This window comes from Planococcus citri, chromosome 2 (genome assembly GCF_950023065.1).
Source record: "Planococcus citri chromosome 2, ihPlaCitr1.1, whole genome shotgun sequence".
NCBI classification, from domain to species: domain Eukaryota; kingdom Metazoa; phylum Arthropoda; class Insecta; order Hemiptera; family Pseudococcidae; genus Planococcus; species Planococcus citri.
In genome coordinates, this window is record NC_088678.1 from 18,669,711 (window position 1) to 18,741,799 (window position 72,089).

Consider the following 72,089-nt stretch of genomic DNA (forward strand, 5'->3'; position numbering starts at 1 on the left):
TTTGGCAAAAATTGCAACGACGTACCACTTTTTCGTTGGCGATTGCCAAAAATCTGACGTTGTGTTTAAATTATCGAAGTCTCGATCGAATTTGTTTGTGATTTTATGTTGACTTTGAATGTTTAACGTGCTCACATTTTCTAACTATTTTGGTTACTTTTTCAGGTACGAGTACTTTTTTAAAACAAATTTTTGCTCATGAAAAACTTCGCAAAAAAAAAATAAAATAAGAACACCACACGCAGATTTTTCAAATACGAGGAGATAAATAGGAAAGAAAAACGAACAATGACATTAGATTTTGATACAATTAAGACGAACCACGAACATCGCGAATACGATAAATAACACATAAATTCAAAACTCAACTTACCGTTCTGAAGATCATTTTGATGTGATGGAAAAAACTCCACGAAATGACTGATAACGAAAAAGAATAATCGAACACTGAGACCACGATGGAATAAGATTTCTCTTATAAGTATTCATCGTATTATCCCATTACTTACCTCTTGAAAAGAGTGTGTTAGGTACTCGTCGCCAAAACATTTGAAATTTACTTTACAATCATTAGATATGCGATAAGAATTAATTATAAGTTGAATGACTCAAACGTACACCAACGTCCGAAAAGTGATTAAACGCGAATTATTTCGTTTATTGTGGACGCGATTATGTGCACCAGAGAACGACATGTCCATGTGTTCAGCATTCCATCGAGCTGCTGATGCTTGGCTCGAGTTACGAACAATGTACAAATTAATATATTTAGAGTAAAATTATTGTATGCTGAACTTACGTAAAGGGTGATGTCTGAAGTTTGGGGATTCCCTAGATGATGGAGTACGTTTTTTGATGTTTTTGCAGACGAATAAGGTAGTGGAAAAGGAAACAGAAAGACAGCTTCAGATCCCCTCACTCCTCTTCGGATTCGAGTTTCAATGTAAGGCTTCACCGAATTTTTGGTCGATGATATTGATATGACACAATAAAAAATAAATAAAAATGAATAAATGAACAGGTAAAAAGTTGATAAAAACATGCGACATATTTTGATAATCGATCCGGGTCCATTCATGAACATGTTTAGTAGGCTAAGGTCCTTTCGCAAGGCAAATGTACAAACATTAAAATTGATCATATGCCAAACTGTTCATTTATTCAGATGGGTCAAACCTAATTTCCCATATCGTACGATGACCATTTTGACTACCTCTTCACCGTATCTATAGTTGAAGTCTGTGGTAATGAAATTATGTAAGATACTCGTAAATTGATAATAATTGTAACACGCGTCTATGGGCGAAATTTCTTGCGTCGTCGTTGGAATTACAATCAAGTAGATATTACAAGGTTGTAAGTTACGACATTCGTATCGTATAAATGCATCTTCTATCCATACTGAATTGAACAGTATTTTTGGAACGGTTACAAAGATCTACTCTTCTTTCGAATTTACTCGTAGTCCAACGCAGTATTGCAAAGTTCAAATTCGCGATTACACTACAGCTTATCTTCACTGAAGAGAAAATTCTTATTAAAACGCATTGAGAAAAAATAAAATCAGATCGGTTTTTTCATTTTTCTCGGAAAAGAACAAGTTGGGAGGAATTTTCATAAAGACCTTAATTGAAAGTATTGAAATCTATAGATTGGCCTCAAGTTTTATGAATTTTTTGTATCTACTTTCCGATGAAGTCTTATCAAATATTTTCCCTCTTGGATTTTTGTGTACGTTAAATTTAAATTACCCAAGTCAAAATTTCAAACGAAACTGTTGATGTTTCAATGATGTAAAATACTCAGAATTTTATTGCCTTTAATATGGGTTTCTATCGAGAATTCTACCTTTCCACACTTGAAAGTCATTCAAGTTCAAAGTTGTGAAAACACGATCGAGGTGCGTAGCAAAAATCGTACATTGAATTTAAATTACTCAAAATTTTCATCGAGTACCTGCGTCAGTGTTATAATCAAGCATAGCATTCGCCATTTTATCACTTTTTTTCAACTGTTTCCTCAGAAATCATGCTATCACCGTTCAAAAGTTATTGCAGTTCAATGTGGCAGAAATTGTGCAAAATGACGAATGCTTTTCTCTATTAAAACACTTACTTACCTACTCACTGAAAATTTTGAGTAATTTTAATTCAAAGTTTGATTTCCACTGCTCGCCTCATTTCCATAACTTTGAACTGGAATAATTTTGAATGCTGAAAGCTAGAATTTTCAATAAAAAAAACTATATTATAGGTATCAAAGACAATAAAATTCTGAATATTTTACATTATTAATGCATACATCAATGGTTCCCTTGAAATTGTGAGTAATTTTTATTCAAAATTTGATGTACACAAAAATCCAGGAATGAACATGTTGATAAGACCTCCATTAGTGTGCAAAATTCACATGAATATTCCTGCAACATACGAGTGCAATAGAATAAGAAGGCAACTATTGATAAAGAGAAAATTTCTACTTACCATTGGTGTTGTGGAAATCTTCTTTCTGAGAAGGAAATAATTAATGAAGCTTCCTTTGGGCTCCAATTTTTTCTGATTTTCTTTTTTAATTAACAAACTTTCCTTTTAGTGGAAAAATCTTGGACACTTCTGGAAAAACAAATAAATATGTTATTAAATAAGTACCTATGGGTTTGTAAAAAAAAATTACTTACTTAGGTACTCTATGAGTGAGGCGAAAATTTCACATAAATATTCTTGCAACATACAATAGAATAAGAAGGCAACTATTGACAAAGCGAAAATCAACTTACCAATTACCATTGGTGTTGTGGAAATCTTCTTTCTGAGAAGGAAATATCAATTTAAGTATCCTTTGCACTCCAATATTTTTCAATTTTCTTTGTTAAGAAAAAGTATTTTAAAAAACTTTCAGTTTGGTGAAAAAGTCTTGGACACTTCTGGAAAAATGTATAATTATGTTATTAAATATGGGTTGGTAAAAAAAATTACTTACTCTACTGGAAAAATGAATAATTATGTTATCATGTATTGTAAAATATAGGTTAATGAAAAAATGTACTCTCTTACTCTACTGGAAAAATTAATACATAATTATGTTATTAAATATGGGTTGGTGAAAAAATTTACTTCTTCACTCTATGAGTGTTTCTTAACAATCCTTTGATTCTCTGGGTAACAATCATAAAACAGTCTTACAATATTCCTCCATCCACTCACTGATCAGTAACTCAGTGATGTACAGTTCTTCTTTGGGAACTTTTTTTATCCACTCACTGATCAGTAACTCAGTGATGTACAGTTCTTCTTTGGGAACTTTTTTTTGTTAGGTACCAATGGGCCATAAAAAGTCATCTTTCACAAATTTCCCTTTGAAATATTGTGGTAGTATGGTAGTGACAGACCAAATATTACATGGTGTACCTACTAATGTTTTGCCAGGTATCTTGTTTTGCAATTTTGCTTTGCTCTCTGTAGAGCCTTCTAACATAATTTTTAAAAATGAAACTTACAATTAACGTTGGATTTTTTATGAATCTCAAGTTGCTCCATTTGTCTTCTGGTTGCAAGCAGCACAGCACAGCACAGCACGGCTATTAGGGTGTACACAGCAGAAGCTGGAAGCTGAAATACCGGCTAGAGCTATATAATAACGCTCGTAAAGCATTGTCGTTTACTGCATCATCTTCGCCAGCGCCATTGCCACCATTTTAATGATGCGACATATTGTCATAGATTTTTCAAATGACACTAAAAACTTGTAAAAACATTTATTAATTTGCCACACTGCAGGATGGTACAGCGCTGCCACAATCAAAATATTAGGTATTCACTATTTGCACACAACTACCCAGACCAACCCAGGCACCCATAATGCCTACAACTAGGAGTACATAGTACTAACCAACTTGCTTATGTATTTTTTTCTATGTATTTTTGGGATTCTCCTTCAATTTTTACTTGGCTTCGCACTGCCCACCAAAAATATGCTATCGATGATGATAATAATAATACAAGTAATAATGCAATAAGGGAGGTAGACACCAGATGCTTTATTAGTACACAGAAAAATTAGCCACAACTTGGAACTTGTACTTATCTATATACTCGTTGCAAGGTGTGTAAACAAGTAAACAGGTATATACTCGTATACCTACTGACTAGTGAAGTAAAAAAGTTGGTCCCATGCAGAAAAATAGTACTACTAAAGTAATACTAAAACCAGTACTACTTTCAGTAGTACTAAATTGAGCAATTCAGTTCTACTGACAGTACTACTAAAAAGTATTATTGTAGTACTACTGAAAAAGTATTACTGCAGTACTACTAGGACATATTACTGCAGTACTACTCAAAAGAACTGTACCTAGTACTACATTTAAAAATTTTTAAATTAATTTTTAAAAATATTGAGTACATTTGGCACGATTTATGTTATTACTAATCGTTTTACATTTTATCCATCGAATCATTAATTCATTTACCATCCAATTCCATTAACGAAAATTTCCTACCTAACCTGAGATTCGAACCTGCGACCCTACGTTCCTAACTGCGTAACCTTAACCACTAGACTATGGGGACTTCAATGGATATAGCACATTTTGAACAATTATAAGCACATTATCCTTGTTATTCTGAAATATTTTCATTTTTTTAAAAATTGCAGTACATTATTAGTAAGGAAATTGTTTTAATGATATCGCATATTTTTTTTGCTGCACCAAATACCGCAGATGGCAATTTTCATTACGTTTTGTCAGTTTCATGCAATTTTGAGACAAATTATTACACTTTATAGCGCATATTTTTGCATATTTTTGGAATAAACAAATGCAAATGCTTATTTTAGTTATAAAAAACTTTGATTTTGAGGTTTTTTCAGGTCGTTACATCTTTTTTGTGGGGGAAAAACAGCAAAAATCAGTTTGAAAGATGGGAAAAAACAAAAATTTTGAAATATGTCAATACAAAAAAATGAATGTTTTTTTATAGCCTATAATATGAAAATTAAAAACGATGATCGATGCATTTGTGTTTTAAAAAAAATTAATGTTTGACGTTTTTTTAGGTTTTTTGATAGCTCATTGAAAATACATACCTACATTTTGATACCTAGACCTACCCATGATGGAGCAGTTTTATAGCACTTATTTCTACTGTTTTTGGTTTCTTAGCACAATAATATTAATGAAATGCGTTTTTTTTTTTTTTTATATATTGTAACCACTTATTATAAGCGCTTTTTTTTTGCTGTTTTTCGAGCATATAGAAATAATTGCCCTATTTATTAGCTACTTAATTTTTTAAATTTCAGAAAAAATGTGTGCTGGGCAGGTTTAATTGAAATTCAAACTCACATACCTATTTTTAACAAATAAGTTTAAGCTTGAACATTGACCATAAAATGAGAAATTTGTCTAAAGTAGTATTTAGAATGGTACTATAGTACTACTTGATACCACAATAACGAAATAGTACTGAATAGTCTTAAGGTGCACCGGGGGAAGTTGGAATTCGGGGTAAGTTAGAAAACTTACTCTAGCGCCTAGAGGTTTATATCTGGCGAAGTGCCACTAAAGGTGACTTGATGGTACTACCCCTACTTCATCACGGCATAAAAATTTTCGCGATTCAGTTTCATTTTAGATGTCTTTGGTTCAATTGTATTTTGTTGTTGTTTTGAACTTATTTTGAATTTGGTCTAAAATACGGACTTTCTATTTCTTAGTTTTTCGCATATAGCGGACGAACCGTGCGTCCTAGTGAAAATCTGATGAGAGTATTCTCAAAGAGAATTAAATTCTCTACAATTTTGTTTTTATGCAATTTTTCTAGGACGCTTGGTTTGTGATCTACGCCTCTGCAAAGTTTAGCGTGTTCTGACTTCCCCCAATTGGGGTAAGTCAGAACAGTTTATATTTTATTCCACTGAGCGAAAGCTACTGTGTCAATCGTGCTCAAATTTTTACCATAGGTTAAGAACCCTTATGGGAACCTACATAATAAATTTGATCCATATTGGTTCATTAGAAGGGGAGTAACAGCTGGTCAAAGTTGAAATTGCGAAAAATCATTCTGACTTGCCCCGGTGCACCTTACCTAAAGTAGTACTGGAATAGTACTATCGCATTACTTGGTATCCCAATACTGAAGTACTACTGAATAGTTATACAGAAGTAGTACTGAAGTAATACTAAGTACTACTTAGTTCTACAGTACTGAATTAGTACTCAATAGTTTTATAGAAATAGTACTGAAGTAGTACCTACTATAGTACTACTCATCTATGATTTTCTTGCATGGGGTGGTACATAGTAACCTAGTTAGCTACTATACCTATCATCAGTTGTCAGTTGTCAGCGCATACCTCTTCTCTGTGTTTCCTTTTTTCTGTCGGTATTTTTTCCCTCTAATTTTAATTACCTACTTATTCCATTTGAAAGAGTTTTATGGAGCATAGGCTACAGGGCTGGAAGTTGGTGGAGATGGTGTGATGTGGTGTGGTGTGGCGGTAAGTAGAGCATAAACAATTTCATTTTAGGGATAGTTTACATCATTTGCAGCTAATTTTTTAATTTCTTTTCATTCGTAAGCAACAGTCTGCACAACAGGGTAAGATGATGACTGGGAGGTTGGACGCTATGCCACGCCTCATGTCCAAATTTTGAACATCAAGTAGTAGATTTGGCATCAGCAGTCAGGATTCAGTTCTATTACACCTTGACTGATGGTAACGATGGTACGGCGTCAATTCCTTTACCCTGCAGTATAACCTTCTTCTGACCTCCTTCATCATGTACACAGTCAGCCTATACAAAACAATACTTCAAAATTTATAGAGCTCATGGTAGACGCAATGATTAACAGCAGATAGGTTTTCTAATTTCTTAAATGGCACGCATGCTAGTAGTTTCCATATGATGCCTATATAATACCATTTTAATTACTAAATGTTCCTATTTTGTCACTGAATAAGGTGTCATTGCTTACCTGGTTTGACATCGCTATCCAGTACAGTTTTTCTCAAAGGTTTGACAGAATTCTTAGCTTCTTGTCTTTGTTTTTTACATTGTTACTCATTGTCGGATTCATCTTCATTATTCTTCTTTACCTAGTGGAATTGTTTAATTAGGTTCATTGAAACATTTTCTGGTAGGATTATCACTTTTTCTGCATAGTCCCATATTTTAAAATATAGTATAGATAATAAGTTTGTAACAGTATCTGTCTGTGGCAATAAATTGGAATTGAATTGAATTGAAATTTCTCAATGACACTTCTACACCTAAACATGTAGGTACGATAAATTTTCAACCAACTCTTGAAAAAAAAAGAACAGCATAAACAATACCTAGGTAAATAAATTAACTTGATCTTACTCATTCGGTCACAATAAATTACATAACTTGATCTTACTCACTACTTTGGGCCAGATGAAATAAGCAGCCATTGATTTGAACATTTCCCTGAAAGACCAGGACTACTGCCTTCATCACAGCTTCTTCAAAATTGCATGAAGAAAATTTCAGACTGCTCTTTGCCATCTCATTGACAATTGTGAAGAATTTGACATCATAGACCTCTTTTATTAGGAAATAGGGCATAGAGAATAGGATGAACTCCATGTAAATGTTCTGGAGAATTATATACACTTGACTGAATAATGTGGGAGCGAGTTTAAATATTGGTACCACTGCATTCCAAAATTCATCTTTCTATATGTTTGCATAGGTAATTTATGCAAAATGTTCAAGAAGAAAATTTGTTAGAATTATCAATTTGTCTGCGTAGTCTGATTCAAATTTCTCAATGGTACATCTGCAACTAACCATGTAAGGTGCACCGGGGCAAGTCAGAATGATTTTTCGCAATTTCAACTTTGACCAGCTGTTACTCCCCTTCTAATGAACCAATATGGATCAAATTTATTATGTAGGTTCCCATAAGGGTTCTTAACCTATGGTAAAAATTTGAGCACGATTGACACAGTAGCTTTCGCTCAGTGGAATAAAATATAAACTGTTCTGACTTACCCCAATTGGGGGAAGTCAGAACATGCTAAACTTTGCAGAGGCGTAGATCACAAACCAAGCGTCCTAGAAAAATTGCATAAAAACAAAATTGTAGAGAATTTAATTCTCTTTGAGAATACTCTCATCAGATTTTCACTAGGACGCACGGTTCGTCCGCTATATGCGAAAAACTAAGAAATAGAAAGTCCGTATTTTAGACCAAATTCAAAATAAGTTCAAAACAACAACAAAATACAATTGAACCAAAGACATCTAAAATGAAACTGAATCGCGAAAATTTTTATGCCGTGATGAAGTAGGGGTAGTACCATCAAGTCACCTTTAGTGGCACTTCGCCAGATATAAACCTCTAGGCGCTAGAGTAAGTTTTCTAACTTACCCCGAATTCCAACTTCCCCCGGTGCACCTTACAATAAATTTCCAGCCAACTCCTGAAAAAAAAGAAAACAGCATGAACAACACATAAATAAATTAACTTGATCTTACTTACTCGTTGTGTTGTTGTACGCTTTCACAGAGCATTTCAGATCGGCTTTCATGTTTTTTATGCTTCATACAACAAATTATTTATTAGAATTTAGTAAAATACAGATCTAAATGAAATGAAATGAAAATAAATCTTTCCCCCATAACCTATTAAATGGGGCAAATTTAATAAAAAAAAAACCTTTCAATTACTCTTAGATTATTTAACTGCATACAATAAAATATTAAAAATTGGATTAAAATAAAAACAAAACAAAAAATGACAATATATATATATGCACAGTACATATGAGGGTTGTTCAAGAAGTCAATCACAAAATGGCATAATTCAAAAAGTTTTTATTCAAAAGTTACAAAATGTTTACAGCCTTTCAATATAGCCCCCCCCTTTAGAAATGACCTTGGTCCACTATTTTGGTAGCTCCTTCTCAATTCCAACCAATCTCCGATCTCTGTTGAGAAGCCTTACCTCTCTGCTCACTGCATCATACAATGAGTTGAAGTCTTGTTAACGCGCTCCATGAAGATTTTCTTTATGTGTAAGAAATAGATCAAAGTCACAAGGACTTGAGTCAGAACTGTAAACGGGGGGGGGGATCCATGACCTCCCACCCCCAATGTACTGAACAAATCCACAATGGAACACCCGACATGGAGTCTAGCATTGTCATGAGTCCTTGTCTGTCATATGCGATGATCATCATAAGCTTAATTTTTGACTGCTGGCGGATCACTTTTTTGGCCTCGGTGATGATTTACTACTCCACTCATAGTAATTAACAATCTGATGAATAATAAAACCAACACGAGTCACAAACTTAGACATTAAGAAAAGAAAGTACTGAAAATATAAAATTTATGAAAAATAAACTTCTTGGTGAGTTCTTTTTTTAAAAAATGAATTGCCATACTAGATAATGCGAAACCACTGAAGCTGACAATATCACCAAACTGTTTCAAAATCCAACCTAGGAAATGAACTCTGAATACTTATAAGAAACAAGAATCGTTTTTAGCTTGTTTGCTGAACACCCTCTGGGAACACCATGTGCATCTATAAAAAAAACTAAATTTTTCAACCTTTTTTCTCAAAAATAAAAAATGATAAAAATACCAAGTGGGTGACAGTTTATATGGGAGCGTACATTCCTGAATATTTGAAAAAAAACTTACCTACCTAAGTTTGTAGACCAAAAAGATTTATGTCCAAGATCGTATTCTCCGCTTGCAAGGCTGCAAAGTCTCCTTTCTGCCTTGCTTAAGGAACTCGATGATTACCAAATCACTACGTATTGTCATCGTGTGAACCCTTTGCATTTGTATTCCATAGGTTGTAAAAATATTTACGTTATCGAAAAAAAATGCATTCACGCATCCCTCGTTACTTTCTCGACTCCACTACTCATAATAAGCAACTTGACCTCGTCAAAGATGACAAATCCGTGTAAAAAAAAAAGGAAACCCTTTACGTGTCTTTTTGATGTGCAAATTCTCGCAGACGTGACGGTTATCTGCAAGTTACGAGAGGTTCTGTCTATGTAGTACTCGACGTAATCGTCGTCTTGCATTTTACTATCGAGCCCGTTGCTATACTTTAACATTTTTCACAGTGCAGACGACGAAGACGATGACTTAATGCGAGCGTGTTAGGCGCATACGAGATTAAATTTTTAAAAAGGTTTAGGCATTTTTTTCTTCACCTTTACGATTTGGTGGCATGTTTAGAGGGGTCGATCGAGCTGGCAGAGTGTGGGGGTGGTTTCAGTCGCATCCACAGAGCATCTCTGGTACCTATTATTGTCGCATACTACACAGCGAAGAAGACGTTTAAATTCTGTCATTCGTATTCCTCGTGGGGAAACTGCGTGCTGTACCATACCACCTAATATACAAAATCTTGCCGCAGATTATTATACATTACATTTTCCATTTTAGTTATTTGAAATGTCTTTTTATTGATTTCTTTTATTCCCCATATGTATCTTTTATAAATGGGACGAGATTGCGAAATGCAATTTTCTTTCAGGTTGACATCCCAAGATAATCGTTAGCTTTTCTTCCTCTCTCTCGCTGCACGTTGTCGCTTTCCTCCTCTTTTTTTCCCATACCATTTTCTGCGCTTACTTTTCTTTCGTTTGCCTTTTTCCCCCCTGTTCATACAATGTACTTTCTCTATCTACCAATTCACCATCCCTTTAGATTAACAATGGAGCGGTGAAGTTACGATTTCGTGTTCGCTGGCGCTACCATCCTTCTTACCCTTCCTCGTTTCGAAAAAATTCCAAGCCAAGCGGACAATTCGTTACGATAATTACTTTTTCATAGATTTACGCTTTGCTTTTTTTTTACTCGCTCTTTCTTTCTTCTTCCTACGTTTGCGTTTGTTGTTTTTTTTTAATTAGAAAATCCAGCGCCGCAATAAGTTTTCCCGCCAAATGAAAAACGTTTTTCGTTGTTACGCGGTCATGTAAACAGGTTTTCCCAATTCGTTTTCTTCTTAACGACACAGCCACCAGTACATATGCTATACAGAGCTGTACAGACGTACAGACGTTTACACTCTGCTAGGACAGGAGCAAATAAATTAGACAATTTTTTTACTCCTTTGTACTTACTGTGGAAGTTTCCTTCTTTCGTTCTGCACCATTTTTTTTTTTTACCTCGTTTCTATTCACGAGCCAACGAGGTTAGGTGCTGTTAAGTGACGATATATTTTGTCGAACTTTTTTCTATCGTATTTTCTAGCAGAGTGAGACAAGAAAAGGGTGAGAGGAGGGGGTGGTTAGCTCAGGTATCTGACCTCGTGTATAGTCGAGTGGTTTACATTTTTGAATAATTGTATGTAGGTATGTATTTGTATTATGTATGTATTATGATCACTGACTGCATGGAAGTTGCTTATGGCTGAAGAAGTTGCCTATTTGACTAGAAAAAAGGGGGAAAATGAATGGAATGAGTTTTGTAGAGAAACTGCAAAGAAGCTGGGGTTAAAATATTGTGAAAATTAGGGTAAAATTTGCGTGATATTTTAGTCTATCAATTTTTACCTAATTTTGAACGGTTCTTACAACATTCGAAGCTATTTCAATTGCGAGCCTCGTACTCAGTTACTTTTCAAGTAAATAAAGTTACTTACTAATAGTAAATTTCGAGCTCTTTTTTAAGGTTAAATTAATCTGGTTTGTTTGTATTTATCTTGAAGAAGAAAAAATGTTGATAGTATCAGTAAATGAGTAAATTGCGAAAAAAATACCCTGTTTTATTCTTTCCCAACCGGCTACACTGCTTTTTCAGCTTCACAGTTACGAAGTTTTGCCCTCTGCTAAAGTTGTCAAAGTCTCGATTTCTGCCAAAAATGACGAAAAATCCCACCTTTTGTCAAAGTTGTCCAAATGTCTCGCTTATTCGCTAAAAATTTCTAAAAATTGTGGCTTTTTCGCAAGCACTTCCAAAAAGTTAAAATTTTACTCTCAGAATCACGCATGAGTCTCGACTCGCTTCAGTGAAATGTTGGAAAAAGACGTGCTTTTTGACAAAAATTGCAAAAATATGGTATTTTTGGTAATTTGCCAAAAAGTCCTTCTTTTTGGTCAAATTGTCAAAGTCTTGCAGTATGTCACAAATCGTCTTTCTTTAGTTTTGTTTTTTTGTCAGAAATTGCCAAAAAGTCCCACATTTTTCTGAAACTATCGAGGTCTTGCTTTTCGCTAAAAATCGGTAAGAATTCTCGCTTGGTTTCGATGGTCGAAAATTAGCGTTACGTTTTTCCAAAATTTGTCCAAAAGTCTCCCTTTTTCGACAAAAATTGCAAAAACGTATCATTTGTTGAAATTTTTTAAGAAATTGACAAAAACTCAATTTCTAGCAACATTGCTACCTAATTGATTTTTTCAGTTTTTCTTTCCAAAAATTCTTCACGTGTCTCGTTTTTTGTAGAAATTACGAAAAAGAACTTTTTTGTACAAATAAAGTTGTTAATATTTCGGCTTTTTGCCCAAAATTGTAAAAATTTCTCAATTTTTCAGAAATCGCATAAAATGACAGAAATGAGTCTTTTTTGCAAAAAGTGCCGGAGTCTTACATTTTCCAAAAATTGATCAAATATTCAGGTTTTTTGCCAGAAATTGCCCAATAAAGCCATTTTTTTCTTGCAGAAATCGTCAGTGTTGCATTTTTAAAAATTTTTCCAAAATCCTCAGTTTTTAATAATTGTTGAATTTTTTGCTTTTTTGGAAAATGGCTGATAAGTTTCGTTTTTATACCTGTAATTCAATGCGTCTTGCATTTTCCTAAAGTTGTCAATTGCCAAAAGTTGTCATTTTTTGCCATTAGCTTTTTGCCACAAATTGTTAAAAATTCACAGTTTTTCGAAAAAATGACAAAAATTTCCCATTTTTTTTTTACAAAAAGTTGCGAAAAATTCCACTTCTTTCCAACAATTTTTCAAGTCTCATTTTTTGCCAAAAATTGTGAATAAAAACTTTTCTTTTGGAAAATTATCTGTTTTTGGTGATTAACTCAATGTGACCAAGCCAAACATCAACTGGCTTTATTAATTTCACAACAAATTATCCTCGAGATCTGACTGCAAGTTGTGTTTTGGAGCTTCAAGAATCGCTTCTGGAATTTCAACTTTCATGTTCTTCTTTATGCTTTCTTTTTAAATAATCTTTCAGATTTGTACTAACATGATTATCCTATTCAGACATATAAAGTGATCAAATTTTAGATTCAGAGAATCAATAATATTGTTCTACTCCAAGGCTGAATCTTATTCTAAAAAAAAATTGAAACTTTGAATCACTTTAGCTACAAGTAAATTGGTTTTCGTTTTTTCACAAATCTTACAAGTTGAAATTTTGGGTTTGGAATCATTTTTCGAGGCTTTTCCAAGTATTTTGATCATCTTTTGGTTTTGATATTTCTATCCTAAAGTAGTCACTTAAAGAACAGCTTTTGTCTGGTGGCATTTTGTATAAAATGGTCATGGTATTTTACATTATATGTATACGAAAGTCGAAAACAAATGCTGAATTGAATGAAAAAAAATCATCAGCCCATAAAATAGAAATTAGAATATTATAAAAAACAACGTGCACAGGTACGTAGCAAAACACAAGAATATACTCGCACAGGTTCTCAAACACTCAAGGCCAATACCAAACCATGTGATGAAAAAATCAAGAGATGAAAAATCAGCTTCAATTTGGTATACCTAGTGAACCTGGCAACAAATGCAACCATCAACCAATATGGTGAAAGCAAATACAAAAACTATCTTGTAATCAGCAAATATCTGGTATCTTGTGGTTTAATAATTGTTATAGTCTTTTTCTGAATTGAAATGTTTTACTCGCGTTTTGGCAGATTTTTGGTTTATTTCTGACAACTTTTTCAAGCTTTTTTGGTTACTATAAAGTTGATTTTTTTTTTTGGAAAAATTGTGTACGAGCTCTTTCTAGCTGAAGAAGAGGGAGACAGGGAGTGCACTTTATAATTATGTTAATGAATTTGCAAACTCCAGTGCTGACTTCTCTCTCGTCTTTTTATTTTATATCTGCCTAATTCAATCAAGCTTTTAAACCAGTTTAACATCAAAGAAAATGAAATAAATGGATTTCATCTTCTTCACAATAATTAGTATATTAGGTACACACGTGCAACTTATACCATGCACATCTATATGAAAACTACATTATGTATGTAATGCTCGTCTTGGCTTATGTACTTACATGCTCGTATAAATACACGTTCATAAGAAGAAGTTAGGTATTTGGAATTCCGCATTTGCTTGTGCATCGAATCGTTATGGTAATTCCATTCACTGTTAAGTTATATGCGCTTCGCTGCTAGTATTTCTCAAATAATATGATGTGCAGCTATTTCAAATTGATCAAACATATATACCCTCATCAAAAGAGATAAATTACAATTGGAATTATTTACGAGAATAGTTCTTCTTCTACATACCCACTTGATACGTTTGATGAAATGTTTCCCATAGGTACTTTTAAATCGAATCCATAATACATTTATAAGGATTGGTACATTTATACTCGATTATTAGCTACTTAATGTACACTCACAATCTCACATAGATAAGTCAGTAGAGAGAGATGTACCTAGCTGTAGTTCGGCTTCTTGCAATCAATTTTCAGCCTCAGCCATTGTCTCGTAGCATATTAGTTGGAAGAGTAGGAAAAAAGTGGTCTTAAAGCGTCATTTTTGGCATATTGATGTCATGATTTTCTATTTTCATTGGAGAATGAAAATCATTATAGAATTGTTAAACCAAAAGGAAGAAAATTACCTACTAATCATTGGTGTTTCGTTGGTACATATTTTCACATCGCTGAATTTTAAACACTTACCTTTTGTTTTCTTGTTACATTATCTCTGGTTTGGATCACTTTTCTCAAGTTTTTCAACTTTTTTTAATCATCTGAATCATAATTAAAATTATTGCCTCTTTAAAGGATGTACAAAATAATTTTGAAATGAAATTTTGAAATTTGAGCTCACTTTGGTCTATGTTATTACTTGAGACTTTTCTTCTTTGATAGCGGTTCGTCAAGTTTGGGAGCCAGGAGGTCTTTTTTTCGGGTATGTGCATAAATCCCTTACTTACTTATCTACAATAGGTACTCGATTGTTCAAGTTTTGAAGCTCTGTGTTTATTTCTATTTCTAAACTTCATATGTAAATTTCCTGGCATACTTATATAACTTTATTACATTTCCAAGAACAGCAATCTGGGACATCACTCTTTGAGTTAGGGTGGATTGCCTTTTTAAAAAGTCAGCAAATTTTGTTCAAATGTATCAGAAACCTTCACATTGAGTTGAAAGTCGCTCAGAAAATATTGTTAAATTAAATACTCGAACCGTTCAATTTTTCATTTTATTCAACATATTTACAAACAATAATAACACGGCCATTTTCACATAATAATTACGATACACGTACGTCTTATCAGAACGAAGTAAGAGCGTAATCTCACAACATTGGAAGGGAAAAAGAGAGAGGGAAAAACACTCACACCACTACATACATCGGCATTTACACTAGGCACGAATACCTACAATAATTCAACACGACCCCCTAAATGCAGATGTAAAAATAACGAAATAAATAATCAACAAAATATACATTAAACAATAAATACTATACATTATAAAATCGACATTCCAATTCTATGTCTATTGAACAGCTCGACGCCTAATGCTTTGGTGAATATGTCAGCCTGTTGGCTACTCAAAGGGACATATAACAGCTTGATAACACCTTCAACTTTTTCTTTCAGGAAGTGATACTTGATGTCGATGTGTTTCATTCTTGTAGTGTTGATTTTCACTGAACGAATCTCACTTTGGTTATTGATAAATATGGGTATTGCTCCTTTCAGATTTATCTTCAGATTGCGAATCAATTTTTGCAGCTACATAGCTTCGCAGGTAGTACTGCAAACTGCAACGTATTCGGCTTCAGTACTCGATAGGGCAACTGTGGCTTGTTTCTTTGATTGCCAAGACACAACGTTTCCGAATAGTTTAAAAACATAGCCACTCACCGATCGACGATCATTATGATCACTAGCATGATCCAAATCTGAATACCCAACCAAAATTTCATCGGATTTTTGAGCTTGGTAGCTACAGCAGCCCATAATTGATGGTTTTTTTCACATATGGTAACACCCTTTTTAAGCTGTTCCAAGCTTCTTGGCTCGGATTTGACTGGAACCTCAAAAGATAACCTACTGAATAGGCGATATCTGGCCTAGTGGCCACTGCTAAATACATTAACGGCCCAACAAAATTGTGTTTTTTTACTTCTGTTGCTACCTGTGTTTTGAACATAATTTTTCTTGTAGAATATTTTGCAATAATCATGCCAGAATATCGAAAGGTTATTTTGGAACGGAGCAGTAGCAATTTTTAGATCTTTATTGCCAATTTTAAAAATTCCAAAAAAATATCCAAAAACTTATGAAATTTTTTCGTTTTTTTTTTAAATTTTCAAAAATGACTAAAAAATTGGCACCATTGCGTTCCAAAATATTTCCCCAGTTTCAAGAATGATAAATTTTGATGTTTTGGCTCAATTAATGCGAAATATTGGAGAAGAATGAAATTTTCAAAACACAAATTTGTCCAAAAATGAGCGAGTTGTAAATTTTCAACAGCTCAGTACAACCTTCAACGTCCCAAAACAGGTTGGGTAGCGACTGGAGTGAAAAGATCTCTATTTTTTCAAAAATTCTTCCTCCCTGAGGGCCCATTTCTCTCCTCCATGGGCACCTCCGAAGCTAAAATGTTTTCTGAGTAACTTTCAACTCAAAATGAAGGTTTTTGCTGAATTATGGATCAAAATCTGCTGACTTTTTTTTGGGCGATTTACCCTAATGTAGATATTTACGAGATGCTGTTGAAGCTAATCAAAAAAATATCTCCGTATGATTAGCATACCTTCCAGTAACAAGTTTTGGAACCTCTTCACCAACAAGAAAACGATGTGTTCTTCGGCATTAGGTCAGCTTTTTCTTGCTGTCAGGAGATCACAAAATAATTAAGGTTTTTTGGCTTGCAGTTTCCTTTTCATGTCAGTTCCAAATTGTATTCTTTTGACGGATGAAATTCAGAGTGTAAGAGCACAGTGAGGGTAAGATAATAGAAGTAGATAGATATTGAAAATATAAAGTTTATAGACAAGACATAGGAATAAGATAAATGGTAAATAGGATCGTTCTAGGGTTTGAAAAAGAAAACCTACCTTTATCCATCATAGTATATAATTGAGATTAGATTGTACAGCGGAAAATAGGGCGCATTCAAAGACTCATTATTCAGCTTGAAAAATTCCAAAATTTTACCAATGGCACCAGGTTAATAAATACTACATAACCAATTTTGGCTTCATAATCAATCTTTGAAATACCTACCTACAAACTTGAAACTACCTACAGGTATTATTTTTGATATTGAAAAGACAATATTTGGAATTCAATTCTGCTTTCGGCATCGTCGATATTTTTTATGATGCAAACGACCAAAATTACAGAACAGCAAAATACTACGAATATACTTCAGCTCAGGTCAGAAGAGAGTGCTCCAAGTTTTGTCCTCAACTTTCTTATGATTTTCGCTAATTGTGCTGCAGTTCAAGAATTTCTACAAAATTCTGTCTGCAAACTTTGGTCATGGTTCTTAGAACTTTTGATTGCGTGACCTTGTAACCAGTCAAAATGAGTTGAAATTTCGTAAGAAATTCCAATATTGTGACGAAAACGTTTCTCGATCAATTATGAAAAATTTCAGGCCCAAAATTATGTACCTGTCATGATTTTCGGTATGTCCTTGATTTTTTTATTCAAAACACGAAAAAAAGTTTTGATTGGTGTAGTTGACCCATTTGACGTTTATTTTCAAGTATCCGTTGAAAAAGTCGAAAAAACTCTTTCATTCAATGAAATGAACTCGTCACAAAAAAAATCAAAATTCTGAGTGAATTGAAAAAATGAACGAATTTCAATTTTTTTGCTACGAGTGTAATTTTTATCAACTTTTTAATGAAATACGTCAGAAAAAAAGTCCAAATATGAGACAACTGGATAAATTTTAACTTTTTTGGATGTTTGGAATTGAAAATTGAATTTTTTCGAATTTGATTTTTTTGTGATAAGTTTATTTCATTGAGTGAAGGGGGTTTTTCAACTTTTTCAACGGATACATGAAAATAGGGGTCGAATGGGTCAACTTCACCAATCAAAACTTTTTTCATGCTTTAAATCAAAAAATCGCATTTTTTCGCAAACTTTAAATTTTTTTAAATCGTTTTTACGAAATAACGCCGTCCCAATTTTCAAATATGTTATTCAGCATAAAAAGTTGTCCAAAATATATTTTTTTCAGAACTTTTGAGAGTTGGAACGATATGAAAACTACGTTTTGAAACTTTTCGAGCTAATTTTTCGTAGGAAAAAAAGTGGCAACACTGATTTTTATGATATCATCAAAAAGCCTTTCATAACCCCTAAGTATTGGAAAAAATTCCATTTCTGTAGGTATCGCAGTTATCGAGTAATCCACTGCTGAAATAGATGATATTTCAAGTTCACTGAAAACTTTGACACCGCCTAGCAGCCTTTTAAAAAGGGCTACAGGTCTGCGATTTGTGCCATCGGTCATCCCTTTGGAAGGTCTTTTCACAGAAAAAATTTCAAAAAATCGCAGACCCCCCCCCCTTACCACTTTTTGGTCGAATTGACGTGGAATGGCCCAAATGCTAAACAAGAGTAATTCAGACCAAAATCTATGATTTTCCTGCAAAATTTTAACCCACATTGATCCGTTACATGACATCTTTTCAAAAATTTCGCAAATCATGACTCAATATTTTGGGCTTGAAATTCTTCAAAATCCCTGTAAAAATTTCTTTTTCGTTCATCACGTGTGAATAATTGTTTAGATTCTCTATTCGGGAAGGAAAAAAAATTCCAACACGAATTTACCCAAAAACGAGCAATTTTCACATTTCCAACCTACTATTGCAAACACAAAATAATGTAGAAAAAAAAAACAAAAAAAATAATCGTCTATTTTTTATACTCTTATAGAACTAATTACACAGTCAGTTATTCACAGTAGCGTAAATTTCTTTAGCTTGAAAGTTTTCTCGGGCAGGTTTGCCTCGATTCTTATAAAATTTAAAATTAGTTTCAATACTCTCAGCCCCCGATTCACTATTACCATCGTTGCAACAAGACAACGAATCATTATCGTCATCGTTATCGTCATCTTCGTAATCTTCATTATTCCTCTGACCAGTATCAGCGACATTACTACGATGAAAAGTTTTCTCTTTAAAGTATACCTTACTTTTATCAGAATCCGAACTACTTAAATACCCCGAATCTTCTGGCCTATACGTCCACACGTTATTATTAAAGCAAACATTCAATTCGTTTCTGTTCATCGAAGTGCAATCTGCCAGAAAACTTGGTAAATTCAGAACACTATTAGATTTATAACCTATGTGAGCTTCAGGCATTTTAAATTCGGCTGTTTCATTTTTCTTGGGAGGTAAAGGAGGTTTTGTGATTTTTGCTGGAATATATGGTAATGAAACACCGCCACCATTTTGGGGTAAAGGAGGCGGAGGTGATAATTTTCTTTGACGGTAACGATGACGAGACTCGCATTTATTATTTTTACGCCACAGCATGTTCTCTATATTGGAGTTCAACGATTGGGGCGAATCGTTAGTAAATTTAATAGGAAATCGGTTACATTCGTCTTCTGTTTTACGTCGTAATTCGTAAATTTCTTGCAAGCTGCCGAATTTTTTTCTCAAATTGGTACCACTGGGGTTGAAATTTGAGGATGGATCTTGCCTAAAACTACCATAAGTACGTAATGATATCGCAGGTCTTTCCAAAGAATCTACGAAGTTCATCGGATTCGACGAATTATCATTTTCTTTACTCGGTTTCCTGTCCAGTGTATCGGGCTCGAAATCTTCTACATTTTCGACCGAATAGAACAGAGGACAGTCATTTAATTGGATCATTAATCGACTAGATTCGTCACTTTTTCGAACTAGACTGGGCGGTTTTTCAATTTCGTTGTCTATTTCTCTCAAAGAATTCAACGAAGTCAGACTTGTTTCACTACTGTCGTATCCATCGTTCACGTAAACTTCTGTCACCAAACTGTATTTTCCATCAGGGCCTCGTTTTTCTTTATCGAAGCACGAGCTGTTGCTTCTCTGTTGGGCAGATCTGCAGTCGAAAGTTTCGTACCTAGCTTTCAACTTGGATAAAGTTGTACTTCCAGTTACAACGTTGTAGATTGCATTATGCATCGTGAGTTCTTCATCTAAAGGAAGACTCGAGCTGAAGCTGTTATTGGTGGATCTTAGGGTCACATTAGGAGGCATGTGATCTTCATTATCGTAATCGTCCAGTAAATCTGGTACGATTTTAGGTTTATCTAAGCTGTCAATATTTACATTCGATTCACTGCTACAAATTGAGGATGTATTTTTGTTCAAACTCGAAGATTTCTTCCTCAGAGGCACTTTAGGTTTGTATTGATTGCTAGAGTCTCTTTGTGGTATAGCTGGCGGAGAGTCTGCAACCAATCCATCGTGGATGTCAGTAGAATTGAAATTGTTCTCATTTGCAGGAGCACACATTTGAGGATTTGCATTTCTAAAAGCCACATTTGGTTCATTTGTTGACCTTTTCAAATCATCGCCACTCGAATTTGATATTTGTAGATCGTGCGATGTGTTCTGGATAATATTTTCTGAAATCTGGGGATATTTCTTTTCGTCTACTACGAATTTATTACTGTCGTAATTATTTTTATTCTTGAAAATATGGTTGCATATTTCTTCAGACATTGGAGGTATGCTTTGCAACCATTGTTGTATAATTTGACGTTTTTCTTTATCTTCGGTCGTTCTGTATTCTGCATTGATTGCGAGTGGTGTAATATTACGTTTGGAATTATCGTCTGATTGGGATTTTTTGTTTTTATTGGATACCGAAGAGAACGTATTGTTTTCGAAACTGCATTTCGATTCGACGTAGCTTTGACGTTCTTCTGGGATTTCCGTCAGACTGGGTAAGAATTTTTTCATTGACATTTTTCTCTTAGCGATGGTCATTACTTCTCGGATCTTTGTGAGGAATTCGACTGCTGCAGGAGGTGGAGCCTGAAGAGGGAAAAAAAATCACCAAAAATTATTTATGTGAATGAGATAGTCATTACTTAGAGTGTGTCTTATTTTGTTCGGTTGAAAATTTTTTCGATTTTTTTTTGCTCCCATCCCCTAAACTTTCTATCTCTAGTGAGAAAATCATGCCATGAAAATTTCCAGCCTCCTTGGTAAAAATTGAGTGTGCGAACCCCTCAATATTTTATAATACAAAATTTGAAAAAATTAAAGTACCTATTGGGCAAAATAAGATTTTTATTTCTAAACTTTCTAGTTCCAACTTCTTGTGTGCCAATTTTAGCCTCCACTTTTGGACTGGAAAGGGAGAGCTTAAATTTATACCTACTTGGACAGTAATATTTTTCAACGCTTCAAGTTGGCAGGTTTCATGTGAAAAACTTCCACAACCGTGTTGGTAAAAATAAGTCGTTTTGAGGAGTGCCCCATCCCGTTTTCAAAATATACAAGAAATCCAAAAAAATGTGGATTTTAAAGTTTCTATTCTCATTAGGAAAATACTACTCAATACTATTTTTTTTACCCCTCTATCATGATAGAAAAGTTTAACTTGCCCCCTTCTTCTGAAAAACAAAAAAAATGAAATTCTCTCATTTTTTTTCTTTCTAATGCTTGGATTTGCTCTATAATTGTTATAATTGTCAGAAAATCGCTATTCAATCAATGTTTTCGACTTACCCCCCCCCCCCCCCTCTCGTCATCATGAAAAACTGGAAACTGTTGGAACCCTGAATTTCTAAAAAAAAATACATAATTCCCTCCCGTCATTATAAAAAACTGGAAACTGTTGGAACCCTGAATTTCTAAAAAATACATACCTACCTAATTGGATTTGTGGAAAGTTAATTTCATAGTGAGAAACCTTAATTTTTCAAGGTTTATTATATTTTGATAAGTTGAACTTGTAATTCTGCCTATAAATGAAAACTTTTCAAAAAATTTGTACTTTTCCATCATTTTTAAATTTTTTCCAATTTTTTTTGGGGGGGGGGCTCCTTAACTTTTTTTTTTAAAAAATCCGAAAAAATTGTCAAAGTCTTGCAATTGGCCAAAAATTATCGAAATTCTAGCTTTTTAGGAAACTGACAAAAATTGTTTCAAATACGAGAAATAGAAAATGGATTAAAGTTGTAATTTATTGGAAAATATTTCGATAGGTCTTGCTAAAATTTCCAAAAAAAGTCTCAATTTTCGCTATAAACTGGTAAAAATTGTCCCTTTTTCGTATAAAATTTCAAAAATTATAATTTCTATCTTAAAATTACTTCAAAATATCGCTGATGCCAGGAATTCTTGTAAAGTCTTGCTTTTACGATAAAAACTGCGAATAGAGTAGGTATAATTTTTTGTCTATAATTCCCAAGATCACCTACTTTTTGTTCAAATCGTCCAAGTTTTGCTTGTTTCCCCAAAAATTATCAACATTTTTCATCAGATAAGTATTTCAAAAATTGAAAAAAATGGTCGGTATTTAGAAGAATCGCTGAATATTGTCGATTTTCTTGCAGAATGATACAAAAAGTTTTACTTTTTTGTCTCAAAATTGTCCAAAATTTTCGTTTTTTTGACGAAAAATAAGAAAAATTTAATTTTTTTGTAATGATTGTCATGAAATCTTGCTTCTTGCTAAAATTGTCAAAGCCTTGCTTTTTGCCAAAAAGTGACTAAAACTCTCCTTTTCCAGCAAAATTCTTAAAAAAACGTTCTTTTTTCCAAAAATTCCAAAAAGTTTCCCCTTTTAAAATTTTTTCAAGTTGGCATTTTTTCCGAAAATTTTCCAAAAAACCTCCCCTTTTGCTAAAATTGTCAAGGTCTTGTGATTTGTAAAAAATTTAAACTTTTTAAAAAATTATAATTTTTACTAAAATGGCTGAAAGTTCTAAGAGTCTTTTCGTTGAATAATCCAGAAAGTCTCACCTTTCCAAAATTTGATCAAAAGTCTGGTTTTTTGTAGGAACTGTGGCGACAATGAATCATTTTTTGACCCTTAATAACCTAACCACAAGTTCTGCTTTTTGCTGAAATGGTCAAAGTCTTACTTTTCGCCAGAAAATGAGAAAATTCTCGCTTCATTCTTCGTTTCTTAGAAAAATTGTTAATAATTCTCACATTTTCCACAAGATTTCAAAATATCCCTTTCTTTATCAAAAATTATCCAAAATTCTCGCTTTGTTGACCAAAGTTTAAGTAAAATGTCTTTTTGGTCCATTATTACCATGGGGTTTTGTTTCTTATACTAAAATTGTCAAAGTCTTGCATTTTGGTTTTTTCGTTTTTTTTTTTTAAATTAAAAATTGTTTGCTATTTAGGAAAAGGTCTATTTTTTTGAAGAAAATTTCAAAAAAGTCTCACATTTTTTCAAAAATTGTGCCAAGGCTCGCTTTTTTTTGACAGAAATTACGAAAAAATGGCATCTAATAAGTACTAATTGCGGTTGTCTGACAGTTTTGCTCTTGCTTTTTCACAAAAATCCTCACATTTTAGCGAAATTGCAAAATGGTAATTGTCTTGGGCTTGAAATAAACCCAAGAAAATATGAAAGCAAAATATTAATAACTCGCGAACAGTTACCTTATTTATTCCATTTCTAACACCATCAGCTTCATCACGTAGGCTAAAATAGTACCAAAACTTACTTCTAGCGCTATCTGTGCTCTCGTATTCGAGACAAAGTACCCTATTTTTTTCGAGAATCACTCTTTCTTTTCTTTTTTTTTTTTGGCCAAGACTACCTACCAGCAGGGATGCGGAGCGGAACTGAACCGGAACGAACCGGAACGCTAAACCCCTAACTTTTGGGAGAATTTTGGCGGAGCGGAACGGAACCTGGAGCAACTTTCAAAAAATATGCAGGAGCGAAACCGGAACCGAACCGGAATAAAAATTTGGGTTTTTAAAGCTCCGACCTAACAAAATTTTTTGACCTTTAATGAATGATTTTCAAGATTATAGTGTGAACAAAAGGTGTTTTTGCTGAAATTTTACCTCAATAAACTAGAAAATTGTAAAAAGACATGGTAAATGACATGAAAAAGACCATTTATACAATGTACTTTTGGAACAAAGCTGCAATTTTCAGCGATCAAAATTCAAATTTCTCATGTGAGCAGTGAGGTGGACTTTAAATTTCATTAAAACGCGCCTAATTCAACCATTTTTTTAAAATTTCGGGTATTTCAACATTTTCAACTTCAATTTTTGCTCAGAACATGAAAATTCTGATGTACTTTGAATGCAACCTTCTCTAAAACAAAAAAGAAAAATCGGAGCGGAACGGAACGCTAAACCGGAACGGAACGATATTTTTAATCGGAGCGGAACGATACAGGAAACCGGAACAGAATTATTTTTTATGTCGGAGCTGAACCCTGAACCCGGAACGAAATTCATTCCGCTCCGCATCCCTGCCTACCAGTCTTGTTTTTTTTTTTGCAGAAATTGCACAAATTCTCGCTTTGTTGTCAAAATTTGACGAAAAGTTGCATTGAGATGTTCTGTAGCAGTATTTTCAAAGATAGCCAATTGAGTACTTATAGTATTTTTAATGCTATAAGCAATAATATTTTGGCGCCAAATTCAAAAAAGGTGCTTGGGGTTATTTTCGTCAATGATAATTTGAAATTTTGGGGCGGGATTCGTGCAAAATTTCCAAGCAATTTCTACATGGCCCAATACATTATTTGTTGAATTCAATTTTATAGAAATCACAGACATCTTTCTATTAACAAGAAGTGGAACTGAAAAATCAGAAAAATTAAATTTTTAATATGATGCTAAATGTCTAAGGTGAGATCATGTTGATTAGGTAAATGGCATCAACAGTTGTTTGGTGAAAAATTTTAAAGTAGGAACTATTAAAGAAGTCAATAAGCAAATAGGTTATGCAAAAACTCTCTTGCAATCAGCGAATAGCTGATGACTTGTTTAGCCATTCTTCGGAGATAAAAATGTCTAATGTTGCCATTTTTTGGTTATTTTTTCAAGTTTTTTCAATTATTAGGTATAGAATACTTTTAATTGAGTATGAGCTCTGCATAGGTATGCTTACAAGAAAGTCAACATCGTTTGGTTGTCTGAAGAGGGAGTTTAATTCTAAAGGGAGTTATGACATAACTCCCTTTAGAATTAAACTCCCTAAATCAAGTATTTTCTGAAAATTTTAATTTATTCAATTTTTTTTTTGATTTTTTCAACTTTGATTGGCTCCTTATTTAGGGGCCAATATGGCTTGGAGAACCATGGAACGTTTTTTTTTTTTTCTTAGAAAGAGTATTATTCAGAAAAATTCTGGTGCAGAAATAGAAAATTTAGGATAAATTTGATTTTTTTTCAACTGGAAGGGGCTATCGACACCACTTTTTCCGCAGATAGATAAAGGAAAAATCAAAAATAGAGAATTTTTTTCTCACCTGCAATAACAACTTTGGGGGAGGGGCGGGGTAGGAGGTAAAAAATTCCAACCTTGCAAAATAAGGTACAGCCTAATAGTCATACAATGTAGGTATGTACTTGAGTAAGGAACTAAGCATTGAAATTGAATCATCATTATTACCATGAGCAATTCCGGTTCAAAGTAAGCTGGATTGAAGTACAACTTATGCTTGGAATTTGTTTTTATAACGTCTTCGGGGCATTCAACGATGGAAATATTTTCATCAGGGTGCTTTTCCTCAATACCGCTGATTTCCATTTGTTGCTGACGTTCGCAATGACCATTTCGAATAAGCGAATTACAGTTGTCATCGTTTTGTAAAAAATGCTGATGAAAAGGATTGATTGGTCGATTGGCAAAAACGTGCCATTTTTGCTGCTCGTTTGTTTCGAATTTCTGCACATTGGTTGGGATATCGTTGAGTCGTCTCGGGTGTATGATTGCAGATACAATTTTATTTTGCTGTTGAAAAAAAATTAAAAATAGAAAAAATTAATCATAACAAAACAATGATGTGATAACCTATCACATTGTGGTTCAAACAAATGGATAAATGTATAGGTATGTACTTACATTTCTGCACAATCCCATTTCATCAGACTTCCCAATGAAGCTATTGGTTTTTTCATTATTACTCGTTAATGAACAAAATGTGTTTTCTCCAGATAATCTATTGCCATCGTTATTAGATCCGGGAGCATTGTCCATAACTGAACTGGGGCAATATCGTTTCATCAATAATGGATTGTTCTTTATAAGTCCTTCTTCTTCAACGATTAATTTTTTTGATTGATTTTCGCCAAATAAGTGGGATGCGTTATCTTCCATGCTGCCAAATTTTTGAAAAGCGCTTCCTCGTCGGATTGACTTCTCTTTCAGTTTATTTTTCTTTAGATGAAGGTAAAGGAAGACAGAAGCTACGTAGATCATCGCGAGTAACAAAGTGGCTAATCCTAATGCGATGTATTCGTTTGAGGAAAATCTCGAATTTTTGCTGTTGCCTGCTGCTTCGTCAAAGACTTCTTCAACGCTCACAGATTTTAAACCTAAAAAAAAGAAATTACCCGATTACCTAAGGAATAATTATTTGCAATTGTGACATTTTTGTGGAAACTCGCTTAAAAATTTTATGAAAATCTTTGAGAAGTGTGTTTGAAAATTATTCATTTTATTGTACGTAGGTACCTATTTTTAGCAGGTTAGGTAAGCGAAATTTCATCAAGTTTGCCATAGCTCGAATATATTTTTTAAAATATGCTTTAAAAATTCGTAGGTAGATATAATATATTAAAAATAACTTACTGGGCATGCCAGCGATTCTGAACGATACACATGGAGTGAATATTAACTGACTATCTTTTTCTTTGCAAATCAAATCCATCAAAATGAGACGTCCTGACAAGCTGGATCGCAAATCAGAATCACCCAGCCACTGAAAAATATGAAAATTGTTTTATAGATGATGTTTTATACTAAACTAAAGATAAAAGCACCTCCCCCTCCAATGGATGATACGAATCACGAATAACTGCTCAAAAAAAGTACATAATTGCATTATTTCACGAATCAGTGATTCGTTATCACATTTTTTTCTCACAAATTTTTAAAAAAAATGCTTTTGACCAATGTTTTTTACTCATGTTGTTGAATTATTTCTGATGAAAATTTCCAACTTGTATTCGTTTGCTTTGTTGGAAATTGAGAATTTTTGGTATTTCAAAACTTTCATTTTCCAAATTGATTTCTCATTCAAAGCTCAACTTTTTTGTGATTCGGTCAATTGGGCAGGGTACTCCCTACCTCATTTCAGTCTTCAAAGCAAATTGTTTCATCTCAACATGGAAACCTGGTGAACGTCCAAAGGGTTGAAGAAAAAAAAAATTGAAAATAAAACTAACTTGAATGAAAGTTTGCCGTTCGTCGTGAAAGAGTTTGAATGGAATCGCAGTGCTTTCGCTTCCAGGTATGCTATTATTTTTTATATCGTTCCAGCCACTTCGACTCAGGTAACGAACTCTCGAAATGATACAAATTGGAACAGATTTCAAACCTAGAAACATTGAAGAAATGTGTGAAAATAATTACTTACTACAAGCATTTTAATGCAAATTAATCTATGTATGATAATATAAGTAAATGATTGATTTGAAAGGAAAGTAGACTATTGAGATTTGAGTGCAAATATGTATGCTTAAGTATGTATCATTACCGCTAAAGTAAATTTCCGCATTGGGGTACACAATTTGTCCTCTCAATGGAAGAAAAACGTAAGGAATCTTTTGCTGAACGTTTCCAGAGACGAAAGTGACTAGCGCGCATTCTGAAATACATCACAAAGGTTAGATATCAAACAAAACCTTTATTAAATAATTAAAAATAGATAATAATAAAAATAATGAAAATGAAAAAAAAAAAAAGAAAAGAAACTACTGCCCGAAGCAATTTTTGTATTCATATGATCAGAATCTGTCCATCATATTTCAAATAAGTACACAATTTTTTTCAAATGTAAAAGGAAGAAGAATGTAGGCATGTAGATGAGGGAGGGGTGACTGATGATAAGTTCAATTCTTCAAAAGCTGCAGGGTGCATGCAAAGGACATTCAATGAACTGATTTGCATGAAAAAAACTTGTAATTGTTTTCACTTTTTCATCAAGTGATTTTCAACTTATAGCCAAACCAATATGGTGAGAGCAAATGCAAAAACTATCTTGCAATCAGCAAATAGCTAATGGCTTGTTTTATAGGTAACTTTTTCTTTTTCAGGATGAGATTTTCAGCTTATAACCAGTCAGCAAATAGTACTTATTTCAACATATGGACAGTAAGCGATTAGTATTTCAATAAAAGCCAATTATAAAGTAGAATTTTATTATAATTCTTAGGTATTAACAATAATATTTTAGCGCCAAATTCGAAGACGGTATCAGCAGATTGTTTGCGTTTGTGAAAATACAAAATTGTAGCAGTGTGCCTATTCATAAAAAATTTCTACACAATTTTTAAATGGCAATGAATTTATGAATTTTCAGTTTGTAGCCAATCAACGAGCATTATTCTGACATAAAGGCTATCACAATCAGCAATTACTGTTTATCGAAACCAAATTTGAGATAGATGTGGAATTTAATCTTTAATGTTTTTTTTATTCACGTACAAACGATTTTATTTAGTTTAATGTTCTAATTTACAAGAAATTATTCGACTTCATTTTTATTAAAAGTAGTTGGTAGCCCTACGTTCTACTTTATATACCTATTATAGAAAAGATCAAGAAATGAAAAATTAGCTTCAAGTTGATATTTTGAGACGAACTTTGCAACCATCAACCAATATGGTGAAAGCCAAAACAAAAACTATCTTGCAATCAGCGAATTAGCTGATGGCTTTGTTTTATATGAGCACCAGTGATTAAAATTTCTTATTCGGCTTTGATTTATTGTTAGGAGAGTTGTCAATAGTTTCGTTTCTGACAACTTTACCAATTCCAAACCATCCGATTTCTCGAAAAATACCCATTCATTTTTCAAGAACTTTATTTTCAGAATATATATTGGCATTTTTCCATACTTAGTGGCGCTTTTTTTTGCGATAAAAAATTTCAAAAATCTTACCAAAATTTCGAAAAATGCTGGAAAATGAAGAAAAATATTAAAAATACGACGTTTTATGCATTTATGATCAAAATAAATGATATGCGCAATAATATGTAATTTTGTAAGGTACAGGTATGCCCCAACTGCCTAAGGAGGGAATTGCCATAATTCTCCTCTGGCGGTTCTAATGTTTTCCTCTTGTAAGAGGAATTATAAGCTCCACCCCCTTCATGGCGGTCAAGGTCAATGTGTAATCTTCTATGACAATCGGACGCTCCATTGAGGATCCTTTGATCGAGCCAAATTACTTGGCTCTAGCTATTTGCGATGGCAAGATCCTCGTCAAGTAACAGTGACTTTTATGTCATTAAGGATATGCCACAACTTATCTCTTTTTCATTAGTGTACCACTAAAAGATGGTTAACTTAATTTTATACCAACTCACCCCCCCCCTTACGTCGTTGAGGGATGAGGTACCGCAGGATTGTCGTTGTGAATCCAGACATACAAGTATCTACATACCCGGGAAAAAATGTATTTCTCCAAACAGACACACCATTAAGGCCTAGTATTAGTGAGCCGTACAGAAGGGGCGTGAAAGTGAACAGTATCTCGATGAAAGTATTGAAAGGTATTTCCTCCTTTACTCTTTTGTTAGATACAAACATATCGTATGCTAATGAGAAGTGCTACCAAACTGGGGAATTTAGTGTGAACCCTGATTGGTAGCACACAGACGAAGGGCCAAGGCTCAGCAGTGTGTCCCTGTATTTTTAAGATATGCTTTCTAATGTTAGATGGACAAAAATTACCATAAACGCTTGTAAATATACTATTTCATTAACACTCCTGTATATGTATTGCATAACTCATCTTAATACATATAATAGCTTTAAATACGTAACTCACAAGAGTATAATTATTGTACAAACTGTAAATTGTTTGATTAAAATAGGTGTACATAGTCTTCTCAATGTTTTTATTTACACACCTATTTGAATATCTGGTGAATAGTGAAGTATGATATTATTTGGACTCATTCTCCCGAGCTAGCACTACAAAGGAAAATTCTCCTTTCCTTAGTAGTATTTTTTAACCTCACTCTTAGGACAAAATTAAAATACTTATCCTATTATCCGAATAATTCCTACCCCCCACTATTACAATTTGCAGGATAAAAACATGCAATTTCATAAAAATCCGTTCTCCAATCACAAAGTACAATAACCTAGTATGTCCTAAAATATTTTATTCTTTAGCTCAAATAACTTTCAAGTTTTTTCAAAAATTTTTTAAATTGAAACCTACAAGGGAACCTTACGAATGTGCATTAACCGATTTGGCTCAATTTTTTTCCAAGCAATAGGACCTCGAGAGTAGTCCACAACAAAATTTATAGCAGTTCATTCGCAAAATTACGGTTCTCACGGGGGTCCAGGGGTCTCAAAATTTCGATTTATTGGACAATTCTATTTAAAAAAATGAAAGAAGGAGCTGTTCAAATTCAAAATTAACGAAAAAATCGATGTAAATGGTTTGAATTATTTTATTCGATCTTCACTCCTACAACTGCAAGCAAAAAGGTGACGCGCTGTTTTCGTAATAAGGTGTATAGCGTCAGTATGAGTCATTTGACTCATACCTTTTTAAGAGATAAAGGGTTCTTCTATGTACTTATAAAAAAATGTAAAACTACGCGAGTGCGCAACTTGTCGCACAAGTGCGAGATAACATACGATTCGGATATTTCTACGTGTATCTTTTCGCCGATGACGCAATAAATACACATCGAAAATTACACCAGAAATTCTTTATGAATTTTCAACTTATACCCAATCAACAAACAGTAGGTTGGTACTTCGACATAAAGGTAATCAGTACATATTTACCGTTTATCGAAACCAAATTCGAGACTTATTTGGAATTCAATTTTTAATGTTTTTTTTTTTTTTTTAATCCCGTACGAATGATTTAATTTAGTCAAATGTTCCAATTTACAAGAAACTTATTCGACTTCATTTTATTAAGAGTAGCAGGTAGCCCTACAGGCCTACATTCTACTTTATAGATTACCAAGAAAAGATGAAAAAAATAAAAAATCAGTTTCAAGTTGATACTTATTTAAAAGAAAACTTAACAACCAATATGGTGAAAGCAAATGCAAAAACTATCTTGCAATCAGCGAATAGATGATGGCTTGTTTTGCCATTATAATAACAGACCTGAGAGCGATGGTTCGGTTTTGCCGAACGTCATCTACTCCATAACTACCCGCTTTCTCAAGAAATATTCATTTTTCAAGATTTTTTTTCTGAATATATATTCTAGAATTTTTTCCGTAGTGGCGCTTTTTTGAAGAAAATAACTATAAAATTTCGAAAATCTTACCAAAATTTTGAAAACTGCTGAAAACCGAAGAAAATTGCTTGAAATGCGGATATTATGCAATTTCATAAAAATTCGTTCTCTAATCACTACATAACCTATGCCCTAAAATATTTCCTTTTTTATTTTTAAACAATTTTTTTTATTATTGGAACTTACAAAGGATCCTGCACAAATGTGCAATAACCGATTCTACCCATTTTTTAAAGTACTTAAGAGGACGTCGAGAGTAGTCCATAACAAAATTTATAGTAGCCCATTCGTATAATTACGCTTCCCACAGGGGTCCAGAGGCCTCTAAATTTTGATTTATTAGACAATTCTATCTAAAAACATGGAAAAATGGGCCAAAAAAAGTGAATAGTGATCCCCATCATAATACATCAAGCATGAAAAAGTCATGGAGTCTAGGCACCTATTGCATACTTGAAGTATTTTTTGGGGCTGAACAATTTCGGAAAAACTTCCTAAAATGGTTAAAAATGAGTCTGGACAACTACAGATTTGTAAATCGTCTTTTCTACTCGTAGTTCCAAGTCGAGAGCACGAGAGCTTTGTGATGTGAAGTCAGCGCATTCGATAGGGTACTTTTTGGGCCCAAAATTTACGAGTTAAATCATCCCCAAAAATAGTCGAAAAATGCAACTAGGCGGTTTCAAAGGAATTGTCTTTTCTAGTCATGAATCGAGCTTTGTGAAGTTTCAGTGTAATTTTGAGTCTACATGCGTGTTCGAAAAGTATTTTTTTGCCCACAAAATTTTCTAAAATTATCCCAAAAATGGTCTAAAAATTCGATTGGGCCGCTACAACTTTAGAAATATTCCTTTCCAGTCATGATTCGAGCTTTGAAGAGTTTCAGCGCAATTTTGATTCTGCGCATTCGATAAATAATTTTTTGGGCCAAAAATTTTTGAAAATTATTCCAAAAATGGTCTAAAAATTTCGATTGGGCAGGTAAAACTTTGAAAATCGTCTTTTCAAGTCGTAAATTGAGCTTGGTGACATTTCAGCGCAATTTTGAGTCTGCGTATTCGTAAAAGTATTTTTTGGGCCCATTTCCGAAAATTATTCCAAAAATGGTATAAAAATTTGATTCTGTAGTTGCAACTTGGGAATCGTTTTTTCTAGTCATAAATCAACTTTCGTGAAATGTGGGCCCGATTTCGAGCCTGCGCAATAAAAAGGGAGTTTTTGAGTAAAATTTTTCAAAAATTTTAGACCTAATAAATGCTCCAACATCACAAAAATCGACTTGAAACTAGGAAAGATGATTTCCAAAGTTGTAGCTTCCTAATCGCATTTTTAGTTTTGGACCATTTTTTGGAATTTTTTCGAAATTTGGCTCTCAAAAAATATTTTTATGGACCTTATGACTTTGACACTTGAAATATTATGAGGATCGCAGTCCGGCATACGACATAAGGAGTTGGTACGACTGTCTCTTCTCAAAAGGGACATTCTAAGGAACATTTTAAAGCGAACTTTGTAAAAAAAAAGTTCAACGTATTCGTTCAATTGCGAGATTTGGAAAAATTGAAATTGAAAACTTCAACTTTGAGAACCACTAGAAAGTTGAAGATTCATGGATGCGATGTGTCAGGCGTCGATATTTCAAGAGTGGTTCGATATGAGCAATTTAAGATCACAACCATCTCCCCACCCCTTTTCAGTCAGGACTCCTTAGCCAAAACAGATCAGAACGAAAGTGCTCAATTGTTCACAATTTTGGGGACCCCTGAATCGGTTTTCAAATCGATTTCAAAAATGTGATGGAGGGGGGAGGGTTACAATCACTCCTTATATCATTTGCTGGACTATCACTATTTTACTTTTTGTTGGCTCATTCTTTCATTTCTTAGCGTGGAATTGTCCAAAAAATCGTGACTTTAAAACCTTTATACCATTATTGTTTTTTTTGAGGGGGGGGTCCGCAGTTTGGTGATTGGGCTGCTGTAAATTTTATAGTGCTTTACCCTCGGGGTGCTCTTACTTTTTTTCGATTTTTATGCGCAATTCTCCCCCCCCCCTCTCCCTTGAGTCAGAATGTCCCTTCTTTCCAATAATTTCTGTTTTTTTTTCAGAATTTTATTAGAAAATTTGTCCAGTGAAAAAATTATTAACGACGATGAAAATGAAAACAAAATATTCTTTCGTCATCGAATCATCATAAAAATGAGTTTTTAAAAATTGGATTCCTCTCACATGTGGTGGTTAAATGCGTTCGAAACGATGACCACTCATCTTTCCAACCAGTACGATTAAGAGAGGAAGTAGGTTAATTCAATTGCCGATGACTACCTATTTAAAATGCGGCACGTTGAGATTATAAATATAAGCGTTAATTGTGAGTACGCGCCGCGTTATTGTAACCTACATTGACAGCTGAAAGAGCTGATATACTAATTTAATAATAATATAGGTATTTCATAGGTTGGCAATGCATATGAATATGTTTATTGGATTGGAGAATTACCGTGAATATCGTCCACACATACATGCAGATCTTCTCTGAAGGCTGGAAAGTTTGGTAAACAACGGCAATAACACAAATTGTTATTGTAACGGTTGAATCGTGTTTTTTTCCCGTCGCTATTATTGATGTAAGAATCTAATGCAATGGTGGCTGTTCCGCTGCTTCTGCTGGTACATTTATCGGTCGAACATGAACTCCAATTTTGATCTGTTTGCGTTTTATAAGGCAGAGAATAAAATACAAAACCGTGTAAATAAACAAATATTTAACACTTGGTTGAAGGTAATAATAATATCTTTATTGTAAAAATATTTCCGCGTGTGTAAATCTCTTGGAAATATCTTTTCTGCAGAGGTTATTGGTACCTTGGGGTAACGGATTGGGTTTTTTGACCCTATAACTATTCATTTGACCCCCCCCCCTATCTTTCACCTTCTCAAACGATAGAATGTTTATAAAAAACAACAAATTTCGCTCACCACCTTTGACTTTATCATATTTTTACCATTTCATAACATTTCCAATCCCCCCCCCCCCCAAAAAAAAAAAAACTGAATGGAAATGAGTCGATGAATAAGTAATAAATTTCTACTGTCTCCTCTTTATTATAAATTAATAATATAAAATAATATTTTAATATTGAAATTTTTTGATTTTATACATATTCATTCGACCATATACTTTCTTTTTTTCAATGATGCACACACTTTTCACGTGTATTATTTTAAATAAGACGTTCTACAAATATTCAAATAGGTATAGGTACATCTATGTTATGATACATAATTTGTTATAGTCTTCTATTATTTTACACACTTACCATCGTCCATAAATGTGTCACCTAAATTATTCCTAATGATATGCATAGAATCGCTACCATCGTAAGATGCGACAGCTGCTGCCACCGTGTATAAATTCATCTGCGGGGACAAGGTTGAATGATGCTCTAATCGATCATCGGTATATGACATTATCGAGGTACGGTTGTCAGAAATTATACTTTCACTGAATAATATGGAACCTTCACACTTGCATCTTGTTATCATTTGGTAAAGTAGAAATATTAAAATATGGAAACAATATTTAAAGCGAATTTGCTTTTGGAATTCGAACACGTTTCGGAGAAAATCTTGTTTAAATTGTATTATCACAGTCGAAGCGTCTATTTGGGATCTTGACAGAGTCATCATTTGAATGGAACCGAGATATCGATAATGTCGATGGCGAAGACATTCGGTCATAATAAATTATCGGTTTCGGTTTCGTATTGGTAATGTTTTCATTCCGATCGAGTGTTAGGTAACTGATGGTGAGTGCATTTTAAGAAGATGAATCTGCAACAAAAAAAAATTGAAAAAAATTGTTAGGATTGAGCCACTAACTGCAATTAAGTATGCAACGTCGGTCATTTGAATAAAATCAACCAATATGGTGAAAGCAAATACAAAAACTATCTTGCAATCAGCCAATAGTGATGGCTTGTTTCAAAGTAAAGATTTGAACACGTTTTTTCTTCTTTAAAAATTGCAGAAAACCGTTTCCTTTTGGTTAAAATTTTCAGGACCTTTTTGGTTTTTTTTGTCCTAAAAAATCAGCCTTTTCTGTCACAAAGTTGCCAAAAAAATCAGTTGTTCACCTAAATTACCAAAAATGCAAAAACTCTACTTTTTTGTTAAAACTGTAGAAAAGAAATTTTTTCCACCAAAAATGCAAAAGTCTTGCTTTTTTTTTGAAAATTGCATAAATTTTTTTTCGGTCGAGATTTTTAGAAAGTGCTTTTTTGTTGCAAAATATTTGCCTTTTTTGTAAAAATTGCAAGCTAAAATCAAGTCTTCATCAAAGTTAGGTCAAAAAATCTTGCTTTCTGCCAAAATTGTGAATAGGTAGTTCTTTTTTTTTGTACACTCAAGGTATAAACTGTTAAAAGGTGCCATTTGTGGTCAAAATTGTTGAAAAAAGGCTGTAAACGAGGCTTTTTTTGATAGATGAAAAAAGTAGGTAAATAAACAGTTTAAGTTCAGATTTTTTTCAAATTGATAATTTTTCAACAAAATTTCAAAACCGTCAACCAATACATACTCGTATGATGAAAGCAATAATGCAAAATCTATATTGCAATCAGCAATGCTGGTGGCTTGTGTATAAATTAGATTATATGTAGAATTAAGCTGATGGATTTGTTTTTGAACCCGAAATTCTCGGGTTGTCTTCTTTTTTTAAACCAAAATTGCAGATAAAAAACTTTTTTATTCAGCCTTCCAAAGTTGACAAAAGTTCTGATTATTTTGAATAGAATCGTTGATCAAAAATTAATTATGGGAAAAATGATTTTCGAACTTCAGGGGAAAAAAATCAAAGATGATGGAAAAAGAGCAGACTAAAAAACATGATACATTTATTTATTGATTGTAGGCTTTAAAAAGTAATTATAGGTACTTAATAAACCAACCAAAAAAAAAAGTAATAGGGTGGTCAATCTGGTCATTAAGTAAATGACAAAAAAATCGCGATTTCTTCTGCTCCCAACCCTCAAAGTGATGACCTTTGATGAGAAAATGATTCATTATTTTTTATTTTTTCCATTTTTGAAAAACTCGGGCTGCTGCGATGGGACTCTCAATTTCCTAAAAACTTGAAAAAATTCAACTTCAAAGCAAAATTTTCAAAATTCAAAAATTTCAAGTTGTAACACTTGAAAAGTCCCTTTTGAGTAAAATGGGCTCTCATCAGGATATTAACCCATCACTAGAAAACCAAGTCGGTCCTTTAGAAAAGCTGAAATTCGTATTCTACATTAAATTTCAGCTATTTAAAGGGAGTCAGCTTGGTTTTCAATGGAAGGGGCTAAAATCATCATGAGAGTTCATTTTACTCAAAAAAGACTTTTTAGAGACAAAAGAACTTGGAATTTTGAAATTTTGAAATTTTACAGTAAATTTTTGTATTTTATAAAATTTTTGAAAATTGAGGGGTCTCCTAGCTTCATTTTGCGAGACAAGATAGTGGAGGCAAATTAGCATCATATTTCGAAAATAAAAACATTTTTGGCTACCAAAGCTTTTATGATGAAAAATTGTCAAGGGTGGTCCCCTGAATAATCCCTGAGAATTACCACCCCACAGACCCCTTGCTAATTTTTTTATGGGGGGTTGACCACCCTTGACAATTTTTCAACATAAAAGCTTTGGTAGCCAAAAATGTTTTTATTTTTTCTTATTTGCCTCCACTAATTGAAAGGCAGTTTCTAGAATTTTCAACTTTGCATGAATTGAAATACGCCAACGATATCTTTAATGCACTTGAAAACGCTCGAAAAATTATTATTAAAATTCTGAAAATGGCCAAAAACTAATGAATTTTTAATAAAAATTATTCAAAAGGTGAAATGCATTTAAAAAAGTGTTATAAACACATCAGGATGGCGTTAAAATACATACTAAAAAAATAAAAACACATTGAAATGACTGAAAAATCACCAAAAAGTGATGAAATGTTGGTGAAGTTTTCTGTAAAGAATGAGAAAAATGTTTAAGCTCCAAAAATGTTAGAAAAGATGTCGAAAACCTGATAAGGTGATGTAAAAAGTTACGAAAAAGCTGAAGTCGCTGAAAATTACTTACTTACAAGAAAAAAAATGAAAAATGTGTTTAAAATGTTGGGTTAATTTCCCTGTAGGTACATTCCTCTTGAATATGTACTTTTCCCCCGATACCCCGAACCCCATTATTTGAAATGCACAAATATGGGCTGAAAATCAGTTTTTCTTTGTTATCAAATGCCAAAATTGCTCATGAGATTCTTTTTTTGTTGAACTTTCCAAAAAATAAATTTTCGTCCAAAGTTGCAAAAATTGAAAAATCTTACCTACCTACTTATTTTTCAAAATTTTCAAGAACAATTTCTTCATGATGGACTCCGACTCTTCGTTATCATATCGTAATTACCAAAAAATCTTGTTTTTTGCTAGAATTGCTGAAAATCCTGTGTTTTTGACAATAGGAACAAAAATCATTTTTTTTATCAAAATTACCTAAAAATCTTACTTTTTAGTCAAAATTACAAAATAACCTACTTTTTTGTAAAAGGCGAAGAATCTGTACCCCCCCCCCCTCCCCAATGTCAGACAGTGTTGTATTTTGTCGAAATTACAAAAAAAAAATCTTTCTTGGTCCAAGTTTTCAAAAAATCTTGGTCTTTGGTTGCTAAAAAATATATGCTTTGTGTTCCCAAATAATTGCAAAAATATAGGTATACCTCAGGGTGGTCCTTAAACTATGACAAAAAAAAATCGCAATTTCTTCTTCTCCCAGTCGTCAAAGTGGTGACCTCCGATGAGAAAATAATTCCCTATTTTTTATTTTTTCCATTTTATAAAAACTCGGACTGCAGTGGGCCTCTCAATTTTCAAAAATTTGAGAAAATTCAACTTCATAGCAAAATTTTTAAAATCCAAAAATTTAAAGTTTCAACACTAAATTGAAAAGTCTCTTTTGAGTAAAATGAACTCTTATCAGGATAACCTCATTCCTAGAAAACCAAGTAGGTCCCCTAGAATAGCTGAACTTCGTATTTCACATTAAATTTCAGCTATTTTAGGGGGTCAGCTTGGTTTTCAATAGAGGGGGCTAAAATCGTCATGAGAGTTTATTTTACCCAAAAGAGATAACAATATTTTCAGCGGATTTGTATTTTTATAAAATTTTTGAAAATTGAGGGGTCCGCCGCAGCTCGAGTTTTTTGAAAATTGAAAAAAATTAGGAATTATTTTCTCACCAGAGGTCACCATTTTGGGGGGTTGGGAGGGAAGAAAATCCCAACTTCGAAAATAAGACCACCCTAATATACCTACCTATTTTTTTAAAAATCACAAACAAATGTATTCAGCCAAAATATTTTAAAAAATCCAAGGTCAACATTTTTTTTCAAGCTTTGCGAAAAATGCTCCCTTTTTTTCAAATCAAAGTTTCCAAAAAAGTTTTTTTTTGCCAAAATTGTGGAAAACCTTTTTCTTTTGGTTAAAATTTTCAGGACGTTTTGGTTTGTTTTATATGTTCATAAAAAATATAAAAATCCCATTTCTTATAACAACATTAATTGCAAAACTCTACTTTTTTGCAAAAACTGTAGGAAAAAAACAATTTTTGTCAAAATTGCAAAAAAGCCAGCTTTCCCGCCAAAACTGCGAAAAATGTCTCCTTTTTTTTCGAAAATTGCAGAAATTTTTTTTCGGTCGACAGAAAGGTGCTTTTTTGTTTCAGAACGCGTATTCGTCTTTTTGGTAAAAATTGCAAATACAAACCAAGTTTTCATCAAAGTTAGATATCAAAAAATCTTGCTTTTTTGCCAAAATTGGGAAAAGTTCTTTTTTGGTGTATAAACTGTTGAAATGTGCCATTTCTGGTCAAAAATGTTGTAAAAAGGTTGTAAACGTGACTTTTTAAAAAAATATATAGATAAAAAAAATAGGTAAATAAATACCTAAGAGTAGTTTAAATTCTGAATTTTTCAACGCTCGGATGATGCCAGCAAATGCAAAAACTATCTTGCAATCAGCGATTAAATAGCTGGCTTGTATGTTGAAATTAACGAAACTCTCTTTTTTTAATGGAATTGCCTATATTATGCCGCCATAAAGTTTTTCTAATTTGTATTTGAATCAGTTTTTTGCCAAAATCGTCGAAAAGTATCATTTTTCGGCCAATAAAAGTCCTGTTTTTGGCCTGAATTGCCATAAAAAAGTCCAACGTCCTGTTTTTGGCCTGAATTGCCATAAAAAAGTCCAACGTTCTGCCAAAATTGCCAAAAATTTATGTTTTTTCGGCCTAGGTTTTCAAAAAAATCCATTTCTTTGGAAAAAAAACGTATTTTTTCTGCTTAGATTGCCTTAAAAGATACCGTTATGTCAAAAATACTGTTTTTTTTTGGCAAAATTGCAAATAAAAATATCATTTTTTAAAATTTTTGTGCAATGCGCGAAAAAATTACATATATTGTTTTCACTTTTTCATGGCCTGATTTCCAACTTATAGGCTATCAGCGAATAGTACTACTTGTTTCAACATGTAGCCAATTAGCGATTAGTATTTCAATTGAAGCCAATTACAGGTTAGGATTTTATTAAATTCTTAGCAATAATATTTTGGCGCCAAATTCGAAGAAGTAATCAGCAGTTGTTTGCGTCCGTGATAATTTAAAATTTCAGTATACTGCATTTATCAGAAATTTCTACGCAATTTTTAAATGGCTATAAATTTATAAATTTTCAGTTTATAGCCAATCAACGAACAGTATTTCAACATAAAGGCAATCAGAAATTACTGTTTCTCATAATCAAATTCGAGACAGATTTGGAATTAAATTTTTGATGTTTTTTTTTTTTTTATTCGTGTACGAATGGTTTTAACGAAAAAATTCGACTTCATTTTAATAAAAGTAAAAGGTACATTCTATGCACTTGATAAATTATTAAAAAGATCAAGAAACGAAAAATCAACTTCAATTTGATACGTATATGTAGTTACGAGTAACTTGGCAACCAATGCAACCATCAACCAATGTAGTGAAGCAAATGCAAAAACTATCATGCAATCAACGAATAGCTGATGGCTTTTTTTCTTCATAAACTGGATTGCATCCTATCTTTTTTTTAACCAAAATTGTGGTTGAAAAATTGTTTTCACCTTTTCAAAGTTGACCAAAATTCTGATTATTTTGAATATTAGAATCGTTGATCAAAAATTAATTATGGGAAAATGATTTTTCGAACTTCAGGGGAAAGAAATCAAAGATGATGGATTGATGGGAAAAGAGAAGACTAAAAAACAGATAGATTTATTTATTGATTGTTTAGACTTTAAAAAGTAATTATTATAGGTAATTTTCAAAATTAAATATACAGGGTGTCCGGTGAGTGGATAGCAATATGTACTTCAGATTTAGATACAACTTTTGTTACGACTAAGAAAAAAAGTCATTTGAAGGTGTGGGCTACCTTCAAAATTGAAGGAGCGAAATACATTTTTAAAATCCAAGAGCCAAACTCCAATTTTGATTTTTGATTGGCGGGGGGAAGGGCCGGTAGTATTTTGAAAAATGAGCAAAATTACCTATTATGATTTTTTGCCCAACTTGCAAATTGAAGGGGCTACAAAATACGATTTTTATTTTCAAAAAATCGCGATGAAAAAAATAAATGAGGAAATGAATACCACGTCAACAAATAAACAAATTTTGTGATGATCTTTTTTTTCCTTTACTCTAAAATTTAAAAGGTTTTTGAAGCTCAAGAATTTTCGATTTGTTAAAAATGTCATCAAATTTACAATTTTTGAGCTCCAAAAACTTTTTAAATTTTAGAGTAAGAAAAAAATGATTATAACGAAATTTGTTTATTTTTTGACGTTGTATTCATTTCTGTATTCATTTTTTTCATCGCGATTTTTTGAAATTGAAAATCGTTTGTAGCCTCTTCAATTTGCAACTAGGGTCAAAATTGGATTTTGGCTGTTTGATTTTCAAAACGTAGTTTGCCCCTTCAATGTTGAGGATGAACCATACCTTCATAAAACCTTTTTTCTTGCCATCCATTTACCGGACACCCTGTATAGAAAAGGCGAAGATCAACAGAAGTGGAACAAGTTCATCCTTCATGATAATTTACTTTATTTTTCGACTACACAGTTACACACTTACACATGGAACTGAGGAGCAAGATAGGTACCTAGCTATACCAACATCTATAATGTACTCGTATAAATAAATATACGCACATGTAAGATTTTGCATCACATGATGTGATGATACTGAAGTTTCATTCTTAACCTTTATAATGACGGGTAAAAGTAGGTGAAATATCGCTATACACTTCGATAAAAGTAAAAATTCACCGGGTCAATGTAAAAGTTCATAAATCTCGAAAGAAAATGTCAAGAAAAGAGTCATCTTAGAACATCAATTCCGACATATACCTGCCTAGACGACCTGAGCAGTCAGCATCATATTTTCGTGTTATTTTTCTACTCGTACCTATCCGTACATTATAATTTTACCGACAAAAGAAGTAAAAAAAGCATACATTTCAAAAGACAATAACTATAATTTTACGCAACTACATTCACGTTTATCACGAACATCGATATCATATTGAAGAAAAAAAATATAGGTAAATAGTTTTCAATTGGATTTTCTACTTCCGTTAGCTATACCTAGGTTACATTTTGTTGAACTATATGGTGTATTATACTACCTAAATATAGGTATCCGGCAGATACTCGTAATTTCGGTCCATAAATCTTGTTTTAATCGAGCATCGTCTTCTCGATGTGGAAATACACAAAATATTCCGAAAGGTCGCCAAAATCACGACCTTGGTTTTTATACGTATATACGTACATTTTGTGAATTTTTGACCACAATTTACATACGTCTCTCTACGATTTAATTAATATTTTGTATATAGTATAATTCGAGTGATAAACGACAAGTTGTCTCAATTAATTCAATTTTAGAAACTCAGAGAAAGCCAAATAATGAGTAACAACAAAATATTATGTAGCTTTCACATCGACACTGTAGCGACCCTCAGATCTTTTTTTTTAAAGGTGACACAGTGACTTTGATAATAATTTCAAAATACTTCAAAAATATCTGACGACGTCGGGATAAAATCGAAAAACGTCATCGATGTTGTGTTCGAGATGTTGAAAGGTAGACCAAACGACTGTTGGCTGTTTGTTACAGTATGTTCAACACGAGCATGAGCGAATTTCACAAAGATGAGATATTCTTGAAAAAATGTTGGTACAGGCAGAAGAAAGATGACCATAATAAAAACTTAATATCGCTGCCAATGGCGAAGACGACCCTAGAACCGTTATTTTACGCAGAAAAAAAAACCGGTTGCAGCAGAAGTTTTTATTATACTTACTGGCCATTGAACGAAACTAATGGTGTTTAAAATAATACTCGATAATCATAACTAAGTAAAGCGAAGCGATCTGGAAATATCCAGCGGTATAGTCCCAATAGTAGAGGAGATTTTTAAAAGCTAGATACCTGTTTATGATACATATTGTGATATTTTGAATCGAGAATTCAGATCATGAGTAGAAATTGAGTTATCTATTCGAAAAGTGTGATACAATTTTTTGCTCTGGTTGAAAAATTTGTGAACCGAACAAAGCTACATCGAAAAAGGATGTAAAAATATATCACAAGTCAAAATTTCAGCTGTTGAAGTGTATTTTTCGACCTTTTTGGTGAATTTTTGAAAATCAAATTTGGGTCCAAAATTGGGGGAAAAAATCGAAATTTTACCAAATTAACCTAGAAAGCTGAAATTTGGTATGAACTCTATTTCAGACCTGTAAAATTGATTGGAAACGATTTCCAGCCGTTTTGAGCCCTTCTTGAGCCTCCATCTTTGGTGAATTTTTGATAAACAAAGGGCACAAAAAGGAAAAAAATTAAAATTTTACAAAATTAACCTAGAAATCTGAAATTTGGCGCGAACCCTATTTCAGACCTGTCAAATCGATTGGAAATGGTTTCCAGCCGTTTTGGGCACTTCTGGAGCCTCCATCTTTGGTAAATTTTTAAAAATCAAAGGGTCCAAAATTTAAAAAAATAAAAATTTTACCAAATTAACCTAGATAGCTGAAATTTGATATGAACCCTACGTTTGACCCGCCAAATCGATTAGAAATGATTTCCAGCTGTTTTGAGCTCTTCTGGAGCCTCCAGAACATTTTTGGAACTCGAAATTTCCACTAAATTTTACAAAATCAAGATGGAAAGCAAAAATTTACTCTGTACCTACCTTAATTTCAACATGCTGAGTCAACTGGAAGTGGTTTTGAACCGTTTTGGAGGCTCCAGCAGTATTTTGGAAGTTCCAGTTTTCCAAAAAAATGTCCTGGAATTTGTCCTAATTGACTTTAGCTCACAAACTTGTTCGATATTACACAACGTTTTTCCGAAACCAACGTCGACTAGTTAAGAACTATATTTTTGGCCAGCAATTTTATGGTTGGTGAATTTTTGATAATCAAATTTGGGTCCAAAATGGAGGGGGGATCAAAATTTCACCAAATTAACCTAGAAAGTTGACATTTTATATGAACCCCATTTTTTCGACCCGGCAAATCGATTGGAAACGGTTTGCAGCCCTTTTGAGCTCTTCTTGAGCCTCCACCTTTGGAAAAATTTTGAAGATCAAAGGGCCCAAAATGAAAAAAATCAAAATTTTACCAAATCAACCTGGAAAGCTGAAATTTGGTATGAATCCTATTTTGGACTCGCCAAATCGATTGAAAATGGTTTCCAGCCGTTTCGAGCTCTTCTGGAGCCTCCACCTTTGGTAAATTTTTGAAAACCAAAGGGCTCAAAATTTTAAAAAATCAAAATTTTACCAAATTACCCTACAAAGCTGAAATTTGGTATCGACCCTATTTTTGACCCTTGAAATCGATTAGAAACGGTTTCCAGCCGTTTTGAGCACTTCTGGAGCCTCCAGTGCATTTTTGGAACTCGAAAATTCCACTAAATTTTACAAAATCAAGGTGGAAAGCAGAAATTCACTCTGTACCTTGATTTCAACATGCTGAGTCAACTGGACGTGGTTTTGAACCTTTTTGGAGGCTCCAGCAGCACTTTGGAATTTCCAGTTTTCCAAAAAATGCTCTGGAATCTGTCCAAATTACCTTCAACTCATCCACTTGACCGATTACACAACATTTTTCCTAAATCGATGTCAACCAGTTCAGAACTTTATTTTTAAGGTTGGTGAATTTTTTAAAATCAAATTTGGGCCTGAAATTGGGGAGGAAGAATCAAAATTTTACCAAATTAACCTAGAAAGCTGAAATTTGTTACGATCCTATTTTTTTGACCCGCCAAATCGATTAGAAAATGTTTCTAGCCCTTTTTGGCTTTTCTTGAGCCTCTACCTTTGATGAATTTTTGAAAACCGATGGGCCCAATACCTAAGGAAAAATATCAAAATTTTACCAAATCAACCCAGAAAGCTTAAATTTGGTATTAACCCTATCTTTGACTCGCGAAATCGATTGGAAACAGTTTCCAGCCGTTTTGAGCACTTCTGGAGCCTGCAGCAGATTATTGAATCTCGAAATTTCCACTAAATTTCACAAAATCAAGATGGTAAGGTGAAATTTACGCTGTGCCCTGATTTCAACATGCTGGTTCGACTGGCAATGGTTTTGAACCGTTTTGGAGGCTCCAGCAGTCCCAAAGCATTTTGGAAATTCCAGTTTTCCAAAAAATGCTCTGGAATCTGTTCAAATTGACTTTAGATCACCCACTTGACCGATCATAGAACATTTTTCCAAAATCACCGTCAACCAGTTCAGAACTCTTTTTTTTGTCCAGCAATTTTGAGGTTGGTGAATTTTCGAAAATCAAATTTGCCCCAAAATGGGGAAAAAATCAGAATTTCGTCAAATTAACCAAGAAAGCTGAAATTTTGTATGAACTTGATTTCAGACCCACCAAATCGATTGGAAACTGTTTCCAGCCGTTTTGAGCACTTCTGGAGCCTCCAGCAGATTTTTGGAACTCAAAATTTTCACTAAATTTCTCAAAATCAAGATGGAAAGCTGAAATTCAAGCTGTACGCTGATTGCAACATGCTTGAGTCGGCTGGAAGTGGTTTTGAACCGATTTGGAGGTTCCAGCAGAATTTTGGAAATTCCAGTTTCCCCAAAAAATGCCCTGGAATCTGTCCAAATTAACCTTAGCTCACTCACTTGTCCGATTACTTAAAATTTCTCTAAAATGACGTCTGCCAATTCCAAACTACATTTGTGTCCAGCAATTTTATGGTTGAAAATTTAAAAAATTCACAATTTCCCTTTTTTTTGACGAAAAATGCTGAAATTCAATCAATGCTCTATTTTATTGATATCTTTTCAGCTCGCATAAAAAATACGAGAAGGAATGATTCATCCTACCATGGCCTTTCTCAAAAGCCAACCCAATAAGCTGAAAATACATCTGTCATTTTTATTCCAGAACTCATCTCCAAAATTTCATTGTCATTATAACACTCTAGATACTTATAATACTAATGCCTTCATCCTACGTATATTTTTAAATCTTTTGTTTATCACTTCTGACTTATTAAAATTATTAAAAGACGTCCATATACATATACGCGACGAACCAAACACTCGAACAGGTTTGGTTGTACTTTTACGCGCGCTCGTGCGACAATAAGTTAATTCGAAAAAATTACATAAAATCTCGACGACGCCGACGGTGAAAGCTTGTTGAAATGAAATGGAAATTAGTGTGTGATTCGATCGTTTATACAGGTGCTCAGCTGCTCAGCCAGATACCGGCTATATACGTAAGGTTGAAGTTTAAGGTGAAGGTAGGCATTAATCTACCTCACCATGCCTCTAGCGAAAATTACCTACTGCATACTCATGCAATAGCAGTAGCACGCGGAAATCAATGACTATACTGATTAGTGATTACCGATTAATTTATCAATTTGTTCGAGGTGTGATTTTTTTTTCTTTCCTTCGTCGAAAAATACGAGTAGGTAGATCTACCACCAATAATGTGTTAATGCGAGAATTAATTAAAACAGTGAAATCAGAATATTGGATTGTTGCTATATAATAATCGCACATTGCTTAACGGTATTGCTTGTGTTTAATTATGTCATTAAGCGCCGCGTTTATTATCACCGTTACCGGCGGTTTCCAAAAAAATTATCTCTTATTAAGATCCGAATGCCGGCATGGTTTTAATAAATTAGAGGACGATGATTTGCACAGTAGGTGGGTGGGTATCGTGGTTAAAAATCAATTTCAATGCAGAATTGCATGAACGTATTTTTTTGACATTTTAATTTAGGAAAAAAATACGTTTTTACTTTGAAATCTCAAAATACATTTATGCACTAGATTCATTACGATGCATTTTGGACCCAGAATAGGCATTAGGGTGGAGGGGGGCGTGAGGCCAAAATGAGAAAAATTCGATCTTGAGTGATTTTTTTTAAACACAAAATTGGAACATCCGTCTGAGGTGAACATCGCAGAATAATGTTTATCCCAGATCCATGAATGGGGGGGGGGGTCATATGCCCGAAATTTTTTTCAATTAGAAAAATTTGTCGGATTCCAGTATTTTTTTGAATGGAAAATGGAAGTAAACGCTCAAATTGTATGTATTTGGGATACGAAGGACCTGAGACGGTTCTAAGGAGGGCAGAGGGAGGGTCGTTGAATGTCCCGAAATTTCAAAAATGAGTATTTTTGTAATTTTTGTGCGTTTTATCACCTCATTTATTTCTTAGATCCTATAAATGAAACATGAGCCTCGAAAAAAATGACCTTGTGGGAACCATTTGACCAAAGGGTGGGGGGAGGGGGTTTCGTGAGCCACAAATATTTTTTAAATTGAAAAAAATTGTCGAATCTGACGATTCTTTTTGACTGAGAAATTGATGTAAATACTCAAGTTCTACATAGTTTAGATTCGAAAACTGGAGGGAGACAGGGACGAAACTGAAGGTTTTTTGTGGATGAGGGAGGAGGGGGTGCGACTTAAAATTTGCCAACTCGATATGAGAAAAAAATACCAATTTTGTTGAATGAAACGTGAGACGAGAGAAGAATTTTGCCAGTCGAAATTAGGTAGATAGGTCTTCTTATAGCCTATCATGACTCATAAAAAAATTTTCGTTTTCCCTGTTCAATTTTTATGAGCCTCAAACATGGAATTTTTTAATTTTGTAAAAGCGAAACAAATTAGCCCAAGCATAGCGAGAGCAAAATTTTTCAAAAATTCGTATTTTGATAGGTGAAAAAAGAATGTTTTTTATGTGAGAAGTTTGATTTTTTCGATTTCAAAACCTCAGAATTTGAATGACGATTTTTTTTTGTTAGAAATTCCAAATTTGAAATAAAAATGAAAGCAGACTCGAAAGATCACTGAAGGCAAAAGCTTTCGAAAATTTGTATTTTGATAGGTGGAATAGCTTGGTTTTTTTTCATGTGAGGAGTTTGATTTTTTTGGTTTCAAAATTTTGGAATTTGAATGATGGTTTTTAGAAATTCCAGCTTCGAAAAAGAAAAGCTAACTGAGAAAAAGTTGCCCACAAATTGGGTTGATTTTTTGAAAATTGTCAATAAAATTGATCACATATAAAATATCATCAAAGTGGAATGAAATTTGGTAAAAACTGCGTTAGATAAATGATCATAAATACTGTAAAATAAACTTACAAGTGACAGAAAGTTGCCAAAAATTAATATGAAAGAAATCACGAATCAATAACTTGAATCACGAATAAATCACTAAATTTTTGATCCGAGTCGTGATTCGAATCATTCCCGAACTCTCTGAATTCTTGAAATTTTCATCCAGGACCAGGGACAAAACTAAGGGTGGGGTGAGGAGGTAGATGAACCCCCCACCCCCCCCGTTGTCAAACCTTGAAAAATTCAGAAAATTGCCAAAATTGGCGAACTTCACAGAGACTCGACCAAGTCGATAATTTTGAAAGTTTTTGGTCTTGATTAAAAAGGCTTATTTGCTGACGTTTTTGGAACTTGAATAGTACATTTTTGAAATCTTTTGCCCTCGCTTCGTGCGGGCTAAAAACAGTTTTTCTGTATCTGATTTGTTCTAGGTAAAGGTATCCAATTTTTAAAAATGTCTCATGCAATTAAGGAATTCACTTCTTGTAAGAAAATAATAATTTACCGGGTACTTGAATGTCTGTTGGTTTTTCTTTTTCAAAATCCAACTTTCTAAAAATCTATCATTCAAACTCAAAAAAATTTTTGAATCCAAAAATAAACTTCTCAAATAGTAAAAAATGTTATTTTATAGTAATACGATTTTTTGAGACCTTTCACGTTCACTCCGTTTTACGAGTTGACTTTTTGCTTTCCTTTTTCAGGACTAAAATTTCGAAAAAAAATCATTCAAGTTCTGAAATTTTTAAGCCAAAAAAAATCTACTTCCTTCCATAAAAAAAAAAACATTGTTCTCACCTTTATCAAAATAGGAATTTTCAAAGGCTTTTACCCTTGCTTTGCTCGAGTTAATTTGTTTGCAAAATGAAAGAATTTCAAGTTTGAAAAGCTACATGAGATTGAAAAATGGAAATGAAAAACATAACTTAATTTTTTATTAGTACCTATATGGCAAAATTATCTTCTCATCTTTTATTTTACATTAATATTTTATTCGACAAAATTTGTATTTTTTTTTCTCATGTCAGTCGATACATTCTTCTGAAAGAGAATACTTTCATTTCGTTTTTGAAAAGGACATTTTCATATTTTTTTCCAATAAAGGATCCTCAAAATTTAAAGTAATCACCAAGTTCGCGAGTATTTTGGACTATTTTGTAAAGATACTCTCTAAATTTGAAACAGTGAAATTTCACTGCTTAGCAGTCACGACATTTTGGCCTCTTAAAAGCAGTAGTTTTTTACTGCAAAACAGTGAAAAATCTACTGAATTGGTCAGTAAAAATCATTTTTACTGATCAATTCAGTAAATTTTTTACTGTTTTGCAGTAAAAAACTACTGCTTTTAAGAAGCCAAAATGTCGTGACTGCTAAGCAGTGAAATTTCACTGTTTCGAATTTAGAGAGTACTTATCAGTTGAAAAAGACTCGGTTTCAATAATATTTTTTCTTCAAACATGAGAAGAAACAAATTTGAAATCTCACGTATTCACGCCTACATGTGCTCAATTCCTCCAATTAGATAAGTGCCTATGTAGCTAGTTGGAAGTTACCTAAAAAAAAAAAAATACATCTACATTTTATTTTCCGTACAAAAAAAAATCATAGCCATCCTACTGTATATAAAAAGATTCATCTCTCGTATCAGACGATAAAAAAATAGGTTTTCAGAGAGACGTTTTAATCCGCGTGCAACATGCTGTCAATAACTCGATTTAACACAATTCAAACTGGATAATGTTCCTTTAAAATATAATAAATGAAATAAATAGGCTATTAGAGTAGAACAGCGAAGAATTGATGAAATTCACTAAAAATATGTAATGAAGTGTATCGACGAGATTCGAGTACCTACCTAAGTAGAAGATCACAGTAAAACGCACGCAAACGATATTTGTACTACCGAGTATAGTTACCGACTCTAAATTTATCGGTATTAAAGATTGTTACTGACAGTTACACTGAATAGATAGATACACAGGCTTTACTTTTTTTTTTTTTTTGTAGGTAAGCATCATTCATTACATTTATTGAGTTAGGTAAAAATCGAATCGACCTTTAACTTTTTGTAACAAGTTTTATTGGTATTCGATGATTCCGTTATAAGCGTATATTTTTTTTTTATCTACAGGTATTATAACTACTTTTCAATAAAAACTAAAAAAGGAAGTGAGCATGCGATAGGATGTACTGTGGCTTGTTTCTGCTGGATATTTCCTTATTGAACGTCTACCCGTAGTACATTATAGTTACCTGTATGCACTTTTTACTGGTTAATGAGTTAGATATTTTACTATGGTGCGTTTAGCTACGAGTAATTAAAAAATTACCATTTATGAATATGAAATCAATACGAGTGAAAATTTTTCGCCTTTAAATTTTTTTTGAAAGTAGTCACTATTCATCTACCTGCCTACTCATTAATTATTTACTTTTAGTATAGATCATCCGGATTGCATACACATGAATCTTAAGGATCGATGCCCAATGTGCAATTTGTTTGATAGTTTTTTTTTTTCTTCAATTGATTACTTCATTGAGGGATGCCAAAATGAAAAGTGATTGCGATTTTCGTGTTCAGGGCAAAATTTTAATATACAGTGGAACCTCGATAACTCGAAATCCAAGGGGAATGGTCATTCATTCGGCTTATAGAGGTTTTCGAGATAATCAGTTTCGAGTTATGCAGGTAAGATTTTGAGAGAGTTCGAGTTATAGAGGTTTTACGAAATGAATGAATTTAGAGATATGTAAGTGCATAAATGATAGAAGTATGAATTGAAATATTCGAGTTATAGAGGTAAACGCCAGACAACGTACGACTTATAAGAGGCTTTCTCACTATTCTTGGCAAAAGTTTAGCTTGGAGTTACAGCTGACATATGTAAGTGCATAAAAGATAGAAGTATGAATTGAAAAATATTCGAGTTATAGAGGTAAACACTCGACAACGTACGACTTATAGAGGTTTTCTTGCTTTTTTGGCAAAATTTTAGCTTCGAGTTATGACTGGTTTGTGTAGTGAATTTCGACTTATCCGAGTAAAGTTAACATTGAGTGTTATGGAGATTTCAAGGGGAATGGAGGTTGGTTCGGCTAATAGAGGTTTTCGAGTTAAAGAGTTTCGAGTTATCGAGGTTCCGCTGTACCATTTTGATTCGTCGCATGTAAATTTTCTGGTCCATTTTTGTGACTGTGATTCGAAGGGGAGTGGAGGGGGAAAGATGAAGATGAAAAATTTTAAAACCGAAACTAGCTCAGGTTACGAGTGAACGTTTTTTTTTTTTTTGTTTTTTCAAGCTGTCAGGATACAAAACTCCACCGTGAGGAGTCAAATTGAAAAATTATGAGGATTTTCGAATTTGGCGCGAAATTTTAGATTATTTTGAGGGGTCGCTACGATATTTTCGGGTAAGCGTTTCAATACTGAAACTTGCGGGGGGGTTGTGTAGTTGGGCTGTGCATCAGGGTGTACCTTATTTTGCAAAGTCGGAATTTTCCACCTCGTATCCCACAAAATTGTTATTTCGGGTCAGAAAATAATTCCATGTTTTTATCCCCCCCTCATATGCAAAAAATAGTGATAGTAGCTCTCCCCTCCCCCTTAGTTGAAAAAAATCAAAAATTTGTAAAAAGTTTAATTTCAAAAAATTTTTTGTTTCTGCTTCGCAACTTTTCTAATCTCCTTTTCAAGAAAAAAAAAAAAAACTTTCCCTGACCTTTCAAACCATATTTGCCTCCTATTAAGGAGACCCTCAAAGTTGAAAAAAATCAGAAAAAATGAGAGTAAAATCAGAATCAGGGAAACGTTTTGGGAAATATCTTATTTCCACATGAAAATTGTTCTACATAACCTCCTTTAAAAAAAAAAAAAATAATAACAAACTTTGCTGGACCCTCAAATAATGTTGGCTCTCTTGTATGAAGCCCACGAAATTTAAAAAAAAAATGAAAAATTGGTGTCTGTAGAAATTTTTTGAAAATTTTTCGTTTATGGCCATATTGGGCAGGATTTTTCTAAAAATGTGCACTTTTTCAAGAAAAACCTTCCCCCGGTTTCCCAAATGATCTCGAGATGTTCTCTTTAAAGCCCCTCAAAGTCAAAAAAAAACAAAAAAAAAAAAACAGAAATTGAAGACGTCATAGCAAAAAGGACATATCTACGTGTGAAAGTTGTATTTTGAGAAAAAACTGTTTGAAAGTTTGAGTGCTTGTGAAGTTTAGAAATGTGCATATTTGAACATGGTGACGATTCTATCTTATTTACCCACTATCTCACTATACGAAATGCTATGAACCGTCAGTCTGGAGGAAACTGTGTGTTAGCTGTAAGCGCTCAAACATTTTGAATTATATGTCCTTTTTGAAGCGAAAAATTGGCCAATTTTTTTTTGATTTAAAAATGTTTTTGAGCAAATTTTTGGATTTAAATCAGGTAAATAACGGTTGACAACACAAAATTGACCATGAGTAACCCATTATCTCTGAAAAAAGATTGCTATGTTAAAGTATGTTTTTGAGCAAATTTTTAGATTAAAATCAGGTGAATAATGGTTGACAAGTTAAAATCGACGATAAGTAACCCATTATCTCTGAAAAAGTAAATTTTTAATCGACTTTGCAGTTTTAAAATGGCGATAGCTCACTGGTTTTTCGACTTTGTGAAGTGGGGGTGGTCTCATATGATAGAGGAAGGTCTGAAGAATAACAATATGGATTCGTCTCAAAAAGGACATAAATGTGTCATATATACCCCTTTTTGTTATGACGTCTTCAATTGATAAGTACCTAAAGAAGTTTTTTGAAAATGTTTCATTTCTGGCCAGAGTACATTTAGATAGCAAAATTTTCAAGAAAAACCCCCTTTGGCCCTCCAAATGATGCTGATCTCCCTAAATGAAGCCCCCAAAAGTTGGAAAATACCTATCGAAAAATATGAAAAATTGATTTCTGTAGGTACAAATGTTGTATTTTGAAAACGTTTCATCTCTGCGCAGAATACTTCCAGATAACATTTTTTTTTCAAGAAAAATCTCTCCTCAGTCCCCCAACAATGTTGATCATCTGAATAGAGACCTCAAAGTTGAAAAAAAATAGAGGTAAAGTCTCTTCTGCGAGGAAAATTTCAAGTCATGAATATGTTTTTTGCTTCAAACCTAAAAATGAAATCTCATTGATAGGGATTCTAAATTATTTTTTTCCAAATTTTCAAAAGTCTTCCATTTCAAGAGGTCAGAATATAAGTCATCTGTTAAAATTCGACGTAATTTTATTACAAGAACTTGAAAGTCTGACTTGATATCTATTATTAAACGTCCACTTCAATGTTACTCAAAGTCAAAATGTCAGAAATAGGCAATTTTTCTACGTTTTTAAAAGTCTGACACGATGTTGTGGACTCATCGGAATTTTTCTCAAGTTCTTGAAAGTCAAACAAAATATTGTAAAGATCTAAAAATATTTGGTATTGCATGATGAAGTTTTTCTTGTTTTCAAACGTCTGACAAAATATCAGGAACTCAGTAGAACCTTTTCCAAGTCAATGTAAAATTTTGACTACATATGTAATTAATTTGAGCACAAAAATGAAAATATTTTTAGAAATCCACTTTTTCATCGTGGAAGGGGGGAGGGGACAAATCGAAATCTTTAAATAAAGCTTTTGTGATGAAGATTGAGCAAATCCAAGGATTAAAATTTAAAAGAAAAAAAAAACGTAAAAATATTTCATTTTTTTTTTTTTTGAGGAAAGGACCACAAAGTTTCACTTTTTTAACATTGTAAAGAAGTCAAAAATGTTTAACAGCATTTCTAATCAAAGTGAACAAAATCTGAGGATTATAATTTCAATTTTTTTGGACTTCTAAATATTTTTATAGAACTGTGGTGGGGGGGAGGGTTGCTTGTAAGTAGGCATAAATGAGAGCTTTTCCCAGCCATAATCGGGTCAACAGACCCATTTTCCCTTTAAAAATGCACGAAAAACTGAATTCAAAATGCAATAAAAAAATCACATTTAGTTAGTATTGGGAATAGTTGAGGAGGGGGGTTTGACCACCACCCCAAAATGACCCTTGTTGCGGATCTATCTCCCCCCTGGTGTGTGTAAGCTGTGAATTTTGAATCTGCTCTTTTCTGAATGGCACAGCTGGTACTTTCATTTCGGCAGCGAATTTCTTCGGTTTCCAAAAAAGAAGACCGAATGAACACTTTTACGTGTGTCTGGATTTATAGTCTAAGTATGCTCGTAAAAAAAAACAAATATTTCGCATTCAAACGTTCGCATATGCTACATGTTTTCTCACACTTGAATAATAAAGCATTTAATATATTGTATAGTATGGAATTTCAACCAAGACATAAGTTATGCGTGAATTGAAATTAAAAAGAAGAAATTTTCAACATTTTTGTGTGAAGATGTCACCTACTAACGAATCGCTAAATCAGTAAGACAGACACAATGAAATTTCTTTTCTTTTTCACAACTTACGACATGTGGGGCAGTTATAAAACTTGAATGCTGTCATTGGTGGAAAAATTTCTCTAAAAAGTTTCCATCGTTGTTTTGAATCGAGTGTACTTTATCTACATAATTTGATGAAATAGGTACAAATAATTGTATTATTCTATTCAAAAATAGATGTTTTTGAGTTGGAAACTTGGGCATAGATTGGCCATTCAAATCCTAAACAAAATGCTCCCTTTAATGACTTTATAAATATGGTGTTGCCATAGATAACACTACTTTTAATGAGAGAAGTGAATAAGTACCTACATGAGTGGTATAAATTCATTTATGAACTTGACCCAAATAAATTAGCCAGTAATTTTAGTAATTTTAAAAATTGCTCGTCAATAAGGCTTACCTTTCATATGAGTCATATCCATATTTCAGCAATATAATTCCGATGAAACTATTTTCGAATGATCCAGAGACCCGGCAAAAATTTTCAAAATAATACACACTACAAAATTAGTTAATCACGTCACGAAAAAATTCCAAATAAATTCACTTTGTTTAAAAAAAAAAATATTGTTAAAAATAACCAGGTGAGCGCACTTTCAATACGATCATAGCTAAAAATTAGAACATTTTGATGATTCAAAAGCGATGCGAGTCGGTGAAAATACTCGTAATATCAACCTGTAAGAAAACAAGTCGCGATAAAAAAAACTCGACGCTATCATAAAAATATCGAACGAACGCACGTAAGAACAAACAGTGCACAAGATACTTCAACCAGTTATCAGTTGGTGAAAGGTAAAGGAAGTGGTTAGGCAGCTCAGCATCAGTATCTTGCTTATACGTTCTTTTCCTTTTCATTCCCACTCTCTCGATCTTACTCGAATGGTCATTTAAAAAAAAAAAAATTGAAAAATGAATTTATGCTCATAGCCAAGGATCACAAAAGATGATTGTTAAAGTGGCAGAAAAACAATTACATATAATATGAGTTCAAATTCTTGAAATAGGTGTTTCAGTCTCAGATTTTGAGAAAGAGTTGATTACATTAAAAAATAAAAGACTACTTACTATGTCCCCGGCTTATAAACAATCATAGTAGTTTTATAATTTCTGTCAGGATCTCGGTATGTATGTACTTGTCTTGTAATTTCAATGACGATCACGATAATGAAACAAATTTGGATCATTTCTGCGAACTTGATGTAATTTAAGAAAAAAAGTTTGTACATCTGTAATTTACCACGTGATTCCATAAAATTCTTCATGTTATCAAACGTATTAAAAAACACAGTGTTTTTTCGTTTTATCCTTCAAATTATGGAGTATCTCAAAACTTGATAAAGAAAAAGGTTGCAAAAATCAAATGTAACGTTGTCTAATAAAGGGAACGTGGAGCAAAAAAAAAAGATTTTGCGAACGTGGTTCTTGGCTCATGAAGTACTACTAGGTACTATGAATCGAATCACGAATCACAGCAAAAAAAATGATTCAAATCACGGATCACTAATCACGTCTCAAATAATGATTTGAACCGTTCTCAAAATAGGTACCTACCTAACGATTGGAGAGACATTGTATGTAGTTCAGGTACCTATCTCTCCACGAGTTGAAAAATGTGGGAGGATTTTCTTCAACTTCAGTGGAGACCTTCACTTTGATTTGAAAATCTCTTAGCAAAAGATATTTGCTCCAGAGATGCTCATATGTAGAATGGAGATAAGGACTCGAAAAGAGAATGACTTTCTGAACAAATTGTCAAGTTTTTTGCATTGCCCAGTTCCACTTACAAGATTCTATGTTGACTGAGGCTACTCGTATTTGAGGTGAAATCCAAGATCACTGTTACTGTTCTACTGAGTCGTTGAAAATTAGTCAGTTGCTTATTTTTGCATAAATTTTTGTGTTTGGAATCCGAATAATATTCTTTCTCTCAAAAATTTCACATTTGAGGCAAAACATGGAAAGATGTAAGTTGTGCACCTCTAGAAATGTTTTGGAATGCAGTGTTGCCAATTTTCCAGCCGTTATTGCTGTTTTAAGAAATCTGACAAAATTTTGGTAAATTTTGGGATGTTTTTTTTTCGATTTTTTGAAAGTGGAAATGATGACCAAAGAATTTTCATCATCACCACATTTCAGAGTATTTTTCCAGATGTAGAATTGACATCCTTTCCATGTATTGGCCTAAATAATGCGAAATATTTTAGAGAAAAAAAAAATATATTCTGAGCATGAATTTACACCCACAAATGAGTGATTTGTAAATTTTCAACCTTTCAGGAGAATCCTAAAACTGGAAAGTAATCATGGATTTTGATGACAATGGCCACAGTTGACGTAGCTCGAATGCTATTTTTCGAAACGGGGCAATGAAGGATCATGAGTTTTTTCTAAAATGCAAACACTCGCGCTTGAAGAATTCATTTTCAGGTAAAAATTATGCCTCAGCTTGAAATTCTACACTTATTTTTACCTGTGGGTATTTTCGTTTTAATTTTTTAATTACCCATATTGATCACTACGGCTGCTGCTTGTTCCATTGATTTTCCTTCCTGAGAACCGAATTGGAATTGAGATGTTTTTTCAAAAATATGTACAGAAATTTTTTTTAAAATCACAGCATGACATCACACATTGTACCAATTTGTTTTAGATTATTTTGGTGAGGCTCAAGTTGGTATTTCTTCAAACTGAACAATTAAGAACTGATTATAACTTACTTTGTAACACAATTTGCGTGATGCCCACCTGTTTCAGCGTTTAATGAAGTAATAATGGTCTTATTATTATTTTTTTCTGAAACCAAAAAGAAAAAAACTACTTACTGGTAGGGCAGCAAGTTTTCCTGTATCTGGGAGGTACTTTCTCATGTTGAACTTTCAAGTTTTAAGGTAGACTGGTCATCTCTGCATGCATACAACTCAAGTGTTTAGTGCATGGTGGTTCCTGACGAACATTTCTGCTTGAAGAATCATTACAATCATCACTGGATCTATTTGGATTCGAGCTCGCCCAATTTGCGTGTTGAGGTCCAGTTCCTCATTGTGAGGGGTTTTGCACAATGTTTTTTTTTTTTTTTTTTGATGATCAGAATGCAATTTTTATTCGTGACGATTGTTGCTGCTCTTTTCCTATACAAAACCACAAATAAGCTGATTTTTGATCTTTTTAGAAATTTTCAGAATGAATTCACTTTGAGGGCTCTTTAAATTAAGAAGATTTCTTTATTTAATCTTCTTTGAACTCGATTTTATCGTGTGGTGTTTGCTGGGAGACAAAGATGAAGTTGCAGAATAATTCAAGAAGAATTACTTTTACTTAGGTACTCCAGATTCTTTGGGTTGATAATCACAGTTTTCTGCATTAACATGATGTTTGTATTTCTTTAGAAGATCTTTTGCTTGCATAATCGATGAAATAATAAATTTTCCTGTTGACTTCTTGGGCTGCTGTATTTTTTTCATACGAGTAGAAGCTGCCATCTTGAGTTTAGTATTCCAAATTGATAGAAAATTGGTTCATAATTGCGCCATAGAAAAGCATCTGCAGCGTTTGAAAAAACTTACCATTTTTTCCATGTAGAAAGTAGCGATCCGTGGTAACAACATCAATGTTTTCCAAGTTGAGCCAAAAATTCGAGTCGGGCATCCGCTAGCATTACTGTCGCCACCAAATTAGCTAAGGACGAAAAGAAAACCTGATGCCGGGCAATTTTACGTAGCATTGGTAAATGAAAACTTTTAAAATCTTTGATGTGAAAAAAATAATTAAAATATGCTGCTTTTGATTTTTTAAATATTTTCTGGAACGTGAAGTGGCCATAAAAAGCACTTTAATTTGAAAAAATTGATAAATTTTCGTTTTTTTAAATTTTGAAAATTTATTGATTTTTCTTCTCGTAGGTATTTAAAGTGTTTCTTATGGTCACTTCCCCACCCAAAAAATATTCAAAAATCAAAACTAAGGTAAAGTGGGGTAATTCCAATGGAAAAATTCAAAATTTTAGCAATTTCTCATTTTTTGGATTTCCTGTATATTTTGGGGCAAAAATGATGAAACAACTTCATTCCTACGTCCTTCAGCTACACATTGACTATATTGAAGAGTGATTTGTGCGGAGGCTTCATACATATAATTGAAAAAACGTTTTGGAAGGTCTAGTTATCGGAATTACCCCATTTTTGGGGTAATTCTGATAACGAGTTTTGTAAGGAAAGTAATTCTCCCAGGGTAATTCCGAGCCAGTAATGTTGATATATACCATTTATTGCACACTAAGGTTTTTATTTCATGTAAATTCAATCATTAGAACAAAAATTAAAATTTTTTCACAAATATGCATTTTTGAGGCATAATTTTTGAAAACTAGACTAACTAGAGAAAAAAGCCCCCTTTTGAGGTTTTTCTTTGATAATTTCGACCCCCCAAAACAATACCTACTACATCAAAACAGAGAAAAAACACTGCTGGACAATTTTGCTAGGGCTATCGGAATTACCCCGCGGCATGAAAAGTGATCCACATGTTACATAATTCAATACCTACCACCAAACAAATAATTATAAAAGCAAAATCAAAAGAGGTACTGACACTTTAACACATATCCATCAAATTTCAACTTCTAAACAGAATATTTCAACAAGTTTTGAACAGCAAAAACGAGTTTCAAAAATGCACTTTTTTTACGGCAAAGGTTTTGGGCATTCAGATTTTGTACACTGCACAGACTTGACAAAACGGAGCAGATGGACCATCTGATCATTAATGGGTGTAGGTTAGCACTAAAACTACCTACTTTCTTCATCATTTGTGCCAAAATGTGTTTTGCAACAAAGCTAGGGCTTGCTATCGGAATTACCCCACTTTACCTTAACATCATTTGTTTGCTTTTTTGTGCAAAAATATCAAAAATTTTCTATTTACCAAAGTTAAAAAGTAAAATCTCCCGCTATCACGTTTTCTGCATTAGAAAAAAATTGATGGTGTTAAAAATCATTTTTGTATCTATTTTTGGTAAATTTTTGAAAATCCAGCTCCAATTTTTCATTAAAAAAAATTAAATTGACAGGGACGACTGAAATTCGGTTTCTAGTCTATTTTTGAGATCTCGAATCGATTGGCGATGATTTCGAACGGTTCCAAAGCCTTCAATAAATTTTCGAATTATTCAGTTTCTGAAAAAAGAAAAAAAGGAGGGGAAAAAACCTTGCGAGTGAAGTGAAAATGAAATTCAGCTCTTACAAAAGGTACCCCCCGATAAGATAGGCAAAATGCCCTCAACCTCAGATTTCGATGAAACTCACAGGGTATGTTTAGTACCCCCAAAAAATAATTTTAGGCCCATAGCCCGCTCCCCACCCCACCCCCCTCCGCCAGGGGGGCCAAAAAACGTGTTTTTCAGGGGGAAAATTCTGTATCAGCGCGTGTTTGAGATAAATTTATTCTGTAAACGAATATAGTTAGAGGACACATGGGGGTACCTCCCTGAATTTTTTCAGAATTTTTTATCGCATGGGGGGAGAAGGGGAGACAAAAGAAAACTTTAAATCAACATTACTCCGAAACGAAAAAACATACCAAAACGATTTTTTCGTCAAATATGTATCTTTAGGTCTACTTTCTATAGAAGTCATCATCCGGCCATTTGGAGTGGTGGGTCAAGCTCAAAAACTCAAAAAACTCTCAAAAAACCACGTTTTTTACGTTTTTCTCCAAAAATATGGACAAATGGCGGAAATCGAAGAAAACCAAGTTGTTCAGCGTGAAATTTTACCTCAGAATGTGTAATTGAAAATTCATTTATACCACGTGATCGTAAAACTACACGTGCACAAGTATTTTGTGCTTATATCAAGATAGCTTGAAGGGTATTCCTGGGTAAAATAGGTGAAATGTCCCTGTCCGCGGATTTCTGAAATTTTGATGAAACATTGTTGGGTACCATTAAAAAAAATTTCGGAGCCAAAAAATTCCCCCCACCCCACCTACCTTGCTCACAATAGCGAAAAACGCCTTTTTCAGGGGGGAAAAAAATCATGCTTTAACGAGTTTTGAAAAAAAATCTGTATTCACTCAAAATATATGGAGGAGACAGTATAATGAAAGTACATAGGTATTTGAGATTCTGCGTCGGTCTATGCTATTGCTGTCAAAATCCAAGGCCATTTTTAGGGTTCTACTAAGCGATTGAAAATTTGTTGATCTTTTTTTTGGGGGGGGGGGGGGGTATTAGTATGTAGTTGGTGTTTTGAAAATACTTTCCTCGCAAAAGTTTCGCTATAATGACGAAAAAATATTGAAAGATGAAATATTTTGGAACGCAGTGATGCCAATATTTTCGGTTTCAAAGAATTGAGAAAGATTGGCAAAAATTCTTAAATTTTTGGTGATTCCAAAATTGGCAATAACAATTGAAAATAATAGCATAGAATAAACGCAGAATCTCAAATATATTCATTTAGGACTGGGTCGTCATTTTTCTCAAAACAAATTGGGTACAGGGGCTGCAGTGAAAAAAAAACGCGGTTTTTTCGAAAATACCCCATTTGGTCTATTTTACGTATTTTTCGACATGTAGGAAAGCCTACAGCCCCTCCAAATCTACCTAGAGGGTCCAAATTTTCACAATACGTTGGGAGGATGTACCCGAAGTGCCTTTTGCATATTTCAACCTTCCAACCCCATTTGTGTAGAGGGTAGATGAGGATCCATATGCCCTCGGTCGTTGGTAACACTGCTGGTGCAGTGCTATCTAGCAGATTAGTCTGTACAACTTTCAACTCAAAATGACGGTTTTTGCTGAAATTGGTAAAAATTCATTTATTTTTTCATGATCTACCCAATCTATTACACAGTACGTAGTTAGGTATACCTATGATGTTTTCAATGTATGGTAACTCACATAAAAATTTAATCATCGTCCCCAAAAAGAAACCTCCCTGATAGTTTTGAGTTAGATACTACTTGAAAAGTACGTCTTGTAATTCAAGGAAACCTTAATTAAGAAGTTGCATGGCGTAAATAGCGCTATAATGAAGCATTTTTCACAAAAAATCTAATTTTTGGGCAACCTCTCTCCCAAATGTGACCGTTAGGAGGGTCCAACTGCAAATCAAACTTCATATTCGTGTTCAGCGAGTACGATTCATATGATAAGGATACCCATATTGTCAATGTACTTTCGCCGTAAAATTTGGAGAGGGGGTGCCCAATGGCTCAAAAATTGGAGTTTAAAGAAGTTAGTTGGTTTTCTATTGTTTTTGGAGCCCAGCATGCAAAATTACAGATCGCTTTTTTTTGGATGGTGCCGTGACACAAAAAACACAATTTTGAGTGGTTTTTTGAGTTTTTTAAGATGGCCCACCTGGAGGGAAAATTTGAAAAAATACCAATTATAGTACACGTGCTTGAAAAAAAATTTCATGTGCTTGAATTAGGTTTGGAGATACGGCGGTTTCATATTTTCTTTTGTCAATATCTCTCTCCTGGGGCCCAATTTTTGAAAAAAATTCACGTTGTTAGGATCATATCTTCTTTAAGTATTTTGAGTGAATACAGATTTTTTTTTCAAAACTCGTTAAAGCATGATTTTTTTCCCCCCTGAAAAAGGCGTTTTTCGCTATTGTGAGCAAGGTAGGTGGGGTGGGGGGAATTTTTTGGCTCCGAAATTTTTTTTAATGGTACCCAACAATGTTTCATCAAAATTTCAGAAATCCGCGGACAGGGACATTTCACCTATTTTACCCAGGAATACCCTTCAAGCTATCTTGATATAAGCACAAAATACTTGTGCACGTGTAGTTTTACGATCACGTGGTATAAATGAATTTTCAATTACACATTCTGAGGTAAAATTTCACGCTGAACAACTTGGTTTTCTTCGATTTCCGCCATTTGTCCATATTTTTGGAGAAAAACGTAAAAAACGTGGTTTTTTGAGAGTTTTTTGAGTTTTTGAGCTTGACCCACCACTCCAAATGGCCGGGTGATGACTTCTATAGAAAGTAGACCTAAAGATACATATTTGACGAAAAAATCGTTTTGGTATGTTTTTTCGTTTCGGAGTAATGTTGATTTAAAGTTTTCTTTTGTCTCCCCTTCTCCCCCCATGCGATAAAAAATTCTGAAAAAATTCAGGGAGGTACCCCCATGTGTCCTCTAACTATATTCGTTTACAGAATAAATTTATCTCAAACACGCGCTGATACAGAATTTTCCCCCTGAAAAACACGTTTTTTGGCCCCCCTGGCGGAGGGGGGTGGGGTGGGGAGCGGGCTATGGGCCTAAAATTATTTTTTGGGGGTACTAAACATACCCTGTGAGTTTCATCGAAATCTGAGGTTAAGGGCATTTTGCCTATCTTATCGGGGGGTACCCTTTGAATTAATTTTCTCCATTGTGGCCCTTTCGACCGAATTTGGCACTTTTGTCAGCATGTTTTCGTGTTGGTTCAAATCCAAAATTTTTCCACTGATTCTTTTTGAAGAAAAAAAAAATGAAAAATTCAATGTTCCTAAATTTTTAGACAAACGAAAAAGCTGAAATGTTTTGCATCAGGTTACCTACTCACTTTCCTTGGCATACCTACTCGCAAAAAAATATGTGTCTTGATCGATCGAATGAGTCACAAAGACGGTAAATCTGAATTTATAAGCGTTGAGAATTCCATCTACTCTTCACTCCACAGTGTTTTTTCGGTAATTGGAGAATTCAGAAATCTGCTGGAAGCTCTAGAACGGCTTAAAACTATTACCAATGGACTCGAAAGGTCGAAAATAGAGTACAAACTAAATTTAGGACTTTTATACCAGTTCCAAATTTTGATTTTTTTCGTGAAGAATGGGTCACATTTGCATTTATTTAGAAATTTGTCAAAAATCTGAGACTGGACGGATTTGGCTTAATCAGGTTGTCCAGAAATCGCTGGCAACATCCAAACAGAATGTACCATTATGAAAAACTACTTACTCTTGAATGGTGTTGATTTCTTCTTTGACTTCTTTCACTGTGTATTTATTCGCTAATTGATCGATAGACTGGAATGAACCACTTGAACGGGATGTTATAGGTCGTAAAAAAAGGCGACAATTTCATCATAAGTTACTGCACCCCATACGAATGTATGAACTTGTGCGTGTATCATTCTCGTGTCCAGGTCTCTGTACACCTTATCTCCAACATCAGTAACCAATCGTTGCTCACCTTTTCTGGGGGGGGGGGCACCAGGTATGTATATACTAGTAAAAGCATTTGTAACTACAATGACGACGACGTGCCTGCGAACTAAAACGCAACGATCGTATTCATCACGTAAAATTAAAAGCCACGAGGCTGCTTTTAAAAACTAGATAGTTTAACATGATGTAATTAACTTTAATCGACGATTCACACAGAAGACGAATAACACCAAATACTTTGTAAAAGCACCCAGTACCGTCACCTGCCCTTTTCGTTTTCATTAAGTAAACAAAAAACACACTACCCTCAGATCTCTGCTTCTTCTTGTCCCTACCCAAAACTCAGCATACATCTATGCAACTTCACCCTCTCACACTCTTACTCAGCCTCAGCACCGTGTTGCTGCCTTTTTTCAATTTCTGTTTCCCTCTACCCAATTTTGTCTCAGTTTACCATCTTCGGTCGTCGACGACCAAAAGTGGAACAGTTTTAAAAACACACTTAAAACGGCGCTTATCAGTTTGACCCGACGCGCTATAAAACTTTTATCTACAGGTATAATGCATCTCTATAGATATTTTAACGCCTTCATAAATAAATAAACGCAAAATGTTGTACGGTAAAACGACAGCCGACGCTAAATTGCGTAATATCGTTGTATAAATAATTCATTTTTACCGAGAAAACGCGCTATATTTTATAATGCGTCGAGCCCTATACTTTCTGTTGCTTTGGCAGCCGCAGCCGCAACCGCGAATGCTGCCGGAGCTCGGCATCTCTTCCATCGTCGAAAAAAATATAACTATTTTTTTTCAGCTCGCGAAGAAGCAGCCTGATGCCGAGGTACGCTCATCATTGACTATTATACGATACGAAAATTATTTCGACTTGGAATTATCGAAAGCCGGGGCAATTTCATTTGCTGAATTCCCACGTGGCTATGATGCTCTGAATTGGGCCAATTTTTTCGCTTAGAAATATTTACGAAGTTTAAGGAGTGGAGTAAATTGCTAGATGAGTAATTATGGGAATTTATGGTATGGGGAAGATGTGGAGTTGGGAATTCTATGATACGTATCGATCGCAAATTTGATAGTCAATAATTTGCGATGCACTCAAGATGCGTAATTTAGTACTTTTCAGATTGTGCAAGAGGCATTTTAATGAGCATATACTTTAAGAAAAAACCTCAAGTGGAAAGAGAGTTTACCCAATGAACTCAAATGTGAAAAAGCTCGACTTTTAAATAAGTTTTTTGAACTGGAAAAGTTCAACTTTTAAACCTGCTCACAGAAACACTATGTTTGCCTGTACTGCAAAAATTGCATGCCAAAAGTCTTGCTTCCTTGCCCAACGTTCAGCTTACAGATGAATGATAAGGAAAGGGATCGATGCGTCACAATGGAGTCCCAGAGGAAGGGGCTAAACTCAAAATTTAAAAATTTTTCGAATGGGGTATCAAAGTAAGAATGTTTTTTTGACCCCCCCCCCTGAATTCAATTCTTGATGAATGGCAGAGGATTCTAATTACGACCGAGGATCTTTTCAAAGTATTCTAACATTGGATTAGGTAAAACGCAACAAGTTGTTTTCACCATTTTCATTCCAATAAAACGAGAACAAGATAATATTATTTCAACAAAATCACAGCCATTATTTCATATCATCTAGCTATACAAGAAACCAAGTAGATCGTATGGATCTTACTAAAATCAAATTTATGCTCATTAAAAAACTGTGGATTAAAAACTAAACAACCCTAACTTAAACAATATCAATGATGCAATTGAATTAAAAAATAACAATAACAAATAGGCACACTTAGATTTAAAACCAGCGAATACATTGTATAAATAGACAAAACAATTACAGAATAAAACAATAGATGAAATGGCGCATCATCAGCAAAAAAATGTCTTGCAGTGTTGCCATCGTTGGATGTGCCTTTGCCCTAAAAAATAAAAGTTGTAAGTGAATTTAAACTAAACATTGTTATTTTACCATGAATGTGAACCAAACATACTTGTTAAAACTACGTATATCATCATAGATTCCAATTTTTTAAAATTCTGTCTCTATCTTTTCTTTCTTTGAGACTCTGCTTCTTTTCATCAGTATTGGCCTAAAACAAAATTCCATTAGATTGAAACTTCATCCTTTTGTACCTCACCTAGATCTCTCAAAACATACTCGCCACGTTTGAAAATCTAATCTATATGCAACATGAAGTAATAGTTCAAAGCATCTTATATGTTTGTATGAAGAACAGAGACCGCATATCCTAGTGAGTCTGGATCTCTTTCTTTTCTGAAATTCTCAATTAAATTCATTTTAGATGGTGTATATTTTCAAATTTGACATGATTGGGCTGATATTCCAGTCACTGCAGGTCAGAAAATCTCACCTTTCCAGCCATCATGGTGAACATTAAGTGGTGGTCAATTACTTGTAAAAAATTGTCTCCAGAAGTATCGCACCAACCTCATAAATTATGAAGTCAAGCCATTAAAGCATTTTTAGAGTCAATTTTATAAGAATCGATCACGTGAAATGTGTATGCACATACTTGTATGTTATAAGCTTAATAATGTTTTTAAGATTAACTTAGATGCAAAAAAATTACTTAATGAGTTTTAAGATGCACAAGAAGAAATTATATGCTTACATCTTTGCACACATGGAAATTTTATTTTATGATTGGTTCAAACGGTTCATGATTGGTAATTGTTTTTTGGGGGTGGAGGAAGGGTAGCGATGAAAAACTTTTGATAATTTCATAGAATTTGTCATTTTCTTCTTCCCTTTTCATTTTGTTGCAGATGTTTTGTAACACATACCTAAGTAATTATTAACACCAAATAGTGTGTCAAAACACAGCAGCCCAAACTACATACATACGTGTAAATTGATTTGCCATCATTACATAAATTGAAGGGGCGATTATATTACATCACTTTTCCTCTTCAAAATTTCTAGAGTATGCAAATTAATTTATAAACATGAATGTTGAAAATTGGAAATAAGTAGATACTTACAGTCTCCAACAACATACTGACAAAAAAGGTGAACCAATCTTCACCTAATCATCTTCAAAACTTACAGCTTCAATTCAGTTTTCAACACTCCAAAAATTCATTTAGTATTGCTATAATATCTCCAAACTAAAGAAATGGAGTTTAATTGAACATTTTATTGAAAACAACCCATATTACAATTAAGTAATTTAATACGTATAATGCCCAAATTCACAATCATAGCCAGGCTTCGTTATCACACCAAAAGGAACCCTAACATGTTCTCCTTTTTTTGTTTTTTATTCCATGCTTCTGTTTTGATAGTGAGCAGAATAAAATTCCATTCAACACTAATTTCTGGAATTATACAGAAAATTAGCTCAAGATGGATTGAAACTGGATCAGAATGTGATATTGCTTACCTTTTACAATTTCATACATGGCAAATTTGTCCACAATTTTTATTGACAACTCGGTGGCATATTTATTTGCCAGTAGGCCATTCCATATGTGTGAACGATTTGATTTTTTGGTTGGACTAGATGCGATAGACTTGCGTTTTTCATCAACAAACATGGAATTTGAACAAATTATGAAAAATGATACTTGGGTGTTATTTCATCATCAACATTTTATTACTTTTTCTAGCAATTGCTATCTGAAGTAATTTTTAAATTTTAAATTTACAGTATTAGGTCATGTATTTTGCATCGTTTTAATCGTCAATTTTGTGGTGCAATGTCAGTATTACATTATATCTCAATGATTTAAAAAAGTGCAATTTGATATGAAAAGCGGATTGAAAAAATATGCTGGGGCTAATTTGTTTAAATAATGAGTTGGCTACTTCTTTTTTGTATTTTCAACAAAATGAAAAACGAATTTAAATTACTTACTCGTGACAGTTGAAAAAGAAAATTAATTCCTCTTCTGGCTTTGGATCTTTTCTTGAACAAGCGATCATTATTCGCTCTGTAAAAAACATCATTGAGGTATCCCAATTGGTGAAACAATTGTTGAATTTGACAAAGCTAAATCGAAAGAGCATCACGCTAAAATACATCATCTAACAAAATTTCAAAAGCCAAAGAGTATTTTTTGATTTTTTTGACAAATTTTTAAAAATCAGATTTGGGTCAAAAATAGATGAAAAAAATAGTAATATTCACTGCATTGACCTATAAAACAAATCATGGCATAGATCTATTTCTGTCCTCCACCCCACCACTTCGATTGAAAACGTTTTCAAAGCGTGTCGAGCAGTCCTGGAGCTTACAGCAGATTCTTGTAAAGTTTCACTCAATGCAGCTGGAAATGAGAAATTTGCTTTATGCTCAAATTTCAACATGATCGAGTTAACTGTAGGTGGTTTTAAGCCATTCTGGAGCCTCCAGTCATGTAAATTTGGAATTTTCATAATATAGCTGAGTTTCATAGCGGCTTGAAACCACGTGCAATCGACTCAATATGTTAAAATTATAATATTAAATTTTATGTTTCCAACTTGATAAAGTAAAATTTTGTGGAAATGTCAAATTTCGAAAATCTGCTGCGGGTTCAAGAATTGCTCAATGAGATGCTTCCAGATTGTTTCCAATCGATTCGGTGAAGGGGGAGGAATAGAATATAGCTCATACCAAATTTTGGCTGTTTAGATCAAAATTGATTCATATAATTTTGATTTTTAGTCATATTTTTTGCTCAAATTTGATTCTTGAAATTTTATCAAAAATCAATAAATTGCTCTTTAGGTACTACCTGAAATTTTTCGGCTGCTGATGTACACATACATTTTTGTATGCTCTTTCGATTAAGCTTCATCTGGTTCAAAAATGTTTCTATCAATTGGGATAAATTCATAATACTTAATAGGTGTTCTATGAAACTGATTTGTAGATGGAATCTCGCGAACGACGTCAATTAAGTTGCCTATTCCTCTCGCTGCAGGTGGATTGATTTGATTGTCTTCGGGTTTCCGAAGCTTCAAAACGAGTCGTATCACAAACTGATTCTGCAGATTGAAACATCGATTTTTAAAAGCGAGGTGTGTCATTTTTTTTCTAATTTTCCAATAAGCAAAAAGTTGAGTTGTTTTTCATTATAAAATATCCTTGTAGAAGGCTACATTCGTTTCTCTTTTTTTGCGATTCTGAACATTATGTAGGTACTTATAATTATGTATTTTTGTTTTCTGGTGGAAAACCGACGAAGAATCACATCTAGTAAATGCGTGAAGAAATAAAATATTACTCACTATGATTCATTGAGTCGCTTTTCAATAAATGTCGTGGACTCCTGCATTTCAATTTTCCTCCCAGAAGGTACTTACACGTTTTTTAAAATTAAAATTAAAAAAAAATCTTATTCAATGAAATTGGGAAGCTAAAATTTACTCAATACTCCAATTTAAATATTCTGATTCGATTGGAGATGATTTCAAGCGGTTCTGGAGCCTTCAGCATTTTTTTGGAAATTTCAGTTTCCCAAAAAATGTTGTAAAATCTGTCAAAATGAACTTGGCCATGCTTAATGCATCCGGTTCATGTTGGTGACCCATTTTACGAACACGTGTTAGTTTTCCAAAAACGATTTCTGCTGGTTTAGAAACGTGGATTTTTCAAATTTGCAATTGTGAAATTTTTGGAGAAAAGTACGGTTCCAAACCGTCGAGAACGAATTTGGTGCATAATGGGTCCAGTAGGTCACTAACAAGCATCACAGTTTTAATGACATTTTTTGAAAATCTAAAATTTCCCAGCTGGAGGCTTCAGAACGGCTTGAAATCACCTCCAATCGACTCAGTACGTTGAAATCTGGGTATAATTCTATGTTTTGAACTTCATTGGGTGAAATTTTGTAGAAATTACAATTTTCTCAAATCTGCTGGAGGCTCCAGAACTGCTCAAAACGGTTCAAAAACCATACCCGATCAATTTGGGGTGTTGAAAATCGAGCTCATACTAAATTTCAGCTTTGCAGGTCAGTTCGATGAAATTTTGATTTTTTTACATTTTTTGGCTCAATTTTGATTTTAAAAAATTTACTCGAGCTCCTTAAATTTTCGCTGGTGATGTATTTTTACCAGTTCTAAAATCAGTATCAACTCCTCCGAAGCCAATTTCACCATTTCTGGACATTCTTAAGTTTCCAGCAAGATTTTTGATTTCTCCAGAATTTTGAAATTTTTCCAGATGGCGTATGGAAATTAATTCAGGTACCTAGTTAAAAATTCGAATTGTGGCTTATTGTCGACCTGTTAGGCCACTTTTGAGCCGATTTTCAGCCATACACCTCGAGTGTGTTTTTTTTAGGTCATATTACTTACCTTATATTATTTATTGAAGACAACCTTTGTGGAATTGTAAAAAAAGGTCGATAATTTTTCAAAGTTTTATTAAAAAAGATGAAATGAGAATGAGAGAAAAAAGAAGTAGAAAAATGAACGAAAATTAAAATAAATAGATGGGTTCTTACATCGATGAAAATTAGAATGAATTTTTTTCACAATCACATACTTATTAACTTACCTGTGTAAATGGAAAAGTATGTATTTTTTCATTAAAACAATAAATGTACCTAAGTACTATAGATCCTTAAAGTAAATAATTGAGCCATCAGAATGTGATGTGACACATTTGAAGAAGGATAAAATTAGTAAAATGCAGAATAAACATAAATGTACTCGTACGAGTATTATTTATTCTAAATGCGAGAGATCTCTATTTTTGTTAAATAGTACAAAATAGTTCTAATAAAATTATAATTATGTAAGTTTTGCGATTGTTTTATGTTTGAAAAAACTGAAGAAAACAAGTTGGTAATGTCGAATAGGTACATAAATGATATATTATGTATGTAGATGTACTATTCAATGCCTACCAACGATTTGGTTGCGGGAAAGTACTCGATGGAAGTGAGCAAATGGGTAGTTTGGTCCTAAGTTATAATATCTAAAATTTCTGTGTCGATCCAGGAGAATAATTACTCAAGTATGGCACATGATACGCGACGTTATAGCAAACAGGTTGAGGAGAATTTTGGATTGTTCAGGGTTAGAGTTTGGCAGAGAGAGCTTTACTGTTTGGAGGCGTTTTGGATTTCAGCAGCTGATGACTGGTAGTAGGAACCGGATGGACCAGCAACAGCAGCAGAAGGATATCCAGGGTAGTATTGCGGAATATAGGGGTAATTGTAAGGATAAGCCGAGTAAGGAGTTACGGGCGAAGAGTAGGGAGTAGCTGAGTAAGGTAGAGCTCCTCCAGCGCCTTGGACGCCGAATCCACCGGTGGCCGAAGCTGTGTATGGTGAAGCTGAGTATTGGTATGGGTAGAAGGATTGAGGCGATTGGTATACTCCTTGGTAGGGGGTTGGTTGGTATTGGCTGTAGTAAGGTGAAGCGTACGTTTTACCATAGTATGACGATGATGGGTAGTATGGGAATGGTGAACCTGTGGAAGAAAAAATTGGATTAATATTGGGTAAATACAGGTGTATTGGACTTACAATGGAAATATGATCCTTTAATTGCTGACTTACCGATGGCTCTGGCTCCAAGATGAAGGGCAGCGACTTCTGATTTATGAGGATAGTACGATGGTCCGGCAACTATGGGACCTCCGACGACATGAGGTGGCACAGCAGATCCGTGAGAAGCTTGATCTTGGGGTACGACACCAAGGCCGGATTGATCTTGGATTTGCGAGCTTAAAACGGGGTGTCCGATAGCACCACTTGAGGAGGAAGATCCGTCAGAGACACCGCCACCGCTGACACCGCTGCCTACTCCACCTACACTGTGGTGTTGACCGCCGTGATGGAAAGCTTGGATGTAATCGTGAGCTAAGCTGCCGTCTTTGTAAGCGTTTGGTCCGCCTAATGTGCCGGTCAGCGGCTCTGCTTCGGTTTTAATTCCGGAAATTAGTATGGCCAGGAGGACGGTGGCTGAAACCTGTTGAGTAAGCAGATACGGAATGATTAAAGTAAATTTCGGGTGTATAGCATGGAATAAGTAAATGATCAAAAGTGTAGCTAATAGCTAAATTTTATTTTTTCCAAGGCTGGA

The 72,089-nt window shown here is 33.7% G+C and overlaps 3 protein-coding genes across 3 annotated transcripts in view; all 3 read right to left on the reverse strand.

Moving 5' to 3' along the window:
• LOC135834880 (larval cuticle protein A3A-like) overlaps positions 1–527 on the reverse strand; it is a 3,747-nt gene extending 3,220 nt beyond the window's left edge. Inside the window, exon 1 of the mRNA XM_065348857.1 lies at positions 374–527. Coding sequence (XP_065204929.1) covers positions 374–388 — 15 coding nt within the window. The 5' untranslated portion in view covers positions 389–527. The remainder of the gene's footprint in view (positions 1–373) is intronic.
• Positions 528–19,081: 18,554 nt separating this feature from the next.
• Positions 19,082–55,614, reverse strand: sha (shavenoid). The gene is made up of 9 exons (XM_065348858.1): positions 55,237–55,614; positions 34,957–35,470; positions 34,137–34,343; positions 27,889–27,999; positions 27,578–27,729; positions 26,982–27,111; positions 26,253–26,725; positions 25,800–26,141; positions 19,082–21,226 (listed from the first exon to the last, which is right to left on the reverse strand). Exons 2-9 carry the CDS (start codon positions 35,375–35,377, stop codon positions 19,136–19,138), a joined length of 3,927 nt encoding a protein of 1,308 aa, XP_065204930.1. The 5' UTR covers positions 35,378–35,470; positions 55,237–55,614; the 3' UTR covers positions 19,082–19,135.
• Positions 55,615–70,403: 14,789 nt separating this feature from the next.
• Positions 70,404–72,089, reverse strand: part of LOC135834885 (uncharacterized) — a 13,358-nt gene continuing 11,672 nt past the window's right edge. The window contains exons 2-3 of the mRNA XM_065348863.1: positions 71,564–71,975; positions 70,404–71,475 (exon numbers count right to left, since the gene is read on the reverse strand). Of these exons, the coding sequence (XP_065204935.1) occupies positions 71,102–71,475; positions 71,564–71,975 (786 nt within the window). The 3' untranslated portion in view covers positions 70,404–71,101. The remainder of the gene's footprint in view (positions 71,476–71,563; positions 71,976–72,089) is intronic.

Excerpts from the sequence above, each read along its gene's own strand:
- sha (XM_065348858.1), bottom strand. The coding sequence starts at position 35,377 with ATGACCGAATGTCTTCGCCATCGACATTATCGATATCTCGGTTCCATT. Across the intron at positions 34,344-34,956 it reads TGACACATTTATGGACGATG|ATCAAAATTGGAGTTCATGT; the intron begins GTAAGTGTGTAA and ends AAACGCAAACAG. Across the intron at positions 27,730-27,888 it reads TGCGGAAATTTACTTTAGCG|GTTTGAAATCTGTTCCAATT; the intron begins GTAATGATACAT and ends CAATGTTTCTAG.